At 37.2% G+C, this 60948-nt stretch overlaps 1 protein-coding gene, 1 long non-coding RNA gene and 3 pseudogenes across 2 annotated transcripts; 2 read left to right on the top strand and 3 right to left on the bottom strand.

The window, feature by feature from the left end:
• The first annotated feature begins 11169 nt into the window (after positions 1 to 11169).
• LOC138310720 (monocarboxylate transporter 12-like) lies at positions 11170 to 47802 on the top strand. The gene is made up of 7 exons (XM_069252058.1): positions 11170 to 11342; positions 34620 to 35228; positions 36389 to 36532; positions 36692 to 37105; positions 43104 to 43373; positions 46106 to 46231; positions 46626 to 47802. The coding sequence occupies exons 1-7, from the start codon at positions 11321 to 11323 to the stop codon at positions 46844 to 46846; spliced, it is 1806 nt and encodes a 601-aa protein (XP_069108159.1). The 5' UTR covers positions 11170 to 11320; the 3' UTR covers positions 46847 to 47802.
• On the bottom strand, positions 18635 to 26624 carry LOC138310366 (uncharacterized). The gene is made up of 3 exons (XR_011206411.1): positions 26097 to 26624; positions 18847 to 18911; positions 18635 to 18712 (listed from the first exon to the last, which is right to left on the bottom strand). It is a non-coding gene; the product is annotated as an uncharacterized lncRNA (long non-coding RNA).
• Positions 23850 to 25055, bottom strand: LOC138310365 (uncharacterized; annotated as a pseudogene).
• Positions 47803 to 55542: 7740 nt separating the features above from the next.
• Positions 55543 to 60948, bottom strand: part of LOC138310777 (uncharacterized) — a 64022-nt pseudogene continuing 58616 nt past the window's right edge.
• Positions 59398 to 60948, top strand: part of LOC138310780 (uncharacterized) — a 23348-nt pseudogene continuing 21797 nt past the window's right edge.

Below are 60948 nucleotides of genomic sequence, written 5' to 3'. Positions count from 1 at the left end.
TCCCAGATATACATCTATATACATTTGCAAAAAAAATGCATCGTACATATATGCGTATATGTGATGTATACCTTGTCCATATTGTAGATACCATGTAATGTAGTCGCTAAAACTGTGTATATTGTTAGGCTTTTTTAAATAAATTTTTTTGTCTATATATTTGGCAAAATAAAAAAGAAGCCTAATAATATAGGCAGGTTTAGCGGACTACATGTAATGCACATACTTGTGTGTTATTGACTCTTGACCATATTGTAGATACACTGCATACACTGTGTACATACATGTACATACATGTATATTTGATATGTCTTGGCCATACTGCAGATACACTGCATAAACAGTGTGTACATCACAATGTATATGTGATATGTCTTGACATATATTGTAGATTACACTGTGGAGTTCTACATATATATATATGTGTTATCTCTTGACCATATTGGTTATACAAGTGCATGTCTACAAACATGCATATGTAATGTGTTAAATTATGTATTGACCATAAAGTAGATACATGTACACTGTCGTGTCTATACATGTATGTTTTATGTATTTACCATATTCTATTGTAGATGCACTGCAATGACTACACATGTATATGTCTTATTTCTTTCATACCTACACGTGTAATACTGGCTGGTCCAGGGCAATACACTCATGTCGCCTGAGGCTGTATTGCATGGCTACCCATGCAATAAAGCCTCGTGACGTCACGGCGTCAACAAAATCTCTATTTCCTCGGTAAAATTTTAACATTTTTTTTCACAAATATGACTGATTTTACTCTAAAAGATGAAAACAACGGAATTTGTGTTGAAAGTATCATGTAATTTTTCTTGTATGGGAAAACGACTTCCAGTCGTGGATTTCATCGAATTTATTTCAAAATGGCGGGATATTTTAGTTGTAAAATTTCAATAAAACGTCGAGGTATGAAAGAAAAATACTCTTTCATAAGCGGATATGAAGGATAGGGATATTCTACCCTCGGGGTCACAAAATGTTGCAAAACCCCTCGGCAAGCCTCGGGTTTTTTACTACATTTTGTGACCCTCGGGTAGAATATCCCTATCCTTCATATCCACATATGAAAGAGTCTTATAGTCTTGACCATATTGTAGATACACTGCAGTGTCTACAGATATATGTATGTGTCGTTGTTGAACAAATCGTCGTAACTCCCTTATTTTAGGAGCTATCGAGATACTGATTATATCTGTTAAAACTAGAGATAACAAGTAATATTTTGTGTTCTTAAAAATTTTTCATGTAACAATGTCTTCATGATGTTTTATTGAGTTTAAAAAAGATGCAGACTGAAAAACGGAACATTTCAAATTGATGACGTCGTCTTTCTGTCGGCGTAACATTCAGTGCACGGACCCGATATGGAATCCCTTGCTAATCAAAAAGTAATGAAAAATAATGCTTGAACTTCATACTGTTGATAACTTAGTATCTCAATTTTATATTTATCTTGCAATAGGCCACTGTTGACTTTTGATTAAATGGATTCTATGTGTTCAGAAAAAGAAAGGTCGTGGTCCAGTTTTACACCAAGAAGCTTCTCAGCTTCAACCTGTTGTATCATTTCCCAATTAAAACATAAGTTCAGTTCATTTTGACCAAGTTGAAAACGCTTCTGGTTTGTTGTTTAAACCATACATCTTGTTTTATCTGCATTTACAATTATTTTGTTTAACGCACTTTAAATGTAGAAGACATAGGTATAGAATAAGGAGATAAGCCTCAAACTCAACCATATGTGTGAGAGGGTCCGTCAGCGAAGTTATCACTAACTTATAACACAGTTCCTTTTGTGTTAATATAACCCTGTGATAAGAAAACATTCAGCACTTATAAACCAGATATGCAAACACAAAACATGTGTGCGTTCATCCATGTCCATCCATTCATCAAATATAAACCAGCTACAGACCCCACAGGTAAAGCATGTGCACTTTCACTAGTGTTCAGCCAACCGTATCAATGCATTCATCACATATAAACCAGGTAAACTTGTTTACCTAGAATGCATGCTCTGTGAGCTAACAAGGTAGTCATTTTCACAATGTCTTCCGAGGAAGATTCAAAATTTCTTACACAGTCTGCATTTTCTCAAAACAAAGCTGATACAGATGGCATAGTGAGTGATGCACTAGATCTGGAAAAGGATATCATTTATGTTCCAGATTTTTCGTTAAAAAATCTAGTGTTTTCCGACATATCGGATGGAGAAATGGAAAACACTTACTCAAGAGATGGAAAAGGTAGACAATATGTGGGCCTTTGAAAGAAGCCGACCTAAATGACTTAGTAAAACAAAGTGCTTGCAATAATACTGCATATAAAACGAAGTCGGCTTTGAATGTGTTCTTTGGATGGCTTAAAACCGTGAGGAGAAAAGTGCTCACAATAAAGGTATAACTGGCTTTGGGACAGACTGTATGAAATTGACAATTCAGGAGCTAAACGAAGCATTGAAATATTTTGCTGTGGAAGCTAGAAATAAAAAGGTGGTGAATATAAACCGAATAGCTTATACGAGATGGTGGTAAGCACCCAACATCATTTTCGAACCAATGGGCAGTTTGTGAATTTTTTGGATGATGCAGAGTTTGCTGGCTTACGTGGAATTTTAGATGCTAAAATGAAACATCTATCAAAACAAGGATTAGGCATCAGTAAACAACAAGTCAACGTTATATCAGAGGACCAGGAAAATCAGCAAAATTGGCAGCAAAATCATGTATTGATTAAGTTAGTAGTTACATATAACATAGTAAAACATTGAATTGATAAAGATATGAGTTACCTACGGTAATTAAAAAATCAAAGTAGAATAAAAATTAAAATACATGTATATAATATTAATATTATTATATATATGTACATCGGCAAGACACAAGGGAGGAAATTCATATTCTTGCACACTACTCATTGTTTTGGAGGGAATGTTTATTTGCAATTACTCCCAATTTGTCATGAACTTGGAACATGAAAGATGGTGTAACGTCTTCGTCATAAGACTTTGTTTCCATTCATATTACAGAGATGACATGTTTATTTTTACAAATCGATATAAAATGTATACAGCATGTACATGTATATATCACAACGGGAGATCACTTTTGGTATTAATTGAGAAGCAGAAGCAATACAAGTTTTGTTGTAAGAACATTTTAATCCCGTGGGAATGTTGGAGATCTATGGTTACGATCAATTGTTATGTATATATTTGAATGAGAATACACTTCAACATATATCACAAATCATCATTGTCATAGCATTGCTGAATAGTATGTTGGCATAACTCATACATGCTACTAGAGTGGATCCAGGAATGACGGTATTTACTGGTTTTTTTTAGCCAATCATCTGATGATATTGAAATCGCCTTTCGTCCGTGGTCCGCCCGTCCTTCCTTCCGTCCGTCCGTCAGTTAACAATTCTTGTTACCGCTATTTCTCAGAAAGATCTAAGGGATATTCTTTTCAAATTTCATATGTAGGTTTCCCTAGGGTCCTAGCTGTGCATATTGCATTTTTGGACCAAACAGTCAACAAGATGGCCGACCGGCCGCCATCTTGGATTTTGATAGTTACATTTCGAAAAGCAGTGAAAATGTCCCTCTGCCATATGTCAGACATAGACCATGCTTTTATGGTCGGCAAGATCCCTCTAGGATCTCTTGTTTCTTTGTGGGAAAGGAAGACGCATGATTAAACAGTACCGACATTCTGATAACCAGTACCTACATATGTATATCGTTAGTTGACATCTTTGTGACCGACAGGTTTCTTGTTATTGTGGTAAGAGCGAGAAAATGCACGACCAGAACGGTTTCAAACCCGGGACCATCCGAACTCTTGCCGGATGCTCTACCAATTGAGCTGCTTGGTTGTCGGCTATCGATCCGATCCTGAACTGTTACATTAGTACTATCCCCTTCCTTTTCACTCATCGCCCCCAAAGATTCAACACATAAACCGTTTTTGTTATATTCGCTTTATTAGATTTTGAGACACTCCAAACACTATCCTGATGCTCTAACAATTCAATTGAGCTAAATATATATATGTCTATTTCCAACAGATGAGCCGAAGCTCAAGATAATAGAATCCTGGAGCAAATGAAAAAAAAAACTCTGTGTTATAGATTAAGCGGGAAAACATTTTTTATGGCATAATATATATATGATAAGCAACTAAGTCAACCTCTGATTTTCTGTACATGTATAAATTTGACTCAAATTCAATTTAAATCACTACATTTACGAATTAATATCAATCAAGTTTTGTATTTATCTAGATCCTAGAGAAACCAGTATGTGCCAGTTCCTTAGTTAACCATTTACAATTACATGTACACATTACACATCAAATCATTTTATTTACAGTATGACTTATATGCTTATGGAGTTATAAACCATAATGCTACTAGTATATAATCTATATTTTACATATGAACCACAAGACTACAAGTATATATAATCTATATAACTACATTTTTTTTAAAAATCCAATAACTTTCAATTTTCCAATCATATTACAATATAAATAATCTCTAATTTATCTTGAAAACAGTTTATATGTTATCATCGGATCATAGGCTCTGATTCTGATACTAGAGTCAACATTTTAATGCATACAAACTAAGAGAGCATTATAAGGTATATGCATATGGACAAAGTATATACGCATAATTATAATGCACCGGTCGTCAATCACAAAAACCAAGTGCCAAGGCCACTCATAGATGCTGTGAAAGAAGGACTCAAACAAAGGAATAAAGAAATTGGTTTTTATACATAATTGTTACATAATTGCAGTGTTGAATTTCGGAGTTTAATAAAAAAATATTTACGATATACCGTATTTATTTTATGATATTTGCAGTTTTTCAAGAACAATAAGTTGAATAACTTATTATTCTGAGATAACTGTAATAAATTTTATTTCTAAATTATTTTTGAAATAACGATTTCAACACCAATGAAACGTTCAGAATCTGAGTATCATGTTTTTATAATTCTTTATTAATTGCTAAATTATCAATTTCATCAATGTCTCTTCAAAGACAAAAAAAAAAAAAAAAAAAAAGTAAACATTTTCGTATCTTAATATCCACTTAACATTGAAGAATATTTTCGGAAAAAATATAACATTAGAAATATTACCATTTCCGGATATGTTTTGGTTTCCTTTTTAGAAAACTAACATGGGTTGCTTTGATGACTTTTGACTAATAAATCATGGCCAGATACTTTTGCCAAATAAAAGGTACATTATTTCATTACGTATATCACTCGGATTTCTTTTAAATTCACAAGAACGCTAGCCGTTAACATCAAGAAAACTTCATGTAATGTATCGGACTTTAGCAAGTCTTCGTAAGCCTAACAGTAACTGGTTGGCGAGATATTATCGTGCAGAACGTTTATCGTGAGTTTTGCTTTGCCGACTTATGATAAAACATGGCCATATACGTTTGTCAAGTTTAGGGTACATTATTTGGTAACTTATAACAGTCAAAATTCTTTTGAATTCATAAGAACGCTACCATCAAGAAAACTGCAATACATCGGACTTTAGCAAGTCTTCATAAGGCTACCGTAAAGTCACTTTACCCTCGTACATAAATATCTATATTATCATTCATATTTTGTCACTTTAAGTTGATCGTACATAAATTTTCTATATTATCATTATATTTTGTAAAAGTCAAGGGATCAAGGGAGGAGGCACGTACTCAAAACTATTAACCTTTACTGTGCAATAATATCTCAGATATAGTTCGTCAATACAACCGACACAAAAAACTTTATAAGCGTTATAAGAACTTTCTTTTGCAGTTACCTTCCTAACATTTGATTACAATAATCGATCATTAGCATGAATTACGTAACATTTAAAAAAACATACACAATCCAAAATCCACCGAAAGCCTGTCGCGGAGGAAGACAGGGAAGAAGGTGTTGTTCGTGATTTTCGGGAGACCAGTGTTCTCGGAGTAATACAAATATCATAGAGTCCCAACTGAACACATAAAACACTCCATCCATGGTGTATACTTATGTACAAATTCTATGTCTGTGGTTTTGAATATTGGTTTGTTTGTTTGATTCATTAACGTCCTATTAACAGCTATGGTCATGTCAGGACGGCCACCCATGTATGCGGTGTGTTGCGTGTATGTTGTGCGAGGTGAGTGTACTGGGAGACTGCGGTATGTTCGTGTTGTGTCTTCTTGTATAGTGGAACTGTTGCCCTTTTTATAGTGCTATATCACTAAAGCATGCCGCCGAAGACACTAAGCAACACACCCCACCCGGTCACATTATACTGACAACGGGCAAACCAGTCGTCCCACTCCCTGTATGCTGAACGCTAAGCAGGAGCAGAAACTACCACTTTTATAGACTTTGGTGTGTCTCGGCCAGGGGACAGAACCCAGAGCCTTCCTCACAGGGGCGAACGCTCAACTCAAGGCCAAAAGTGAGGCGGTGCCAAGGGAGGCATTAGGAAAGATAAAGTCAGTTAGGAAGAAGAGAAAAGATAAGATCCTAAATTTAGGTGCCATTTACGATCATGCAATAGGGGCAGCAGGTACAATTCTAACGCCCTACCTGCATTTTTTATATCATAAAGTATTACATGAAATAAACAAAACGACTTTTAATTTTCATCGCGGAGTGGTTTCATTGTTTCGATGTGCACAGGTTCTTCGAGCGTACCTAAGAATGCTGTTTCACAGCATCAAACAGTTGATTTGGAATTACCGACCAAAACGTGTATTACAAATAGTTCGTACGTCAATCTATTACGAATAGCTCTATATTCATCCTATCCTAAGTCTATTTCAAAACGGATCCAAAGCACCTGTTAATTGTGCACGAGATCTACATGTACACGTACGTAACGTCAAACGTAAACTTGCCTGTAACAAAAGTAAAATCGCGATAATTTCGTTTCAAGAAAACCAATTTTCAAATCTAAAGCTGATTTGTAAAGGGTTTTATCTGTGGCATTAACACACTGTATTGTCACTAAGTTATAACCTAAACTGATATATATTTTCCAGCTCTGATTACATTAAAACGCTAAATTTTAACGAAAAAAACATAGCATGTGTTTTTCATTTGAGAAAATTTTCTATAAAATAATATAATAAAGACATATGAATAACACCTTATTCTTGCCTACAATCGCATAAGCTTTTCAGTGATATATGTCATAACAACACTGCGATATTTTATATTCATTTTCCGAGCGGTTTATTCACGAATAACGTAGGCAAATTTAACGGCATTTTCGGCACTTTTTAACGGACGTTTTTTCGACGGAAACCTACGGGGCACTTATTCATTCTAGCAAACCAACTTGTGAAATTTATATAAACACAAAATAGAGAAATCACTGGTTCCGTTGATATAAATACTTCGTTTCTACGAGGAATATAAAGGTTAATCTGACGCCTTCGAACTTGCTCGATGACGTTATCAAAGTCATATCGGTACAAATGTACCGATGCGAACGTTAACGGGAAGGTGTTAATACAGACGGGGAAAGTTTAATTTCTAAGATCGAAATGTCTCATTCACTCTGAAATTCCGAGAATTATCTATGTTGCAACAAATGTGTTTAAAAGCATTATTTTGAAACACTACAAATTTGGTGTATGTTCAAACTTCTAAACTGCATGGTTTTAGGATTTACTTTTAACTGGTTAATATGTGACTGTCTAAAACATTACCACATATAATCCGGGCAACGATCCAAATTCTTAATATAAACCGGCTACAGGTCACTTATAGACCAGTTATTGGTAAATCATGTACATTCCCTTAAATATAGTACAAAAAGAACAAATTCATGCCAGCTGTGTTTTAATATTATTTACTTGTCTGTTTTTTGGTATATCTTATCTCGTCAGCTTCTAGGTCACCTTTAAATCTTTTCCATTCATTGGTTTTCTAGTTCGTCCATAAAAATACTGTCACATTTATAGTCATTTTACCGGTATGTAGTGTTAAATCATAAAAATTGTCACTTGTGCCAGATTTGAATAAGTTTATATATATAACATTTATTTATTTTACATTGATTACGAAACTAGTTATACAACCTATGCAAATCACTCTCGATGGCCCGGATGTAAACGCGCGAGGAATCTTAGTGTATGAGGAAACCGGAGTGCCCGGAGAAAACCCACGTGATCGGGCAGATGACCCCTAACTTTCCACGTACGTGCCGGGGATCGAACCCACGGCGGCTAGGTGAAAGGCGAGTGGCTCGCACGCCAATTTGCGCATTCATTAATTTCCTGTTATCGAAGCTACTGTCTATAGATGCGTACAAGATTATATATAATGATATAAAAAAGTATATAAAAATCCGAGGAACGGATGTCAGGCATGCATATAAATTGAGAGAGGTATATTGATTCCTAAGTTGTTAGATAAGTTTCTCAGTTTTACGATGGCTCAATTTAGCCGTCAGATTACAACTACCTGATTGAAGTACATTTATGACTTAACAAAGATAACCTGACCGTTTACTTGTAGATAAATATAAAATTAATTTAGAGTAAATGGTGATATGTACTCTTTATCATGTTAACTTTGAAGGCTCCACTACACTTGCACTTCAATCAAGAAGTTGTATTTTGACGGTTTAAACGGACAATCATACGTTTGTGCCTTACCCGTACACGCTTTAATGCCACCCAACAGTTCTTTATGCAGACCAGGCTTGATATTTGATCAACTGTTTTGTTAAGAAGGAATCTAAACAAACGCACTTACACGCTACATTTTTTTTTCTATGTAACTTTGCCTTTATTCAAACAAAAATGAGATGAGTCATCATTGAAACTTAACCGGGCGAGTAATAGATACTAATATTTGTATTGGGCGAGTGTTATATTATATAATAGTGTTACTCCACATTCTTTCTAAAATGGTGCATACATCTGCAATTTCTGTGACCTAATTCAAACAATACATCATTATGCAGTACGTACGCATGTCAGATTTTGTTCTGAAATTGAATACAGCAAGTATAAATATATGACTGGTGGTATTTTAAGATGCAGAAATACTGTGTACATGCATATACATATTAATAGGCAGTGTTCTTTGCAGGTGTTGTCGCCGGCATGCTTCAGTGATATAGCACTATAAAAAGGGGAACAGTACTACTATACAAGAAGACACAACACGAATATACCGCAGTCTACCAAAACACGCACCTGGCACACATACAAGCATTTTAAATTTATTAGTGTATAACATATAAAGAATATATTTGGCTATTTACAGTTTACGAACAGAACATAATCAGTATTTCGTGCATGAATTATGATTTTGAATACAATGAATTAGTATTAACTCATACATTTTAAATGAAAATGTAAATTCAGACAGATGTGACATAGAAGTGAGAAAATCATGAATTCTGGACTTCCCTAGGCAAGTCCCGTAAATTGGACACTGCATTTAAAATATAACACAAAATGTGTATGTTTTAACTCTGAACACTTTGTGCTTGCAATTATTTATGCTCAAAAATAAATATATCTATCTAGAAGATTAATAGAATCTTACATGGGTCTGTGAAGTGGACAGGGATATCTCAACCCGAGTGGAAGATTTTGGCCGGTCAACCCGAGGCTTGCCGAGGGTCATCCTGACGACTTTGGGTCAGATGACCTAAAAACTTTATTTATCTGAATATCAAGTTAAGCTGACAAAACTTGTCATTATTACAATATTGAAAACGGTTACCGTTTTTTAGGTCACCTGGCCCGAAGGGCCGGTGAGCTTAATGTCATGGCGCGGCGTCCGTCGTCCGTCAACATCAATCTGATTAAAATACAGATCCTTGTTATCACTACGTTAGATAAGAGGATCTGAGAAAATCCCATTAGGGGTCATGTCCAGGTGACCTTTGTAAATGGCCAATCAAATTGCTGCTGTCAAAACTTTGACAGTGAATTTCAGGGGACGAAATACTATGAAAAGCTGACAAGATTTATTTCCGTGTACGTAGTCATGTCGCCCAAAGAGCACAATAAAGGTAATCGCTTTTGTATGTTGGGGCGAAATGGCGTTTTCCATTGACCTGCAGAAAATGCATTTGATCTGAATTACACATGGTATAAAGGTCTTCCGAACATGACCCTTAATCGGATTTTCTCAGATCCTCTATTGAACGGAGTGGTTTTCAATCAGATTGCATCAACATTTCCATTAATCGCTACCTGTCCTAGAGTTCTGCATGGATTGTAACCAAATTTGGCCACAAACATCCTTGGGGGAAGGGGGAACAGAACATGTATAAACTTTGGTTCTGACCCGAAGGGAAACAGAACTTGTATACATTTTGACTCTTACCCCCCGGGGACAGGAGGGGTGGGAATTATGTATGGATTGTAACCAAATTTGGCCACAAACATCTTGGGGGGAAGGGGAACAGAACTTGTATAAAGTTTTGCTTTGACCCCCCGGGGGCAGGAGGGGAAGGGCCCAATAGGGGAAATAGAGGTAAATCCTATAAATCGCTACTTGTCCTAGAGTTCTGCATGGATTGTAACAAAAATTGGCCACAAACATCCTTGGGGGAAGTGGACACAGAACTTGTATAAATTTGGCTCCGACCCCCGGGGGCAGGAGAGGTAGGGCCCAATAGGGAAATATAGGTAAGTCCTATAAATTGCTACATATCCTAGAGTTCTCGATGGATTGTAACCAAGTTTGGCCACAAACTTCCATGGGGGAACGGGAACAGAACTTGTATAAAGTTTTGCTTTGACCCCCCGTGGGCAGGAGGGTTGGGGCCTAATAGGGGGAAATAGAGGTAAATCCTATAAATCGCTACTTGTCCTAGGTTTCTGCATGGATTGTGACCAAATTTGGCCATAACCATCCATGGGAGAAGGGGAACAGAACTTGTATAAATTTTGGCTCTGACTCCCCCCCGGGGGCCCAATAGGGGAATTAGATGTAAATATTCGAATTCCTTCAGAAAAGAAACAATGAACCTGTATTTAGAACATTACTCGGCATTACAAACCAGGTGAGCGATACAGGGCCCTATGGGCCTCTTGTTTTTAATTAGCATGACGCCCTACCCGATGCTTGTCGAGATAAATTATACAGCTAGGTATTCATTACTGTTCTCGAACAACGAAATAATAGTCTATTTATATGCGTTAATGTGATCTGAGCATAGGCCCGGCAACCGTACGTACAAACTTTTTCTTTCTGTTTTACTTCCAGTTCTGAATAGTCGGACAGAACAGGCACATTTCAACGATGGACGTTTTGCCTTGGAAGGGTGAGTGTACTGTTTGTCTAAAAAAGTCTTTCAATTTCAATTTCGAAATAATAAAAATAATATCAAAGTCTCATTTAGGCTACCTTAATACAATCAAATTGTGAGTTGCAAGCTGTATCAGGTTGGATCATCAGAGGTAAAGGATTATAGAGTTAAACAAAAATGTTAAATTATATAACAGCTACCATTACTAGAATATACATGCACAATACTATAGGTACACGAATAAGAGATGTTTCTAGTTAAACGAATAGTTTTAAATATTAAATATTTTTGATTGAACTATATAATTTAAAAATGCGTTAATATATTGCTATTTTGAGTTTCATTACAATGGGTACATCCCTGTACCAGAACATTTATACACATATGGTTATGATAATGATTCAGATGTTCAATCGTCAGCCGATAGTTTTGATATAGATTACATTCAAAGAAATAGTTATATGCAGTTTCAAAATATTGTTTACATTTATAAAATGGAGATTATATACGGCGATCATTGTGTGTATCCGATAACATTTCATGAGTCATTCATATGTTCCACCAAAAGTGGGGTCATGACCTATAGTCAGCGACTATTCCCGTAACGAAAGAATCGCCGCACGTGTTGTACTATCATTATACACTGATAATGATAATACTAGAAAGCATGGTTATTGAGTCCATGTTAGTGCAAACTGTAAATATTTTGTGCATCGTTACAATTTGATGAAAATGTTGTTCTCGCCAAAAAATAGGACACGGATTTCTCATACACTACACAGCGGCAAATTATACTAAACTTATAAACTGAAAGGGTGTACAATTTTCTAAAAGTATGCCTTTATATAGAACCCATTAAATTAAAGAATTATATATAAAAATACATAGATTATATAGAGCAGATTGACAACAAATTTCATTGAAAGACGGCACATGTATACAATGTACACGGAATTGTGGTGGTTCATGTGTAATGTAACACGATATAGAATTTAAATCGAATCCAGGAGCAAACAATAGTTTGACGTAATGAAAAGATGGCGATGACGTCACACAAATTAAGGTACATCCGGGCGCTCAAAGGTACAACTCCGTATATCTGTACACATAAACATGGTGGGAACACAGCCGCTTGGAATGTTTGTTTACATTTTATTGTAATAAATATTACGGCAATCCGAGAACTATTGCGTTATTTTAATTTCTAAAAGTGTAAATAATAATATTTAACAATAATATATAGATATAAACATCTGGTATTCATATATTTTACTCTGTTTATACTCCATTTTCGACCGCCACGAGAAAAAAAACAATGTCGCCATTAGACCTACGTGTAAACATTGACAGAATATTAAACAATATTAAAAATATCAGCTTGAAATTATAAATTTAATTCCAAGTTTCCCGAAATATCATACTGACATTTTAATAAGCGATTACTGTTTTCTAAGTCTTACTTGGTAAACACCTTACGATGTGTGATTATGACCAAACTAAAATTTACCCCAATCGCACGGCACCCATTACGAATACGTACTGCCGAGATCCCGAATTTCGTCATTTTTCAGAGACACGAAATTACGTATTCTGGATAACTTTTTCGTCAGAAATTTTGGAATTTAGTTAATGACATACAAATAAGTCTGTTTATAGTTACTTTTTATCATATTTTAAAAACAAAACTTCGAGTAATTTAGGATTCTCGAAGCCGTGTGCAATGTGTCCTGGTCGGCATTTACAGTACTACGATCTGTAATGTAGTATACATGTATCTACCATGTATTCAAATTATTTAAAAGTAACATCACTTCAATGTGGGACTTCACATAGCAGCCCATGGAATAAAAGTGACTAAAAATTAAACAAGAGGCCCATGGGCCTTAACGGTCACCTGAGTTAGAATATATAATGAAACAAATAATGAAACAAATTAAAGACATACTAGAAATTGTCATAGACAATTTGGCGGGCTTTTCACTATATTTAGTTTACAATACCGTCATTGCCAGGTAATTTAAGAACTAGGTAATGCATGGGTTTTGAAGTTGTAACCAATAAATGACCTTGACTTTTAGCCCCGAATAAAAATGTTTTAGTGAAGATCTGCATGAAGTTTGATCAGCCGAAGAGAACTCTCATCTTAATCCAATTCATATTTCCAAATTCGTTCAAGCAAATGATAACGTGATCGAATGTGCCTTAACGTCATCTGACTTGCGGTGTTGTTAAGTACATATACCCCGGTATGTATATTTAAACTCTGGACCCCTGTGACCTTGAACGTATGAAGACTCTTGTCATTTTGGTTATTGTTGAGTCATTTCGACTTGCTTACCAACATATGAACAAGCGTAATCACTTACAAAGAAATATACTGTTACATAGGTTTTTAGGGGGAGTTATCTTTCTTTGCGCAGATTAAGTTTGATCAGCCGAAGAGAACTCTCATCTTAATCCAATTCATATTTCCAAATTCGTTCGAGCAAATGATAACGAGATCGAATGCGCCTTAACGTCATCTGACTTGCGGTGTTGTTAAGTATATATACCCCGGTATGTATATTTAAACTCTGGACCCCTGTGACCTTGAACGTATGAAGACTCTTGTCATTTTGGTTATTGTTGAGTCATTTAAAGATTTGAACATATATGACTCATGTGACCTTGAATATGGGTCAAGGTCATTCCTAATATCTGACTTCATAGCCCATCCCCTGGACATCTTATATATGAAACATGAAGATCCTAGACCTTACAGAACTTCAGGAGAAAAGTTTTCAAGTTTATTGTTAAAAACAGGAACTTTAACATTTGACCCTTACCGAAAACCGGAAGTTGCCATTTTTTGTAATAACATGTAGAGAGAAAAAGTCTTTTCTATAGCAATTGTAGACTATATTAGTCATTCAGTTCGACAATATATAATGTTAAACATTTTGGCGGGAATTTCGCAAAGATCAAAGGAATGTTCAAAATGGCATACAGCATTAACCGGAAGTGCTACCGAAAAATAAAAGACACCAAATTCATCAGAATGACATTCTGCATCGATATGTAAAAAGAAATTTCGCAAAATCAAAAAAAATAAAATTCGTGAACTTTGACCCCATAGCGAGCTTTTTTGTTTGACCTTTGACCTAATTGCTGTAATTGAATAAAAGTTAGTCTATTATACGATCTACATAAAACATCAAAAATATTTGCTGTATCTTAAACGGTTTTTGAGTTATGGCTGTTTTAAACTTTTTAGGTATGACGTCATGGCGGCCATCTTGGATTTTTGACCTACTTAAAAATGTTGCGGTCACCTCTTCAACTCATGCCATACAATATAACAATAAGACCATTGGCATACCTCTTACCATTTTGAAGATCTTTTGGACACAAAAAAGTGTAGAATAATAATAATAATAATAATAATAAAAAACAGAACAAAAACAATAGGTCTTTTCACCAAATTGGTGAAAAGCCCTAATAAATACTATATGCTGGGCCTTGAAGTTGGTCAGTGATTTATAATTTGACTTTTTAGACTATGAAGAGTATTTGCTTCCATCAAACCTGTGAACTTAGAAGTATTTTTTGAAATTTTTATCATTTTGATTCTGTTTGGTCCTGCCCCTCTGGTCCCCCATGGGGTCATTGAGGACTGATATGGATGTTAAAATACTATATCTTAGGATAATAATTCTAACCAAGTTTGACTCATTTCCTATGAAAATTGATAAAAAAAATGTTCATTAATGTGTTTTTCCTATATAAACTATAGTAAACTTGACCCCCTCCCGAAGGGGGAACATGAGACCCCAGGGTCATATAATTCACAATTTTTATAAAACACATTAAGACCTTTCCATCTACAATCATTTGATTCTACTATTTGCAGAATTTTAGAAGAATATTTTTGAAGTTTTAGCCTATTTGACCCTTTTTTTAGCCCCACCCCTCTACCCCCAGGGGGTCGACAAGGACCAATATTGATATGATATTAAAATGCTATCTCAGGCTAATAATTATAACCAAGTTTGACTCATTTCCTATGAAACTTGAGCAAAAAATGCTCATTAATGTGTTTTTCCTATATAAACTATAGTAAACTTGACCCCCTCCCGAAGGGGAAACATGAGACCCCAGGGTCATATAATTCACAATTTTTATAAAACACACTTTAAGACCTTAATTTTCATCTATAAAGTGTGTTTGATTATACCATTTCAGAATTTTAGAAGAATATTTTTGAAGTTTTAGCCTATTTGACACTTTTTGGCCCCGCCCCTCTGCCCCAAGGGGGCCGGCCTGGACCAATATGGATATGATGTTAAAATGCTATCTCAGGCTGATAATTCTAACCAAGTTTGACTCGTTTTCAATGAAAATTGAGCAAAAAATGCTCATACATGTGTTTTCCCTATATAAACTATAGTAAACTTGACCCCCTCCCCAGGGGGAAACGTGAGACCCCAGGGTCATATAATTCACAATTTTTGTAAAGGACCTTAAAACCTTTCTATCTATGAAAAGAATTTGATTCTACCATTTCTAGAATAGGTCACTTGAGACTTCGTCTCAGGTGACCTAAAAAAAACCACTCTACAGCATGAAATAGAACGATTTCACCATTTTATTTTTTCGAGATATCAGCAGCAACACTGTACGTGCACGTACATATAGATCTGCATTTACGTGTACGTGATTACTGTGTGTGGGTGTATGCGCTTGAGGCAGAGAATATGTGTGAGAGTACAATGATACATGACCATTTGAGTATTAGAAATGTGTTTTTTCATTAGATATTTACCAAGCCATTTGAGTAAAATATATAAGATATTTCAAGATAAATCATTATAATCTTTTTATTACTGGATAACTGATTTTGTAAGTTGTGATTGAAAATACATCGCCTGTTCAAATACGTATTTTAAACTAGTATAACAATACACTTGATATTAATATTGTGCTATTTATAACAATTATAAAATTCAATTCTAAAATTTTCCCTTAAAATGAAATATTTGTGTGTACATTCTTGCACGAATGTAGGTGTGTGTAAGGGTGAGTGTGTGTGGGTGGGAGTGTGTGGGTGTGAGGATGTGTGGGTGTGTGTATGTGTGTTTTTGTGTGTGCTCGCGAGTGATATGTGATTGTGAATACATATATATGTGTACCTGTATATTGTTTTATGTGACTGTGTACATTGTGTTGTAATGTAATTATGCAAAAAGAAAAAAAAGAAAAAAAATTAAAAAAAAAAAAAAAAATAATGACAACCACACTACATAATGAAATAGAACGATTTCACCATTTTATTTTTTCGAGATATCGGCAGCCACACTGTACGTGCACGTACATATAGATCTGCATTTACGTGTAACACAGTGGCTTATACCATTCCTTTAAAACAAGATATACATGGAAAATAACGAAATATATATATTTTACAAGTACTTATTGAGATATGTGTTGGTAATTACGTATTAATATTATTAATTTCCCAACTATGGGCTGTGGCCTGAGGTGATCCAGCGAAGCCATGCACGAGCGGCCGTGGTCTGGCCAGGTGGTTCACATTCGTTATATTTATATTAAATAGTATTGTGAACAGCTTTTTCATGTATAACAGAAACAAAATACATTGAAATCAGTTAGCTATTCATAACTTTTTTCACTACATGGATTTGTATGTGTGAACAAAAAACGTGTAATTGTGACGGCCCGGCACCGCTTCGCAAGCTGGCTTCAACACTAAATCTACAGATATATTTAGCAATAAACAATTGCAATAAACAATTGTAAATAAAAAAATATAAAGGTCTGTAACCTCTGAAACAATATGAAACCATTTTGAAATCAGAATTTGCAAGTATGAATGTATATACTTTTGTCATTGTATCGATTGTGTAGCAGGGATGTACGTATCTGTTATTGTTTTTATTAGTCGCCATACTGTGTTTGTACCTTTGAGGACCCGGATGTAAACTTTCTGTAACGTCACGCCATCTTTTCTGAAATCTCCTATAGTTTGACGTAATGTCTTGCCTTTGTGTCGCATGTTATCGGATACATACATACAAGAATTTATGCATGTCGTATGCAATGTATACATTGTACATGGAATTGTGGTGGTACATGTATAATGTAACACGATATAGAATTTAAATCGAATCCAGGAGTAAACAATAGTTTGACGTAATGTCTTGCCTTTGTGTCGCTTGTATCGGATACATACATACAAAAGTTTATGCATGTCCTATGCAATGATCAAATAGGTGATAGTCGTTTTACGCTAAATATTTCCAATAGCAAAACTAAACACGTGCATTATATTATGTACACGACATAAATGCTCTTAGTAATGTTACTGCTTTACTATTTGCAAAATATCTTGTTATATGTGCCGTAACTGAGATATATTTATTTATCGACGTTTTTTTTGTGGAAATTTGATGGAAATGTTTAATATTAGTTTTTAAATTATTCGCCCTATATAGTCTAGCTTTAATAAATCTCAAAATTTAATTAAAACTTTGTGAAGAAATGGTACGGGAAATGCTTAGCCCCGCCTTCTTATGAATATTGAAATAGAGAGGTACCGAAAAGTCACGTGATCATCATTCGGAAGACATCAAAATTGATACCGATCGTAAGTGCCATATTGTTTTTGTTGACCTTACTGCACAGTGAAAGTATATGCTTTCGATAGGATTTCCCCTAGAAAAGCTGCAATTTGTTTCGTAATGTGAACTTATCAGAAAAAGCATCAGCTACGAGCGATATAAATAGTGGCGTTTGTTGTAATCGTCACGAATAAAAATTACAAAAAATGGCGGGGCACCATAGGGGTAATTCTTTACGAAATATAACGGAACTTTTGCTGTCAAACAAACTAATTATTGTATAATTTAGTGAAGCTATGAATCATTTCAATCTCAATATACCGGGGTAGACAAATGCCCAAGACACAACAAACTTTCATGCTCATCTGGCAGAAAACTAAATGGAGACTAACCCGACAGTACAGTTCATGTACAATATACCTGGATATTTGTATACGTTACATCTGTGTGCATTATAGAGTTATATATATATATTGTAATCACCGATAATAAGTGTAAGCAAGCACACTACACACAACTTTACATTCGCATGTAATCCGACCTCATTGTAAGTCTGGAGATTTGTTTTATTATCCAATGTATGTGTATGTGAGTAGAGGCATTAATTATATATATACATGTATATTATCAATTTGCATTTATATGCTAACTAATGTTTTACGCAATTCCATCAAAATTACCTCTCCCTGAATATATGTAGCATGGGTTCCCCAAAATAATAAGGGACGCTGTCTTTTGGTACAAATGTTTATTAATTGGTACGAAGACCTGCAAAGCAGATAAAGTATAAAAGTATAAGTTCTCTCACACGTCATTCACACGGTGATATAAATGGACAGAAATGGACATATTATATTTACATGATGAATACGTTTAATGAACACTTTCATACAGATACTTACCAGGGCTTCTTGGCTCTTTGTGAAGATGGTGATAGCTGGGTTGAGCTCGACAGGGACGTCCGTTCCTGTCGAGAGGTGAAGTGAGAGTGCGGTGGGGAGAGGCCGGTGATAGAGTGTGGACAAGTGGTCCGTGCGGCACGTGCACTTTACATACATTTAAATGACGAATGGCGCGATGATTTAAAATGATGTAAACAACACCTGGCTACATACTCCCCCGCTTTGTTAAATGACACCTGGCATTTCTCAATAGGACATTTTTAAAGATAATTTAACGATAAAAATATCACGGAGACTACCGCTCTAGAACTGGTAGTGCCCTAGAAATAGGAACTAATATAGGTATGGTTTACTATAAAGGAACCCTATTTAGGAGCAATAGCACAGGAGAGACAGGAACCATCTTTGCAGAAGGGACCTTTAAATGGGACATGCTAATAATAGAACATTTATACTGGCTTAAAGAATAAAGCAGTCTAAGTTCTGGATGGCATGTGTAACGTAAACAAAAAGAAACTCACTATAATTCTTTCTGGTTTTACGACCGAAATAACACACCCACCATCGTACTACACACCACTGCTGACGGTTTGGGGGCCCCATACCTGACAACAGGTGGTGGTTGCTTGTATCTGGAAGGATACTAATACATAAAAAAACATGGTATCAATAAAATGAGGTTGATCACAAGATAAAATATAAAATGACATATTAAAAAATACATTCCTACTCCGGAACTTAATCTCCAACGGTTGGGGGACCCCCTACCAGTCGGTATCAACTTTCCAAGGGAGGCTACTCATAGTATTGGATAAAATTGGATATTGTGTAAGTTCTAATCACACAAAGATTTCCCCTGACTCTTTACTCACAGCTGCTAAAGAGGAAACCGTATAGCCCCAACGCTCTGGAGGTTTAGATGGCCGAGTTGACCTCCTTGGAACAGGTTGAGAAACCACGCTCTCATCAACCTCAATCTCGTCCACAACACTGATGGTATCATCAATAGGGTGTTCCGTAGACGGAGTGGCTGAGTGGAGACTCTCCGGAGGGTCGATATGGAGTTCCTGTGGTGACACAGGCTCGTTAGGTCCAGTCGTACCTAAATCGATAGTGGATCGACTAGGTCGGGGAATTGGACTAAGGCCTACCTCACTGGGCTTACGGTTTCTCGACTGTCTTGTACGTTTTCTTACAACAGGATAGAGCTCAGTATCTGACTCTGAATCAGATTCAGATGTGGAAGTTGGGTCTGGACTATGTCGTCGCTCAGGGATTGACTGTTTTGGTCGGTTAACCTTACGGTTAGCTACCTTAGGAGGAACGTCCACTGGAATTGAGTGGAAAGGAAGCAGCATATTTCTGTGAAGGGTTCGTTTCGATCCCTTACCACATTCGGGTGCAACCTTATAGACCGGAATATCACTATTTGGAATAGAAGTCACCAAATAGGGTTCCTGTTCCCACCTATCAGCCAATTTATTCTTTCCCTTGAGACCAGTTTTGCGTACCAAAACACGGTCACCAACCTCCAACTTTGACTCTCGAACTGACCGGTCATATCGGTCTTTGTTCTGAGCAGCTCTTTTAGATGCGGTACGACGGGCAGTCTCGTACGCAAATTCCATGCGGCCCCGTAGTTTACCAACATAGGATGACGGGTCCACAGATTCCTGTTGCTCGGCTGGGTTGAAGCCAAGAAACGCGTCTACTGACAATCGAGGATGCCAACCAAACATTAAGTAATGTGGTGGATAGCCGGTGGCATCGCTCTTTGTTGCATTATAGGCTTGAACCAGGGGCGCTATATAAGAGGTCCAGTCTGGTTTTTCATGCTCCTCGAGGGTTGCAAGCATCCCTAGGAGTGTTCTGTTGAACCTTTCGGCTGAGCCGTTTGCCTGAGGATGATAAGGAGTGGTTCTGGTCTTCCGAACCCCTGCGATTTTACACAGCTCCTTTATCACCTTACTCTCAAAGTTACGCCCTTGATCACTATGAAGCTGCTCAGGGAAGCTGTAGTAGGCAATGAACTTTTCGTACAAAGCCTTAGCTGTTGTGTGTGCTGTCTGGTTACGACATGGCACTGCCTGCGCATACCTAGTGAAGTGATCGGTTATAACCAGAATGTTTTCATAACCACTTGAGGATTTCTCAAGACTGAGGAAATCGATACAGAGTATCTGAAGTGGTCTAGAGGATTCTATTGGCACCAACTCAGCAACTGGTTTAACTGGAGTCTTACGTCTTATACAGCGGCCACAAGTGTCAACTTTAGTGTTTACATCCTTCTCCATACCAGGCCAGTAAAAGCGTTGACGTGCCAACCAAAGAGTTTTCTCCCTTCCCTGGTGTCCAACATCATCATGGACACCCTTAAGTGCTAGGGAATGATAATGCTTTGGAAGGACGAGCTGATTTACTTTCTGACAATCGAGAGAAGCGGTTCTATAGAGAACACCATCTCGCAAACACAATTTGTTCCAAGCTCTTAAAAGTTTTTGCACATATGGGGTCTCAATTTGTAATGGTTTCCCCCTGGGATGAAAACCGGTTCTCACCAGATCGGAAACCCTAGCAATGTCCTGATCCACCTGTTGTTCCTGTTTCCAGTCTACTGTGCTAATAGTATCAGATTCCATCGCAAACTCACTGGCCACATGAGCTACGGCAACATCCGATACACTGTCCGCTAACGGAGGCAAGTTAGACACCATAGACTGACATATGGCATGAACAGAATCGGTTTGGACCTGTGACATTCTAGAGAGACCATCGGCATCTAGGTTTTTTTTCCCAGCTCGGTATCTCAGAGTGAAATCATAGTTGGCTAGCGCTGCTACCCACCTCTGACCGGTAGCATCCAGCTTGGCCTTACCCAGCACATAAGTTAAGGGGTTATTGTCTGTGACAACTTCAAACTTATTACCATAGAGATAATCATGAAGTTTCTCTGTAACCGCCCATTTCAATGCTAGAAATTCTAATTTATGTGCCGGATAATTCCGTTCACTGGGTCTAAGGCCCCGACTCGCATACGCAATTACTTTCTCCTTTCCCTCTTGTACCTGGTACAAAACTGCACCCAAGCCTAAAGAACTGGCATCTGTATGTACAAGAAAATCTTTTGAGAAGTCAGCATATGCCAGAACAGGGGGTTGCGTCAGTTTTTGTTTAACCAAATCAAAGGCCTCCTGCTGGGGTGTACCCCAAACCCATTTGGCTTTAGCCTTAGGCTTAGACTTTCGAGACTTAGCCGTTTTGGTTTTTTTCTTCAAGTCATGGCCTTGAAGCAGACTATTAAGAGGCTGGACTACCTTGGCATAATCCTTTAAAAATCGCCGATAATAGCCGCTAAATCCTAAAAACTGACGTAAATCCTTTACGTTCTTTGGCTCGGGCCAATCCTTAACAGCAGACACCTTTTCAGGGTCTGTTGCTATACCGTACTCTGAGACGACATGACCGAGATACGTCACTGAAGACTTAAAAAGCTCACAATTGGATGGTTTAAGTTTCAAGCCGTGCTGTACGAGTCTTGAGAATACGGACTCTAACCTTATGAGGTGTTCGTCAAAAGTTTTGGAGAATATCAAAATATCGTCAAGAAAGATGAGACACTCACGCAGATGCATATCACCCATGCACTTTTCCATTAAACGCTGGAACGTAGCTGGTGCATTGGTGAGACCAAAACCCATCCGCTTGGTTTCCCAGAAACCCAAATTGCCCACGGAAAATGCGGTTTTCTCTCTATCAGCTTCGTCTACCTCGACCTGCCAATAACCCGAACGAAGGTCTAGCTTCGAAAAATATCGCGACCCGCATAAAGTATCCACGGTGTCGTCGAATCGAGGTAACATATATGCATCTCTGCGCGTACGAGAGTTCAACATACGGTAATCAATACAAAAACGTAGACTACCGTCTTTCTTGCGAACAAGTACCACATTACTAGAGAATGGACTTTTACTCTCCGTAATAACATCAGCTTCCAGCATATCACGTATATGCTGTCGCACTGCCTCATACATGCCGGGAGGTATTTTCCGGTAAGGCTGCTTAAAAGGCCTTTCCTCGATGAGGTCTATCTTGTGCTTAACAATGTTTGTACAGCCGATATCAAAAGCACTGGTGGAAAATGCATGCTTCCAATTACCTAAAACCTGACGAACCCTCAACAGCTGCGCCTCAGAAAGATTTTGTGTGTCAACATGAAGACCCAGTTCCTCGGGTAAGGACACTGGAGAGTCAACCTGTAAATCTGAAGCCAGATTATCAACAATTTTAACCTCATTAGCAAGACAGAGGGTTGCCCTCGGGTTAATAACTATTGGCTTCGCTGTAATATTACAGATCTTCACAGGTAACTTGACACTAGACACATTCTGTCTAACCCTAACAACTCTGAGGCAGACTGTATACTTAAGGTTAGTATCATAAAAGTTTTCTGTAACGAGATTTGAAGTACCCGGGTCAATACCCCGGACCATACCGTTAACAACCATGGACTCATAAGGAGCCAGCTTGACAGACTTCCTGTTAAAAGATTTCACAGTGTAAGAACAGGTAATACTATCGATTGCTGTTTGCCATGATGTAGGTATACTTGAATAAGTTTCATCAACGTTTAGATCTCTAACTAAACGAATAACATTTGTTCCTAACAACACAGGACAAGTCTTGTTATAATCAGTGTCAGGCACGATCAAAGCTAGAATGCTGAATGGTTTGTCATTTATGAAAGGTATACACAAATCTAACTCAATATATCCTAAGTAATTTAACTTAGAACCATTGGCCACTGTTATATCTACAGCAAGTGTATTCAAATCCTGTAACTCAGGTTTATTGGACAACTTCTTATAAAATCCATATGACATAGTGGAAACCATAGAACCACTGTCTATCAAACACTTGACTTTGTGTCCCTCAATGACCACATGACATTCGTTGGATACTCCTACCAAACGATTCAAAATATCAGTGTGACCTTGACCTTCATTGACGGTCTCTACGCGGCCACTAGCAGAGACCGCTAGTTGTTTGGGTGCTCCTTGGACTTATCCTGACCTGATTTAGGATTGTTTCGGTTACCCCGGTAACCACGACCTCTATTTGACCTCTGTCCTTGACCCTTATTATGACCTTGGCCTGATTTGCCATGCTCCGCATTACCAAGTTTGGAGAGAATCTGATCAAATTTTTGATCGATTCTAGCCGAGAGTCTGTCCTCAACATCTTTGGGAGTTTATCCTTAAAGTCCTTGCTAATCTCTGAAGGATTAGTAGTTACCTGTTGCTGTTCAAGTTCACAAGTAACAGAGTGACTATGACTCTTAACCTTTTTCTTGTTATCAGTGGAATGTACAGTATCCTGTTTAGAAATATTGATTTCTTTTTCCACCATGCGGATTTCTCGCAATAGTTGGTCATAACTCGTAATTGAGTCATATTTGTGCCTAGTCTGACTCCGTAACTGATCCGAGTATAATGACGTCCAAAATTTGTGACGCAAGAGATCATTTTTTGCTGACCTGTGTAAGGAACCATTATCTATCGCTGTCTGTAATAGTGATTCCAATCGACACCCAAAATTGACAACACACTCGTCAGGTCTTTGTTTTGAATTAAAAAAATTCCTGCATGACCATACCATGAGTTGATGTATCGCCAAATAAAGAATCTAATTTGGACAAAATCTGTGGTACAGTAGACCCCTCCCCTAACGTCATAATCATACGTCGCGCAGTACCACGCAACGACCGACGGATCGCCTGAATCAACAAGCTGGGAGAGACATCTGGGTCTCTGTCCAAACTCCTGATCTCAAATTTCCACTCCATATAGGATATGTCCCCTTTCATGGGAGGGTCATCCCCAGAAAATGGTGGAATTTTGGGTACAGTATGGGACCGATTACCCGAAAATGATGAAGTGCCATCATTACTTGTGCTATTTAAAAATGAAATAGAACTAGATCTCCCTCTATCCAAGGGGGGAATAACTGATGGTTTAACACCAGTTCCATCCACAGTACCCTTAGTGGATATAACATATTTCCCTTTGGATAAGAGATGTCTAATCATGTCATCATCAGACATTGTAGGTGATTCGGGATCAACTTTGACCCCAGGTTTAACCTGTTTATCCCCTGGGCCGCCAGAAGCTACTCCAGCTCCCTTCCCATCATCCATACCTACTGTATCATGATCCATCTTTATCGGACCTGGCATAACTGCATATATATATACAGGTTATGTCAACATACAAGCTTACAATAAGTAATAAATGCAAAATAAACAATCATACACAATCATGAAAAATTTTAGTGACAAAATGCTTCATCCATACCCGAGCCAAAACTCTGCCGGGATGAACACCGTCTTTAAATAACTCAAAATTAACTACAGGTTTCCTGCCTTTTCTCTGGTATTTCAAAAGGTCTGCTCTAAAATTTAGAGATTTTACACCTAATCGTTGGTCTACCTCCTGAATGTAATTGTTTAATAAAGTTATTCTGCCATCCAGAATCCTACCATGATCTATAAACAAATCAGGGCACTGGTGACCCTTATAAGTATTCCAGGATACAATTGAATATGGAGGAATATCTAAAAATATTAGTTTGATTGTTGAAAAGTTCTTAACAAATGATACAATCCTATCAATTTGAAAATGAATAAATTCCTCACACTCATTGTCGCTGTTTTGAGCGAGATCTATAAATTTGCCCTTCTTGCTGGTTAAGTCACACGTACCTATCCAGATGTATAATGTGATATCCCCATAATTTCTTTGTTTACCAGCAAGATTTGACTTTAGCCAATTATAAGTTTGATTGAAATTTGCTCCAGGCCAACAATTTATTTCTAGTTCGAACCCTAAACATTTGATTAAATCCAAATTCCTTAATAAAGTAAAAACCTTTACTACTAGTTACAAGTATAGGTCTACTAGATAACCTTTGTGGGGATTCAATTGGTTTATCTAAATACTTCTCCAACTTACTCAAACTCATTAGAATTATCTGAGGTCCAAAATGACAAAAGTGGATACAAAATATATTTTGCCCCTGTTGATAACACTAGTTATAGATATCAATGACAACTATCAACAGTAAACAACAATTACAAAATTAATATACAAGAATTACCAAGAGTAGGCAGCCAGGTGCAAATCAATGAATAAATATGACAATATGATGAAACACAGTTGAAAACAGGATCAATGCAGATATACATACATGCTTACCTTACTCCATGATGTGCATTTGGGAATCAGGGTATAGTGCAAGGGAGGTAACCTATCATGATGATGAGTCAATGATGATGATGATGATGATGGTGATGGTGATGGTGCTCAGTGACAGTGATCAAATCCTTCCAGCCCTGGCAAGAAAACTAGAACAATGAATACATGAAATATCACTCACAAACCCACACAAGCATCCTGACAGTTATGCAACTTATGGTCATAATAATCATACAAAGTACATGATAAGCTGAGAAACACGAGGACAATTTAAGTTAACTAGCAAAATAGAATGTGAAATGGAAATTAGGCTACTGAAGTCAATTTTGAGATCAACAACAGTTACAAAAAATTAATGTGTAAATGTGTCAAAATTTATAATTAATTCTAATGACTATATCAATTTAAAGTTATATATGATTTACGAATAATTATTGATACATAATAGCAACATAGAAATCAAATTATTAATCACAATAAAGTATTTGAATGTCTATAACTTCACACGTTAGCAATGCCAACAACAGTCACTCGCGAATCACCAATTATCAAATGCACATATGCGCAAGCACACGTGGCGATGTCAAAGTCATCCTGTCACAAGTACAGTCTGTCTTCAGCCAAACTTGGTACGATACACGTTATACAACCAATGCAAACACTAACGAACTGCCGTATTCTTGGCGTCGAAACAGGACGATACGTAAACACACACTAACACAAAGGTCACTTCCGGGTCACAGATCCTCCCAAACGGATCGCGGATCCACCGCCATGGCGGGCACCTGCTCCGGTTTGTCGGCGCAGCCCTGGTCTTCCACAAAATACCAAACCACGTTGGGCGCCAATTTGTAGCATGGGTTCCCCAAAATAATAAGGGACGCTGTCTTTTGGTATAAATGTTTATTAATTGGTACGAAGACCTGCAAAGCAGATAAAGTATAAAAGTATAAGTTCTCTCACACGTCATTCACACGGTGATATAAATGGACAGAAATGGACATATTATATTTACATGATGAATACGTTTAATGAACACTTTCATACAGATACTTACCAGGGCTTCTTGGCTCTTTGTGAAGATGGTGATAGCTGGGTTGAGCTCGACAGGGACGTCCGTTCCTGTCGAGAGGTGAAGTGAGAGTGCGGTGGGGAGAGGCCGGTGATAGAGTGTGGACAAGTGGTCCGTGCGGCACGTGCACTTTACATACATTTAAATGACGAATGGCGCGATGATTTAAAATGATGTAAACAACACCTGGCTACATATATATATGAAAAGACAAGGAATTCAGTTATGCCATGTATTACATGAACAAGTTCTGTACGTTGTATTTACAAAGAAATGCCCTTTCACCCCATGGCTACAGAAAAAAATGAATCACAGTTCAGATCAGATATATGTTATATTAAGTTATATAACATATACATGTAGGTATAAATATGAAAAAAAACAACAAACTAATTACAGAAAATATTATCCTGCACAAGTAGGTGTGGTGTGTAATGTTCTACTTATAAAAAAACGTAGCGGCTTGTGCTAACTACATCCTAGATATTTATAGTTATTTATGGGGAGGGATGTACAGTAAAGAATGAAACAAAATCTCTGTGTAAAAAAAAAAAAAAAACAAAAAAAAAAAAAACCCAAAAACTTCTGCAGTCATCATGGGAATCCGCATTGGACTGAGGCTAAAGATTTATCCGGAATTTACCACCAGTGATGGCTGACCAATGAAAAAAGATACACAAACGTACATTGTATCGGCCAAACTTTTGTCAAGGGTGCTGAACCCTGGGGTGATCCCAACTCGGGCCTTCGCCTACCAGGCAATAAATATAAAAGTATACAGTAACGTGTTTATACAATAAAATATACATGTATATATACACATGACGGGAGCTAATTAACCATTTTGAAACAAAATATACAAATCGATGGTTTTATTGTAGTGGATTAGCAGTGGTGGTGTGCTCATGATCAGTTAGTGAAATTGTATTATGTACAGTGAAAGATGTTGTTTTGTTAATTTTGTAGCAGGTAATATTTAAGGAACAGATAAAAATTTACACGGGCTCCATTATCATTATGCCTTCATAACCTCAACAAAATAAACATCTATTCCTTATATTTACAGTATTTTTAAGTAAATGAATTTTATTTTTTCCCGCGGCAGTTGCATATTTTTATTAAAATACCCATATTTTTTTTCTCTCCCGTCATCGTCAACGAATTCGATTGAACAGCTGATTGGAATCGAGTTATTCCTATGTTCCCGCCAAAAGTGGGGTAATGACCTCACGTTGCTACGCCATCGACTATTCACGTAACAATAGAATCTCAGCGCGTGTTGTGCTAACATTATACACTGATAATGATAATACTAGAAAGCATGGTTATTGAGTCCATGTCAGTGCAAACTGTAAATATAAGATAATGTACACAGTGATAGTGGGGATGGAGCTATAGCCACCAGTAGAATATTCCATTGTGTGGGAAAGAATGTGTTTTTAATTTTGTACTTTGTATTGTATATATATATGTTATTGAGGAGCATTGTCCATAAATGTAATGGTGTTTAATTGTCTGGTCCAATAATCATATAATCTGTGATATGTATAATTTGACTGTATATATATACCACATGATGGTTTCAATTGGACGCAATGGCTGAGTGGTTAAGATATCACAACATATTACCACAAACTCACCTACTGTAGTTTTCTAGTTCAATGTGGGGGAGTGGGACGACTGGTTCGCCCGTTGTCAGTATAATGTGACCGGGTGGGGTGTGTTGCTTGGTGTCTTCGGCGGCATGCTTCAGTGATTTAGCGCTATAAAAGGGACAAAAGTTCCACTATACAAGAAGACACAACATGAATATATCGCAGTCTCCCGAAACATGCACCTCGCACAACATACACGCAACACACCGCATACATGGGAGGCCGTCCTTATATGACCATTGCTGTTAATAGGACGTAAATTAATCAAACAAACAAAATCAATGTGGGGCAGTTCAAAATACTGACTGTTTTTTCAGGGTACTTCGGCTTTCCTCCACCAACAAACCTGCCTGTTACTATGGCGTTCAACTATAACAACCCAAACCAAACCAAATCCATATAAATGAAAGTAGAATGCATAAGAAAACAATGGATTACCAATTTTAGGTATGAAACAGGAGAGGAGAAAATGTAGCAGCCAGAACAGGATTGGAACCCGGGACCCTCCGAACACTAGCCGAGTGCTCTACCTAGCTACTGAGCAACCTGGTCACCGATGGTGGACCCAGTCCAATCCCACTACATGTATATTGCTGTTCCTTTAATTTCGGTAGAAATGCTGACTTGTTTTCTGCATCCGTTCTTTTTACATTGGCTGTCAGCAGTCTTTTCGCAAGCATTTTCAATTGGGAAATGAAAATCAATGCAGTTTCATCGTCTAGGACTTGGTTGGAAAGAATAACATTGAAAATCATTTTCACTCCATCTGAATTATCATCGACATGAACAATTTCATCTCTTTCTGTCTCATTTCACTGTTTTCGTAACCAATATCCAGGAACCCATTCGAAGATGTTGAACGTGGAGGTCCAGATACATGTATTTCACGAACTCCAGATATTACTGGTCCACTGAAATCAACATGAAAATTTTTATGAATCACATATATTTTCAGAGCAATTAATGGATGTAATCTTATTTCTCATACATTTAGAAAGCATGTCATATCAGCACTTTACATGGGCTGGACTTACATGTACACTATCTTTGATTTTGGTAAAAAAAGTATCAATAAATACCTTAAGCTATTAATTAATTGGTGATGATGAATCTTCTGATGAAATTTCCAATTTTATACCATACAAATACATGTTAGGTGGTCTGAAGGTAGTCCCTTTGTCTGGTGTTGATGTCATATTGGATGCAGGGGCCTGTCTCACTTTACTATAGCTATCATAGCTGATATAAAAAACATATATATATTACATGTTATCGGATACACACATACAAAAGTTTATGTATGTCCTATGCAATGATCAAATAGCTGATAGTCGTTTTACGCTAAATATTTCCAATAGCAAAACTAAACACGTACATTATATTATGTACACGACATAAATGCTCTTAGTAATGTTACTGCTTTACTATTTGCAAAATATCTTGTTTAAAAATTTGTTATTTGCGCACTTAAATATAATTCCATTATCCGTAAAAAAACGTGTTTGTTTCGCGCCGGAAAGTGTATCAAAATTGTAATCATTTCCGAATATTCGTACAGAAGAGGCACATTTCTACGAAGGACATTTTGCCTTGGAAGGATATGCGTATTGTTTGTTTGTTTGTTTGATTAATTAACGTCCTATTAACAGCTATGGTCATGTAAGGACGGCCTATTGTTTGTCTAAAAAAGTATTTCAATTTCAATTAAGAACAAGAGGCCCAGAGGGCCTGTATCGCTCACCTGGTTTGTAATGCCAAGTAATGTTCTGAATACAGGTTCATTGTTTCTTTTCTGAAGAAATTTTAATATTAACCTCTAAATCCCCTATTGGGTTCCACCCCTCCTGCCCCCAGGGGGTCAGAGCCAAAATTTATACAAGTTCTGTTCCCCTTCCCCCAAAGATGTTTATAGCCAAATTTGGTCACAATCCAAGCAAAACTCTAGGACAAGTAGTGATTTATAGGATTTACCTCTATTTCCCCTATTGGACCCCACCCGTCCTGCCCCCAAGGGGCCGGAACCAAAATTTATACAAGTTCTGTTCCCCTTCCGAAAAGGATGTTTGTAGCCAAATTTTGTTACAATCCATGCAGAACTCTATGACTAGTAGCGATTTAAAGGATTTACCTCTATTTCCCCTATTGGGCCCCGCTCCTCCTGCCCCCAGGGGGTCAGAGCCAAAATTTATACAAGTTCTGTTCCCCCTTCCCCAACGGATGTTTGTGGCCAAATTTGGTTACAAACTATGCAGAACTCTATGACTAGTAGCGATTTAAAGGATTATCCTCTATTTCCCCTATGGGGCCCCGCCGCTCCTGCCCCCAAGGGGCCGGTACCAAAATTTATACAAGTTCTGTTCCCCTTCCAAAAAGGATGTTTGTGTCCAAATTTGGTAACATTCAATGCAAAACTCTATGACTAGTAGCGATTTAAAGGATTTACCTCTATTACCCCTATTGGGCCCCGTCCCTCCTGCCCCCGGAGGACCAGAGCCAAAATTTATACAGGTTCTGTTCCCCCTCCACCAAGGATGTTTGTGGTCAAATTTAGTTACTTTCCATTCAGAACTCTATGACTAGTAGCGATTAAAAGGATTTACCTCTATTACCCCTATTGGGCCCCGCCCCTCCTTCCCCCGGGGGATCAGAGCCAAAAGTTATACAAGTTCTGTTCCCCTTCCCCCAAGGATGTTTGTGGCCAAATTTGGTTACAATCCATGCAGAACTCTATGACTAGTAGCGATTTAAAGGATTTACCTCTATTTCCCCTATGGGGCCCCGCCCCTCCTGCCCCCAAGGGGCCGGAACCAAAATTTATACAAGTTCTGTTCTCCTTCCAAAAAGGATGTTTGTGTCAAAATTTGGTAACATTCAATGCAGAACTCTATGACTAGTAGCGATTTAAAGGATTTACCTCTATTACCCCTATTGGGCCCCGTCCCTCCTGCCCCCGGAGGACCAGAGCCAAAATTTATACAAGTTCTGTTCCCCCTCCCCCAAGGATGTTTGTGGTCAAATTTGGTTACTTTCCATTCAGAACTCTATGACTAGTAGCGATTAAAAGGATTTACCTCTATTACCCCTATTGGGCCCCGCCCCTCCTTCCCCCGGGGGATCAGAGCCAAAATTTTTCAAGTTCTGTTCCCCTTCCCCCAAGGATGTTTGTGGCTAAATTTGGTTACAATCCTTGCAGAACTCTAGGACAAGTAGCGATCTATAGGATTTACCTCTATTACCCCTATTGGGCCCCGCCCTTCCTGCCCCTGGGGGTCAGAACCAAACTTTATACAAGTTCTGCTTCCCTTCATCCAAGGATGTTTGTGGCCAAATTTGCTCACAATCCATGTGGAACTCTATGACTAGTAGCGATTTAAATTAAATGTTGACGGCCGGACGACGGACGCCGCGCCATGACATAAGCTAAAAACGTCAGCAGTACGTCATATGTCTTGCACGAAGCAATTATTTTTTGTGATGAAAATAATAGTAAACTGTACACATGTTTTTTGGATGCGGAGAAAGCCTTTGATTGTGTATGGCATGCAGGCCTGTTTTATAAGGTTGCCCGTCTGGGTTTTAATTGTAATTTTGTCAATTCAAAAATTTGCTTGTACAAAGATATATGTACAGTGCAGTTATGTACCAAGGTTATATATCTAAGTGGTTTCCAATATGTCAAGGAACCCGTCAAGGAAGTATTCTCTCAGCTTCTGTATATATAAATGAAATATTGAATGAGTTATGTGCTTCGAAATCTGCTTTATCAATTCATGACATTAACATATTACTTTCACTAAAACTGACTTGGATCAGTTAATGCAAATTTGTTATTTATACAGTTGTAAATGGAAGTTTAAGTATAATGCCTTAAAATCCATTGTTACTGTTTTTAACGAAAGAAAATGTACATTTTTCAATTCAAAAAGGGAGTGGTATCTAGGGCCAAACAAAGTAGAAGAGTCCACTAGTACAACACATGTCGGTATTTTTTGATAAGTTCAGTCCTGGTCGTCTATGAAGTTGTGCATAAGTTACGTGGGCAAAGCTTTGCTCTGATGCAATGTGATTTACTTGGTCCGGGTATTAATCCGGTAACAAGTCTGAAACTCTGCAGATCTATAGCTCTTCCAAGAGCGATATTTGGCTGTGAGCTCTGGTTCTCGTTGTCCTTTAACGATTCACGTCGTTTAGAGACTACCCACCATCTTTGCGCTAAACTTATGTAAAACTTCCCTTTTCGTACTAGATCTGATATCGTTTTGGGTATGTTATGTCTGACTTCGATTTCATCTTATATTGAACAATGCAAATTACGCTTTTTAGCTGCCTTATGTAACGTAAAGTCTCAATTTACTGTAAAGCAGTTGTTTTTAATACGCTTATTTCATATGTATTTCAGTATTTACAAGTCCAAAAGAGGGTATATACCCGATATAGGGTATTTATTCCATAAATACGATCTACAGTCATACTTGTATGATTACTTACAATCTTTGTTTGTTTGTTTGATTAATTAACGTCCTATTAACAGCTATGGTCATGTAAGGACGGCCTCCCATGTATGCGGTGTGTTGCGGCGTGTATGGGGAGACTGCGGTATATTCATGTTGTGTCTTCTTGTATAGTAGAACTGTTGCCCTTTTTATAGTGCTATATCACTGAAGCATGCCGCCGAAGACACAAAGCAACACACCCCGCCGGTCACATTATACTAACAACGTCGCCCTACTCCCTGTATGCTGAGCGCAAAGCAGGAGTAGAAACTACTACCTTTATAGACTTTGGTGTGTATCGGTCAGGGAACAGAACCAATGCCTACCTGACTTTTGTTTGTTTGTTTGATTAATTAACGTCCTATTAACAGCTATGGTCATGTAAGGACAGTGGCGAGCGCTCAACAAAGGCCAAAAGTGATGGCCCTGCAGGTAGGGCGTTAGAATTGTACCTGCTGCCCCTATTGCATGATCGTAAAAGGCGACTAAATTTAGGATCTTATCTTTTCTATTCTTCCTAACTGACTTTATCCTTCCTAATGCCTCCCTTGGCACCGCCTCACTTTTGGCCTTGAGTTGAGCGTTCGCCCCTGTGAGGAAGGCTCTGGGTTCTGTTCCCTGGCCGAGACACACCAAAGTCTATAAAAGTGGTAGTTTCTGCTCCTGCTTAGCGCTCAGCATAAAGGGAGTGGGACGACTGGTTCGCCCGTTGTCAGTATAATGTGACCGGGTGGGGTGTGTTGCTTGGTGTCTTCGGCGGCATGCTCCAGTGATATAGCACTATAAAAAGGGCAAAAGTTCCACTATACAAGAAGACACAACATGAATATACCGCAGTCTCCCGAAACACGCACCTCGCACAACATACACGCAACACACAGCATACATGGGAGGCCGTCCTTACATGACCATAGCTGTTAATAGGACGTTAATTAATCAAACAAACAAACAAACAAAAGCCAAAAGTGAGGCGGTGTCAAGGGAGACGTTAGGAAGAATAAAGTCACTTAGGAAGAAGAGAAAAGATAAGATCATAAAATTAGTCGCCTTTTACTAACATGCAATAGGGGCAGCAGGTACAATTCTAACGCACTACCTGAAGGGCCAACAAACTGAGAATTTTTTTTATCTTGATAGCTGAAACAATATTAAGGAAGTGGGATGGCTGGTTCGCTTGTTATAACAAAGCAATTATGATTTACTGACCATTCTGAAGACAGTGTAGTTTATGTACCCATGTATCCAATCAGAACCCTTTGTGATATGTGAACAGTTTTAACATCAATCTTCATCTTTTCTGCAGAGCAATACGGTACGTTTCCAGACAAGATAAAGACAATACCGACCCCTGGCGATGTTGACAAAGAGTTAGCTCCACCCATTGATGCCGGGAGTAAGCAGCCAGCCCCGACCCCTAGTGATAGATGTACACAGTCAGTTCCATCTATTGATGTCGGGAGTAAACAGCCAGCCCCGGCCCCTGGGGATGGATGTACACAGTCAGTTCCACCCATCGATGCCGGGAGTAAACATCCAGCCCCGACCCCTGGGGATGGATGTACACAGTCAGTTCCATCTATTGATGTCGGGAGTAAACAGCCAGCCCCGGCCCATGGGGATGGATGTACACAGTCAGTTCCATCCATTGATGCCGAGAGTAAACATCCAGCCCCGACCCCTGGGGCTGGAGGTACCACGACTCTTAACATAAGAGATTCAAAGACTGTCAGCACAGCAGATGGCGGGTGGGGATGGATTGTTACATTTGCGAGCTTATTCGTTAGTTTGGTGGTAGACGGTGTTAATGGAGTATCTGGCATATTCTACAAAGAATTTCTAAATACGTTTGGAGGAAGCAAAGGGAAAACGCAAACCACCTTTTCTGTAATGTTTGGAACGCTTTTGTTTCTGGGTAAGTATCGTGTTTATTTCATATTAAAGTCTATATTCTTATTATATTTTTATCCTTTTTAAAAAATAACATTTGAGATTCATTTAAATTTGGGGATGTTTGATATAAGTTGTATTTCGCCACAATAATGCTGATTGTTTACCTAATGTGCAAGGCTGTGGTATATTCTTTTCTCATTATACTGACAATGGCGAACCAGTCGTTAATGATGAACGCTAAGCAGGAACAGAAACGACTATTTTACTATAGACTTTAATGTGTCTCGGAAAATGGACAGATCCTAATGTCGTCCTCAAAGGGGCGAGTGCTCAACCTACATTGTAATAAATCAGAATTACAGGGGCGGGCGCTTAACCGAAGGCCAAAAGTGAGGCGGTGCCAATGATATTGAAAAGAAAGAAAGTTAGTTAAGAATAATATATTTGTTTTATTAAATTAACGTCCTATTAACATCCAGGGTCATGTAAAGACGGCTTCTCCTGTGTCTTGTGTTACGTGTTTTTGGAGACTGCGGTATATGCGTGTTGTGTCTTTTTGTATAGTGGAACCGTTGGCCTTTTTATAGTGCTCTATCACTGAATCAAACCACCGCAAGTAATATCCTGTAATAAGGACAGCAAGTACAATTCTAACGCCTTACCTCCATGGACAAGGAGGAATCATGCCCCAATATATCGCACTCCCAGAATATATGACATGTGGACGTAAAGCGCAAGCAAGCAAGCATCTTTATAACCACTCTGTTCGATAGAGAATCTGAGAACATCCCGTTAAGGGTCATGTTCCGATGACCTTGATACCACGTGTAATTTAAATCAAATGAATTTCAGAGGACGAAGTAGTTTGAAAATCTGTCAGAATTATTTCCGTGTACCTAGTCATCTCGCCCGAAGAGCACACCAAAGCTTATCGTATATGTATGGAACCATATGTATGTTCGGGCGAAATGGCGTTGTCAATTGATATAACAACGTGCAGAAAATTCACTGTCAAAATTTTGCCAGCAGCCATTTGATTGGCCATTTTCAAAGGTCACCTGGACATGACCCCTAATGGGACTTTCTCATATCCTTTTATCCAACGTAGTGATAATGAGGATCGGTATTTTAATCAGATTGTCAAAAACATAGTTTTTATTTGACGAATGGGGTTTCTTTCAGGTCCATTGACTGGAGTGGTGGTGAGAAAATACGGGTCTCGGAGAGTGGCAATATGTGGAGGGCTTATTGCTAGTTCCGGGTTTTTCCTTTCTACATTCTCACCGAGCCTTGACGTCATGATTCTTCTGTATGGATTTGTTGGGGGTAAGGGTTCTTATTTTATATGTTCATAGTGAATGACGCTTAATAATAAAAGCTATATGAAAGGGTGATGGCCAATTCTGTTTTGATTTAAAGCATAACTGTTCTCAATTGCGTCCTGCAAATGTATGTTTAACGTTCAAAACCTTTTGAATATTTCAGGGTTTGGATTCGCGCTACTCTATTCTAATTCCCTTGTTACTGTTGGAATGTATTTCGAGAAGCGCCGAGCACTTGCTACCGGGATAGCAGTGTCCGGATCTGGAGTAGGTGTTTTAGTGATGGCTCCAATGATCGAACTCCTCCTGGAGATTTATGGATGGAAAGGAACAATTTGGATAATGTCTGCGTTTGTTCTAAACACTGTGGTGTGTGGTGCCTTATATAGACCTGCCAGTAGCCGACAGAGTATTTTATTGAAGTTAAACAAATCCTCCGAAGACTCTACCATCACGTCAAAAAAGAACTCAATAAATATCAGACGGTGTTGCGGTTTGTTGGACATATTTGAACTGTCATTGCTGAAACGACCTGTCCTACTGATACAGATTTGCTGGTGTTTTCTAAATATGATGGGTAATGCGATTTTTAATCTAACTAAATCCTGTTGAAGTAATTGTGTGGACCATGTGTTTTTTTAAATTTTCTTTGTTGCCACGGTAACCTGATCAAAAAGACCACAATCGAACAACAAATACATATTAGGACAAAACAATCCGATGTATGTAGTGATTTGTATGCAGGAAATGAAAAAATAGAATTTTAAGCTCAAAAAGGGTAATTTAAGCTTACCAGGTCCGAAGGATCAAGGTTAGTTTATGTGATACCGTGGCGTTCGCCGTCTGTCGTCCGTCCGTCAGCAATTGACTTCTTTTCCATAACCGCTGGTTGGAATTAAACAAAATTTGACTGGTAGCATCCTTATGGGTTAGTGACTAACATTGTACAAATGATGGAGCTGACTCCCAAGGGGCCTCCTGAGGGGCAGGGTCAATTTGGCTATTTCCATATAATCGACTTTTTTGAAAAAAGCATGGGATAGCACCTATAATGTAATGGTAGCATCCTTATAGGGTGGGGATTCAAAATTATACAAATAATAGGGTTGACTCCCCTACGGGGGTATGAGAGGCGGCGCCAAAAGGGGCAATTTGGCTATTTCCATATAAACGACTTCTTCTCTGAAACTAAGCATGGGATAGCACTCATAATGCAATGGTAGCATCCTTATAGGGTGGAAATTCAAAGTTGTACAAATGATTGGGCTGACTCCCTGGGGGCCTGAGACGCGGGACTAAAAGAGTACTATTTTCATATAAATTACTTCTCTGAAACTATTATTAGATAGCACTCATAGTCGTGAGGTCAATTTTGCATTTTTTTCTAAATGTAAGAGTCTTTGTAATAATTACTAAAAAACAGGTGAGTGATACAGGCCATCTGGGCCTCTTGTTTCATATTTAGCTTGACGCAGCAAAAATGTTTCCAAACAGCAAACTAGTATTCCTAATAAGTTGTTCGACCTCTTATCACTCATTAAGAACAACAACAAAAATAGCAATAGAATATATAGTGATCTATGCAAAATATAATTGTTATATCATCACTAGGTTTACAACATCACCGGGTGCGTGTAATTGGCATATGATTGTTATTTTTCCAACCTGATGACACTGCAGTTTCCTGGTGTATTAGTATTTCCTGATTATAACATTGGCTATTGACGATTCATATTTTAACAATTTTGAATTTAAAGTTGGCTGTGTTGTTTATTTCCTGTCTATAACGTAAGGTAATGTCAGATAGCTACTACAGTGTCACACATTTCATTCACTGGTTCTCCCTCCTCCACCCCCGGCTCTATCCCGGAGATTATCCGGCATGTGTTGTAATCTAGTACTCAGAATTTAATAATTAACTTACATAATATATAATAATAATAATAAAACTGCTGTAAGAGGTATCTTAATAATTCCAATTATTCTGAAATCAGAACGCTTTTTTAAGTTTTCCAGCAATATTAATGTAGTGTAACTTACTTACTTTTGGAGAAAATCGACTTTTTGTGTCCCTATTTCCCTAATGCAAATATTCACTGTTGCCATACTTGGAAGGTCTTTATCACTACGGTATTTATTTCCGTTGAAAACAAGCGTTCTGACGCCCTTCGTCCCTAAGTTCATTTTACGAATTTAAAGTCAACAAAAGAAGAGGAACAATATCAAGAAATAATGAATTTTCAGCTCTAATATCGACATTAGTCGGGCACAAAACTCGATACCGGATAATAAGAATTTCCTATTATCGCTGCAATAGGAAAATATTACGATGTCAGTAAATAAATGTTTAATTTCTTTCGTTTGATTAAATTTCTAAATTTGATGACTTGATCCCGAGCATTCCAGTCACTTTTAGTAGGATTGAATGAAACGGCAGTCAGCCCGCCAAACAGTGACGTAATAATCACCGGAATGACGTCTTATAGTATGTAAATTTTCATCGATTATTGATCGACAGTTATATTTAGAACTATGAATATATGGAAAGAACGTGTGTACAAGATAAAAACAACCCATCTCAACTGCTATTCTGGGACCGTAAAATGTAATATTGGTCACCTCAGACCAAACACAGGGACACGCAATGCAAGTTATTCATTATGTAAGATAGATGCTACGTACGTCACGTCCACATGATCGAAAAATGAATCATATATTATGTAAATATTTGTTAGCTTGTAATAATTAACTTACATAATATATACAATCTGATTAAAATACAGATCCTTATAACCACTCCGTTATATAAAGGATCTGACAATATCCCATAGGATGTCACGTCCAGATGACCTTTATACCACGTGGTCTTCATATAGGATACATTTTCTACACCTTGTCACATCCATTGAAAACCATATTTCGTCCAAGTATACATAAACCATTAGCTTTATTGTGCTCTTTGGGCGAGATAACTACGTAAACCAAAATAATTCTGACAGTTTTTCAAACTATTTCGTCCCTGAAATTAACTGTCAAAATTTTGCAAGTAGCAATTCGATTGGCCATTTCAAAAGGTCACCTGGACATGACCCCTAATGGGATTTTCTCAGATCCTCTTATCAAACGTAGTGATAATAAGGATCTGTTTTAATCAGATTGATAATATATAATGATAAAAATAAAAATACTGTTAGAGGTATTTTCATAATTCCAGCTGTTCCAAAATCAGAATGATTTTTTTAGTGTTCCAGCAAAATTAATGAATTTAATTTTTTTCAATTTTTGAGAAAATCAACTTTTTATGTCCCTGTTCCCCCGATGCAAAGATTCACTTGGAAGGTCTTTATCACTACGGTGTTGGTTCCGGTTGAAAACAAACGTTCTGACGCCCTTCGAATTTGCGAATTCAAACTCAACAAAAGTAGCGGAACAATATCAATAAACCAGATATTATCAACACTAATATCGAGTTTAATCAGGCATAGAACTCGATAACAGGTAATAAGAATTTCCTGTAACAGTTGCGATAGGAAAACATTGCGATGTGAGTAAATAAATGTTTAATTTCTTTATTCTGATTACCATTTCCAAATTTGACGTTTTGATCCCGATAATTCCAATGACGTCACTTTGAAGTCCTCTATGAGCCCGGGTGATTCGACCTTGCAAGCTGGCGTTTTGAAGGAATAAACATTTATTTGTGATATTATGGTGGCAATTTGCACTCATATACAGCACAACATAGTTTAAAATAATAGTGTAAGTTCATCTTGAAACATTTCATTATTTAAACGTCATTTTGACAAAAAGAAAACGAAACAGTAGGCCTAGGCTGCAATGTAAATCTTACAGCTTTTGTGGATACAATGCTTCGTTTAGTAGATGAAATTCATGAAATATTACACAAAAACGTCATTAACATGCTTCTGAAACATATAATTAATGATTTGAATTGAATATGTTTGACATTATGTGTAAAAAATCTATTTTGGTCTTTTGCCGTCGAAAACCGATGAAACCGTGGTACTGGGTTGCGAGCAGATATCGTGATTTTTTCGTGTTTTTTTTCTTTTTTCATTAAAAAAGAAGCGATCTTTTTTAGACGTAAACATTCACATGAACTATCTTTAGTCCAAAAAGTTTCGGAAATAGCATTCATTTCTTTTTTTTTCTGTTGAATGCATCAAATCGGATCTGCTCCCGACATCGACTGTATAGGCCTACCTGCAGTTATCGTAATTTTTCATGCAACTTAGTAGAATATCGAAAGATATAATCTAAAAAAGATAGTATTGTACAATTTCTCACTGCTTATAACTTTGATATTCAATGGTAACGTTATAAAATAAAACTGTCGTTTTTTCCGTATCAACGTAACACGAGCCTGTATATGTACATGTGCTTCGTCTCGGCGCCTCTCATGGGTGTCTTCACCGACGTTCGAGCATTTCGGAAAAAAATCAATAAAATAACAAAGATTATCGTATACCAGGTATATTAAAGAACAACACAAAACTTTGTGATTTGTTATCAATGTGTAATTATAATTTTTCACTTTTCTTCATGTTGAAACAACAGCTACATACACATTACATTTAGAAATGTTTTTTTCCAATTAGGAAACACTATATCATACATCAAATATTTGCTATTAAAGGTAGGTGATTAAAATAACATCATTATCTGCTTCATATAAAAAAGTCACTCTCTATAAAAAAGCAGAAATCTGGCTTAGTGTTAGCGTGCAGATCTTCTGATCTTGCGATTCTCACCACCGGCGGCATTTTTTGTCGTTTTTTTTAAATATATCATGCAAACATGTCTATTCAAACTATTTACAAAATCTGGCGACCGCTAAATGTACATGTAGCTATTACTACAAAATAAATAATTATATATCTGAGGATTTACATCGGATACAGTATCAGTATCTTACAGTAGGCCAAGGACGTATCCTTGAATAGGCCTGTTAGTTTTATTTTGGTGTCGACACGGAAAGACGAGATGACTCCTGTCTCCTGGACATTAAAAAAAATAATTTATTTCATCTAGGCAAATAATAATTTGAAAATTCCATATACCGCCTGCAAAGAGACGTCCTATGCCTATCGCTACCCACAATGCACTCGATCGTGGTCTTATACATATGTATTATCTAACTTTTCATCGATAAATTGATCCAGATATAGCGGTCTTCGACAATTATATTGAAAATTGTGAATATGTGGAAGGAACGTTTGTACAAGATAAAAACAACCCATCTCAACTGCTATTGCGGGACCGTGAAAAGTACTTTTGGTCACCTCAACCCAAGCACAGGGGCACGCAAATTATTCATCATGTAAAATAATTGCTATGTACGTCATGTCCACAATGACATGACTGAAAATTGCGATAAATGAATTATATATTATGTAAATATCGGTTAGCTTGTAATAATAATAATGATAATAATATACTTTATTTAAACTTTATTACATGTTGAGCTTAGCAGCACATCTTACACATGGTCAAGATAAATACAAAATATACAAAATATACAATGAATTTAATTCGTCGGAAGCAGTGTCGTCTTCGATGTAGCAGATGTGGTAGAACATCCTCGGTTTACCGCCGTGGTTCCAGCTTGTCATCTTTCATCGTCCGTTCACTTCATGAACATTGGGTTCAGAAATGCGGGAGCTCTTCCTGTTTCCAGCCTAGTGATTCACCTATCGTATATGCTGTTCTAGATTTCCCCGGCATGAATTCAAAATTTCAAAGGAACATGAAAATGGATTATGTTAGGAACTGTGAAGTGCCACCTTGGTATTCAGCCATCTTTAAATTAATATTTTTTTTCTACTTTTAAATTGTCAATAGTCAATGTTCTATTTCAGGAAATTATCATATATCAGGAAACTGTAGTGTCAGCTGTTTGGAGTTCCAAAAATATCAATCATATGCCCAGTATACGCACCCGATGATGTTTTGTAAACCTAATGATGGTATAACAATAATTCTCCTTTGTATAGATCTCTATATATTTAATTGTTATTATTGTTGTTTTTACTAATTGATAAGAGGTCAAATAACTGATTAGGAATAGTAGTTTACTGTTTGGTAACAATTTCCTGCGTCAAGCCAAATATGAAAATTTGCTAAAAAGATTACCATTTTGAGCTTAATATCCGATTTTTTCATTTCCTGCGTACAAATCACTGTCGCCCATCTTGTTGACTGATCGGTCCGAAAATGCATTTTGCACAACTAGTTTTAACCTACATATGAAATTTGACGCAGATTCTTTAAATACATTCTGAGAAAAAGTGTAAAAAAAAACCCGGGAAGACAGACAGACGGACAACAAGTTTACTATAGGGCGCCCGCATCCCTGGATGTTAAGTAATATGACGTAAATATGATAAACCAAGCCAACAAAGTATCAGCTAATCAGTTCTAGTTTTATCTGCATGAAAATTCATTTTCTTTTTGAATTAACATTTACATTTCTGATATTACATCCTCAATTAATGTCAGTCACGTAACTAAAGATCTTGTGTATAATGGGTTTTTTTAATATTTTTAACTTTCAGGATACAATATTCCATTCGGTTACCTGCCAGTACATAGTGTATCCGTGGGGCTGTCCTCCCGGGAAAGTGCTCTTCTGATTTCAATCATCGGGATATCGAGTATTGTGTCACGTGTCCTGGTCGGTTACATATCTGACAAGTCGTGTGTGAATACTTTTGTTCTGAACAGTGTCATGTTGTTGATAGGGGCGCTAAGCACAAGCCTGGTTCCATATTACACCACGTTTGCAAGTCTGGCGCTGTACTCAATTGTGTATGGAGCTACTACAGGTAACCGATTGTGACCCGTATGTTTTGTTATTTTAGGGACTGTGATTAATGCCTTGGTCACAACTCATTTCGATTAAGCTTAGGATGTAGTTCCGGCATGAGTTTTAGCCATTTTGCTCTAGTCCCCGGCCGGACACCAGACATGGGCCGGTGGCCTAACTCGACGTTAAAACATGGGTCAAATAGCTATAGGCTAAAATCTTTAAAAGACTTCATGTGAATAACTAAGAGGCATAGAGACCTGGTATTGGGCCTGTGATATGCTGGGGTAAAGGGCTACCAAGTGTGTTCAAATGAATGACCTTGATATTCATTCAAGGTCACAGAGGTCAAAAAAGCTAAAATCTTTCAACAACTTGTTGTAAATAACTAAAAGGCTTATAAACCTGATATTATGATGTAGGACTACCAAGTTTGTTCAAATGAATAACCTTGATCTTCATTCAAGGTCACAGGGGTTAAAAAGGCTAAAATCTTAAACAACTTCTTGTAAATAACGAAGAGAACATTAACTATGGTCTATAAATCGCCCTAGAGCGCCCCGTTACTCAAGATCAATATATATCAACCATAATTATATGAGCTATAAAGGTAATTGTATGTGAATAATGAAATGTGCTTTAAAAGTTGTACATTTCCCCGAAAATTCAAGTTCTTGTCAAAAATGTCAAAATAGTAGCTAATTAATCGGCAAATATCCGCTTAAAGCCTGTTTCAAAAGCATTTAAATCACTATGCACACATTATGATAATAATAAAGCATGAGTAACACGTACATCATATTTATTTGCATAAAACAGAAGATAACGGGGTACTCTGGGCACATTAATTACTGACAGCAGCACCCCGAAAAACTTTTAGCTGTGTTGCTACGCTATATAATGTATGTGCATTCACCGTATAAGCTTTATATAAAAGTCCTTATGCACCAGTTTAGTTTGTCTTTCGTCAACGATTCCCTCGTTTGTAGAACATACAGCAAACAATTCATTGATAACATCGAAACATATTATGCAAAGATCGAATGGAAAATAGTTTGATAGCATTTATTACCTGATTTGTTAGCGAGAAATGAGGGGACACTTTAATTTGTGATTCAAGAATACATGTATAACTAGACACTAGTTTATATAAGCAGTGGCAGGAGTTTCCCGTGCGTTCGTGTACGCTGCGCTTGGACCGAATCCACATAGTAGAGTATTGATACATTATCTTCAATTTCTTTCTCTCAATATATCCGTTTTAATAATTGGAAACAAATATTAGCATTTTCTATTCTATTTTGTATTCTATTTTGTATAACTTCAGTGAGAAATATTCAGATGTATAATATGTAGGTTACAAGACATCACTAGCGAATAATAAGTATTACAATTAGATAGTCTCTAAAATTGATTTTATGAAGAAAATTAATTTAAGAAGAGTCATAAAAATGGGTTTTTTTTCTCTATCAAAAGCTGGAGCAGATGAATTAGTATTTGTCTTCAGATACAAAAGTTACTTACTTTGCACCATTACCACCATGCAATTTTTTTTTTTTTTTACTTCAAGGTAAAAATATCAAAAATATTCAATTGCGTCCCGAAAACAGACCATGACACTGTTCCTTATATGGGATGAAGTATTGATTCCTCATTCATCAAAAGCAAACCTAATTATTTTATATTATATTTGTGTTAACTAGACGTACATTGACATGAGTAAGTACCAATTATTGTTCAAATGATGTGTATCATTTATGCTCTGTCGGCGAGGAGCATCTTTAAAGACAATTTATGACGATCAGGGACGTGTGTAAACAAATTACTGAATTACATCGCTGCAATATCAAAAATGAAAGAAACATTACACCACTAAAACTTACATTTACCAGGTAGGTTTACTTGAAGAATGGAATCATATAAATTGTTAAAATGAACTCTTCGTTACGAATAATTTGCCATAGATCAAAAAATTCACCATTGAAATTGGCGTAAACTAAATTTGTAACTTGATTTTTGCAATGTCAGATTTTTCAATGTCATATTGAAAAAAAATCAATTTATTGTTTCGAGAAAAACAGATACATCGACCGTTACTGGATATATATGTTAGGATCTTTCGAATCCGAATTTGTCCCATATTATTATTTGTGGCATTTTCCATTCAAAGGCCGGATCTACTTGATATATGTTTTATGTTTAGGTTTTGTGATACCAAGCCAGAGTGCTTTGATTAATCGTTTTACACATTATACTTTTTTGCCTCGAACTCTCTCGATACACATTAATTATAAGTACTTGGAGGAAATATGGGCAAAAGTGTGAATATTTTAATAGTCATTTTAATTGTCATTTCAATTGTTATTAAAATGGATATACAAAATGTTCATTAACCCAGTTTCAGGTAAATGAATTTGAATTGACAGCATAAATGATATGTTTCGACTAACCATTAGCACATATGATGCGAATCTACATGATACATTGTGGGCCGCGGTGGGCAAGTGGTTAAGATGTCCCAACTTATTACGACTAGCCCTCCATTCTGAGTCACAGGACATATAACTATGGACAAAAATTAGTTTTACATAAACATAATCTAGCAGGTGTAGTAATGATAATTGTGGTCACTCATATTTGCTGTTTGACAGTTAAGCCCGGTCTTGGTGACTTGTCCAGGAAGGTATGAGGTCATTGACCTCTTGTTACAGTTCGGCAACATGATATGACACTATTTGTATCTACTCACAGCTACCTTTGCTACGCTAATGACTGTCAACCTGGTGAAAATGATTGGAGTCCAATTTCTCTCCGCAACATTAGGAATACAGTTGTTTTGTAATGGCTCGGGATCATTTATTGGACCTCCAATTGCAGGTAGATATATCATATAACCTGTATCTTCTATTTTAGATAGACACAATGGTTTGACAGCGTGCGGTTTTATAATCGATTTTAATCGAATATTTAATTCCATTTGATACGAACAATACTGATAAGATAATTCCCCGCCAAATTTTAGATATGGATTCCACTGGATGACAAGCATGGTTATGGAACTATATATACAACATTTAATTATGGTAACGAAACAGTTTATGATTGTTCGAAGGTTAGACATCGTATTTTAGTGATAAGTGGCATTTAGGTATTTTTAAGCATTTCGAATGCAAACATACTATATATACATATAATGAAATTATGCGATAAATGCGAAATTAATATCGAGACAACTACTTAATAATTTATGTCAGGATATGTTTATTTCCAGGTGTTTTATCTGAAATGACCGGGAGCTACAACAGTGTATTTTACTTCGGTGGTGCCGTCATTGGACTCGCGGGATTTCTCAGCTTACCGTTAATCTGTATGGCAAGAAGACAGGAGGAGCAACAAATGACAGTCGAAATCAACCAAAGATACTCTACAGCTGATACAATATCAAACGTCTCACTAAAGTCATTCAGGTCAACATCAGATACATTACCATAATCATTTTTAGGGCTTTTCACCATATGGTGAAAAGACCTTTTGTTTTTGTTCTGTTTATCATTATTATTACAAGCTAACCGATATTGACATACTATATAATTAATTTTTCCACTTCTTCAAATAGTAGGCACTAACATCCCTAGTTTGTGCTTCCTACCACAACTAACTGGCAGGAAGCTCTGTTCACTCAAGGAATTAACGCAACAAGGATATGGCGAATACTTGGCACATCTTAATGAAAAAAGATGGCCGATAAGTTTTATTATATGATCTTTCAATTTAAAGTTTTCAATAAAATAAGGTTTGACAAAAAAAAAAAAAAAACATGAGTGAAGGTGCGGCTTTAGAATCGCCGCACAGTACAATATCAAGAAATTTTACATGAAAGAACAATATGCTAACAATAGCAAACATACATTATACATATAAATGGTACACATACAAGTACAAAGAAAGCGATGACAAAAATATTACAAGAGAGAACAAAATGAATAAATGATAAAATAACAATAGCAAATCTTCATTATACATATAAATGTTACACATAGAACTACAAAGAAAGCAATGAGTATAAAACAAATGTGGATAATAAGAACAAACAGGGATGTGATCTGGGTGGGTAATGAAATGTTGATATAATAGATTAATGGCGCCCGTGAAAATTTGTTCTGTCCTCTGAAATGAGTAGTGCGCAAACTCATAAACAAAGCGTGGTCACGTGAGCTGATAAGCCAATCAGAAGTAATCAAATATATACGCAGAGGCAGTAAATTTTAATCGATAAAAGGAGGCGGTAAAATTGAATCGTGTAAAAAATCGTCTATTGCATAGACTCTTTATTTTCCACTTCTTCAAATAGTAGGCACTAACATCCCTAGTTTGTGTTTCCACAAACAAACAAGCAGCAAGCTCTGTTCACTCAAGGAATTAACGCAACAAGGATATGGCGAATACATGGCACATCTTAATGAAAAAAGATGGCCGATAAGTTATATTATATGATCTTTCAATTAAAGTTTTCAATAAAATAAGGTTTTATAACTTATTATCCCATGTTATTGCGTGATTTGATGATTACTTGTCTAATGTTATCACTTGATTTGATGACTTTCCAAATAACCATTATAATAATATATGTACATATATATAGTGTAATATAAAGCTGTATTTGGAATCATATCTTCTCTGTTTTTACATTTACCACTGTGTAAATTCATTTCTAGACTTGTTTCCACAATTTAATTTAATTACAGTTCACTTAGAGTAATACATGATCTTACAACATCACGTAAGGGGTCAGGTTCGTATAACACATCGACCACCTCCTCCCATCATATAACAAAGTGACCCTCACTCCCGTCATATGACAAAGCGACCCTCTACCCCATCATATAACAAAGAGACTCTCACTCCCATTATATAACAAGGTGACCCTCACTCCCATCATATAACAAGGTGCCCCTCACTCCGATCATTTAACAAAGAGACACTCACTCCAATCATATAACAAAGCTACCCTCACCCCCATCATATAACAAAGCGACCCTCTACCCCGTTATATAACAAAGAGACTCTCACTCCCATCATATAACAAGGTGACCCTCACCCCCATCATATAACAAAGAGACTCTCACTCCCATTAAATAACAAGGTGACCCTCACCCCATCATATAACAAAGATACTCTCACTCCCATCATATAACAAGGTGACCCTCACCTCGATCATATAACAAAGAGACTCTCACTCCCATCATATAACAAGGCGATCCTTACTCCATCATATAACAACGAGACCCTCACCCCCATTATATAACAAAGCGATCCTCTACCCCATCATATAACAAAGAGACTCTCACTCCCATTATATAACAAAGTAACCCTCACTCCCATCATATAACAAGGTGCCCCTCACTCCGATCATATAACAAAGACACACTCACTCCAATCATATAACAAAGCTACCCTCACACCCATCATATAACAAAGCGACCCTCTACCCCGTTATATAACAAAGAGACTCTCCCTCCCATCATATAACAAGGTGACCCTCACCCCCATCATATAACAAAGAGACTCTCACTCCCATCATATAACAAAGCGACCCTCACCCCATCATATAACAAAGAGACTCTCACTCCCATCATATAACAAGGTGACCCTCACCCCCATCATATAACAAAGAGACTCTCACTCCCATTAAATAACAAGGTGACCCTCACCCCATCATATAACAAAGAGACTCTCACTTCCATCATATAACAAAGAGACTCTCACTCCCATCATATAACAAGGTGACCCTCACCCCCATCATATAACAAAGATACTCTCACTCCCATCATATAACAAGGTGACCCTCACCCCATCATATAACAAAGAGACTCTCACTCCCATCATATAACAAAGAGACTCTCACTCCCATCATATAACAAAGAGACCCTCACCCCATCATATAACAAAGCGACCCTCTACCCCGTCATATAACAAATATACTCTCACTCCTATCATATAACAAGGTGACCCTCACTCCCATCATATAACAAGGTGACCCTCACCCCGATCATATAACAAAGAGACTCTCACTCCCATCATATAACAAGGTGACCCTCACCCCCATCATATAACAAAGCGACCCTCTACCCCATGATATAACAAAGAAACTCTCACTCCCATCATATAACAAAAAGACTCTCAACCCCATCATATAACAAAGAGACTCTCACTCCCATCATATAACATTGTGACCCTCACCCCCATCATATAACAAAGAGACACTCACTCCAATCATATAACAAAGCGACACTCACCCCCATCATATAACAAAGCGACCCTCTACCCCGTCATATAACAAAAAGACTCACTCCCATCATATAACAAGGTGACCCTCACCCCGATCATATAACAAAGAGACTCTCACTCCCATCATATAACAAGGTGACCCTCACCCCCATCATATAACAAAGCGACCCTCTACCCCATGATATAACAAAGAAACTCTCACTCCCATCATATAACAAAAAGACTCTCAACCCCATCATATAACAAAGAGACTCTCACTCCCATCATATAACATTGTGACCCTCACCCCCATCATATAACAAAGAGACACTCACTCCAATCATATAACAAAGCGACACTCACCCCCATCATATAACAAAGCGACCCTCTACCCCGTCATATAACAAAAAGACTCACTCCCATCATAAAACAAGGTGGTGACCCTCTACCCCATCATATAACAAGGCGATCCTCTACCCCATCGTCCAACAAAGAGACTCTCACTCCAATCATATAACAAGGTGACCCTCACCCTCATCATATAACAAAGAGACTCTCACTCCCATTAAATAACAAGGTGACCCTCACCCCCATCATATAACAAAGAGACTCTCACTCCAATCATATAACAAGGTGACCCTCACCCTCATCATATAACAAAGAGACTCTCACTCCCATTAAATAACAAGGTGACCCTCACCCCCATCATATAACAAAGAGACTCTCACTCCAATCATATAACAAGGTGACCTTCACCCAAAGAGACTCTCACTCCCATTAAATAACAAGGTGACCCTCACCCCCATCATATAACAAAGAGACTCTCACTCCCATTAAATAACAATGTGACCCTCACTCTCATCATATAACAAGGCGATCCTCTACCTCATCATATAACAAAGATACCCTCACTCCCATCATGTAACAAGGTAACCCTCACCACGATCATATAACAAAGAGACTCTCACTCCCATCATATAAAAAGGTGACCCTCTACCCCATCATATAACAGAGACTCTCACTCCCATTAAATAACAAGATGACCCTTACTCTCATTATATAACAAAGCGACCCCCTAAACCATCATATAACAAAGAGACTCTCACTCTCACCATATAACAAGGTGACCCTCACTCCTATCATATAACAAGGTGACCCTCACCTCGATAATATAACAAAGAGACTCTCACTCCTATCATATAACAAGGCGATCCTTACTCAATCATATAACAACGAGACCCTCACCCCCATTATATAACAAAGCGATCCTCACCCCCATCATACAACAGAGCGATCCTTACTCCTATCATATAACAAAGCGACCCTCACCCCATCATATCACAAAGCGACCCTCACCCCCATCATACAACAAAGCGACCCTCACCCCCATCATATAACAAAGAGACTTTCACTCCCACCATATAACAAGGTGACCCTCACCCCCATCATATAACAAAGAGACTCTCACTCCCACCATATAACAAGGTGACCCTCAACCCCATCATATAACAATGGGTCCATGCATTTTTATGAGATCACTTACATGATATCTCAACAAGTGTATGTATGGAGTTATATCTCTTGTTTGATACACTTTTATATAAAGTGAACACCAGGTTTTGCCATAGCTTCAATCTCATCAGGGTCAGGGTTTTCAGATTTGATTAAAACATTTATTTGCTTGAAATCGTCCCACAGTTGTTGTACATTTACTGCCTTTTATTTATCATCAATTCAATCTGCAGCATGAATATGGTCAAACAACACACACTTTTCTGGACCTGTTAGATCTCGATAATCTAACTTCTTTGTTTCTTGATTTACACCTACTTCAAAATGAATTCCAAGCTGCTGAAGCACATGCTCTATTTTCAGAACATGCTTAAGTTTGTCTCTTTTTTTCCTGCTTTCCAGCTGTGGAGTTTTCACTAATATTATCCAAGCATCTCAGGTCAGAGAGGAGGAGATTGAACAGTTTGTCCTGGGGAAATAGATGGGAACAGTGGTTTCTTTTTTTACAGAAAAGTTATCTTTGTCAACTTTCTTTCTCCTTAAAGATTGAGCTAATTCTTCATTAAACTTAAACTCAAGTCTAGCTCCTTTGGAAGTATCAGTCAAAGCCCAGTCTTTACTCAGATCCAGTTTCTCAGCTTTACTGCATTTACAGAAATGCTGACATGCAATGGAAGGTATTCCACTTGCAAGTAAGAGAAACTTGTAATCCCCACCCAGAAGTATTTCAATGTTAAATTCTCCATCTTGAACTTAAATATGTGTACCTTGTAGTTCCTCTACTTCCTTAATCACATCTGATAAGCCCTAGACAAGATCATCATACTTCTCTTTAGTCCTTATAACAGCTAAGGGATAGTTACCATTAACTGCTGAACTCCTTTCTTCATTGATGATAGTGAATGTTACATTCACTACATGTATCCTTTTCCCAAAATTAGTCCCATCCCCAGATATTTTAGTTTAGATATTTCCATCTGGGGAAAAGTTTTTGTTCATGTTAATCTTATGTGAAAGAACATCAGATAAATGCTTTTTCAAACTTTGCTGGACACAAAGTGCATCAGGTGTTGCGTTAGTATCAAATTTTGAATTTAGATCAGCCAATACTTTGTTAACAGCATTTAGTCTGGGAAGAGTTTTAAAGGTCATGCTTAACTCATGATAGGTTTGTTTGTTTGTTTGTTTAATTAACGTCCTATTAACAGCTATGGTCATGTAAGGACGGCCTCCCATGTATGCTGTGTGTTGCGTGTATGTTGTGCGAGGTGCGTGTTTTGGGAGACTGCGGTATATTCGTGTAGTGTCTTCTTGTATAGTGGAACTTTTGCCCTTTTTATAGTGCTATATCACTGAAGCATGCCGCCGAAGACACCAAGCAACACACCCCACCCGGTCACATTATACTGACAACGGGCGAACCAGTCGTCCCACTCCCTGTATGCTGAGCGCTAAGCAGGAGCAGAAACTACCACTTTTATAGACTTTGGTGTGTCTCGGCCAGGGGACAGAACCTACAGCTCGTGATAGGCATCTTTGCTAACTTTAAATGTATCAAGAATGTAAGTAAGCGCATTCATCTCATCTAAAGTTTCGATTACCTCAGATAACTAATTTTCTCTATTTTCACTTGTGTCACATAATTTTATAACCTCCTATTTACCATTTCGGAAAACAGTTACTGAAACAGGGATAGCATCTGAATCCTTTAAAACTGTTCGTGCCCTTTTACATAGTTCTTCATCTTTCCAATCTTATTAAAATACAGATCCTTATTATCACTACGTTTGATAAGAGGATCTTAGAAAATCCCATTAGGGGTCATGTCCAGGTGACCTTTGCAAATGGCCAATCAAATTGCTACTTGCAAAATTTTGACAGTGAATTTCAGGGACGAAATAGTTTGAAAAAACTGTCAGAATTATTTTGGTTTACGTAGTCATCTCGCCCAAAGAGCACAATAAAGCTAATTGTTTATGCATACTGGGACGAAATATCGTTTTCAATGGATGTGACAGGTGTAGAAAATGTATCCTATATGAAGACCACGTGGTATAAAGGTCATCTGGACGTGACCTCCTATGGGATATTGTCAGATCCTTTATATAATGGAGTGGTTATAAGGATCTGTATTTTAATCAGATTGTCATCTTTCTTACAGATTTTTAATTGCCAACCTGGTGTACAGTCTGCAAATGCTTATCTCTTTAAAGGTTTAACTTCTGGAGTAAATACAGATGTGTTATGTAACTTTTCCCTTAACTCCTGATTTTCCTTTTCTTTTTCCTTGAACTGTTTTTCAGTATCAGTTTTAATTTTCTCTACTTAAATCTGAGTTTCAACTCTGTCAACTTTCACATCCCAATTGTACTTGAATGTTTTAATTGTTCTTTAAATTTCCTAAATTGAGACCCGCCCTTCACTTTTGCCTGCAGACCCACTTTTTTAAGCCTGAAAAGTTCAGCACCTAAACATTTTAGACTTTGTTCATTTGGAATAACTTTCAATGTACAATAGTTTTCAATCGCTGTAGATATATCTTTAATTGTATGAAGATCTAATGGGTTATTCCAATTCTTCTGTAATAATAATTCAAATAGCTCTTCTCTGGAAACGACAACCATGTTTTAAAATAAATGTTAGCATCAGATTTCAAAATAACCTGCAGTTAGAAGTTAGGCTTACAGTAGATAGTCATTGATCAAGTAAGGCTTACAGTAGAGAGTCATTGACCAGGTTAGGCTTACAGTAGAGGGTCATTGATCAAGTTAGGCTTACAGTAGAGAGTCATTGACCAAGTTAGGCTTACAGTAGAGAGTCATTGACCAAATTAGGCTTACAGTAGAGAGTCATTGACCAAGTTAGGCTTACAGTAGAGAGTCATTGATCAAGTTAGGCTTAAAGTAGAGGGTCATTGATCAGGTTAAGCTTACAGTAGAGAGTCATTGATCAAGTTAGGCTTACAGTAGAGAGTCATTGATTAAGTTAGGCTTACAGTAGAGAGTCATTGATCAAATTAGGCTTACAGTAGAGGGTCATTGATCAAGTTAGGCTTACAGTAGAGCGTCATTGACCAAGTTAGGCTTACAGTAGAGAGTCATTGATCAAGTTAGGCTTACAGTAGAGAGTCATTGACCAAGTTAGGCTTACAGTAGAGAGTCATTGATCAAGTTAAGCTTACAGTAGAGAGTCATTGATCAAGTTAGGCTTACAGTAGAGAGTCATTGATCAAGTTAAGCTTACAGTAGAGTCATTGACCAAGTTAGGCTTACAGTAGAGAGTCATTGATCAAGTTAAGCTTACAGTAGAGAGTCATTGATCAAGTTAGGCTTACAGTAGAGAGTCATTGATCAAGTTAGGCGTACAGTAGAGAGTCATTGACCAAGTTAGGCTTACAGTAGAGAGTCATTGACCAGGTAAGGCTTACAGTAGACGGTCATTGATCAAGTCAGGCTTACAGTAGAGAGTCATTGACCAAGTTAGGCTTACAGTAGAAGGTCATTGATCAAGTTAGGCTTACAGTAGAGAGTCATTGACTAAGTTTGGCTTACAGTAGAGAGTCATTGACCAAGTTAGGCTTACAGTAGAGAGTCATTGATCAAGTTAGGCTTACAGTAGATAGTCATTGATCAAGTTAAGCTTACAGTAGAGAGTCATTGACCAAGTTAGGCTTACAGTAGAGTCATTGATGAAGTTAGGCTTACAGTAGAGTCATTGACCAAGTTAGGCTTACAGTAGAGAGTCATTGATCAAGTTAAGCTTACAGTAGAGAGTCATTCACCAAGTTAGGCTTACAGTACAGAGTCATTGATCAAGTTAGGCGTACAGTAGAGAGTCATTGACCAAGTTAGGCTTACAGTAGAGGGTCATTGACCAAGTTAGGCTTACAGTAGACAGTCATTGATCAAGTTAGGCTTACAGTAGAGAGTCATTGATCAGGTTAAGCTTACAGTAGAGAGTCATTGACCAAGTAAGGCTTACAGTAGAGAGTCATTGATCAAGTTAGGCTTACAGTAGAGTCATTGACCAAGTTAGGCTTACAGTAGAGGGTCATTGATCAAGTTAGGCTTACAGTAGAGAGTCATTGATCAAGTTAGGCTTACAGTCGAGAGTCATTGACCAAGTTAGGCTTACAGTAGAGGGTCATTGATCAAGTTAGGCTTACAGTAGACAGTCATTGATCAGGTTAGGCTTACAGTAGACAGTCATTGATCAGGTTAGGCTTACAGTAGAGGGTCATTGATCAAGTTAGGCTTACAGTAGACAGTCATTGATCAGGTTAGGCTTACAGTAGAGAGTCATTGACCAAGCTAGGCTTACAGTAGAGAGTCATTGATCAGGTTAGGCTTACAGTAGAGGGTCATTGATCAAGTTAGGCTTACAGTAGAGAGTCATTGACCAAGTTAGGCTTACAGTAGACAGTCATTGATCAAGTTAGGTAATAACCTGTAGTTTCATGTACATTTTACGAATGTACAAATGACTTGTTTTGCCCTGACCCTTGAAGATTCAATAATCAAAATATTTGGTACAACAAAATATTTACATTCCCGATGATTCCGATGATAAATCTTCAATGTTCCTGGTTTAACATAAACACAGTCTCCTTCTTTGTTTATAATTCTGTATTTTACCAAAAATATGCCATAGACTGAATCTAGAATTCACACCATACACTGTTTTGGTCTTTGTTTGTTTTAAGACAGTCAAACTTTCCTCCAAATATGCAAATTCTTCATCTCCCATAGGAGCTCTTAGACGTACAACACTATCTAGCCTGGTTCCAGCAATAAGATTATCTTTAATCAATGAACCCAGACTGATGATTGGCTGTGATCCTTTAAGATTGTGGCGTACATCTTCTTCATTAAGTTCGGCCTCCTTGACAATCTCATCATATTTGGTACTGCAACCTGTCATAACAAAAATATATGCAAATAAATTGCTGTTTATATAATAAAGTAATTGATGCATACATGTAAATGTGAAAAACAAGAGGCCCATGGGCCTTAACGGTCACCTGAGTTTGGATACAGAATGAAACAAGGACATATAAACACTATATATTGGCCAATCAGTCAGTCAGTGATTTTATAAATATGACTTTTTAATCTATGAGGAGTATTTGGTTCCAGTCTGTGAATTTAGAAGACGACTTCTGAAATTTTAGTCAATTTTATCCCCTTCTGGCCCCTCCCACAGTCCTATGTGGTGTTGGGGTCATATAATACACAGTTTAGATTAGCCTTATAAATGCCTTAGAAGATTTGTGCAGAATTTCATTGACACTGCTTCAGCAGTTTTGGAGAAGAAGTCGAAAATGTAAATTAATATTGTTTACGAACACACAACGGACGACGCACCAGGGATAAAAATTGTCACTTGAGACTTTGTGTCAGGTGACCTAAAACACCTCATAGATAACTATGACATACAATTTTGAAAATGGATATGCTCGAATTTATGAAGCGATTAAATAAATTCACTTATTCCGGTATTTAAAAAAAATATCATTATCACAGATGTTTAAGATACACATGGAGTTAAGGCTAATATACACAGGAAGTTGTAACACAGAGGCTAAAATACACAGGGACTTACATATGGTAGTACACATATGGTGTGTAAATCATAGTTCATGGTGGTAAGGTATACCACAGGAGCTTGATGTTTTGTCAACAATATATATAGTATAACATAAATATCCCAACCCCTACATACAATATTAAAACAATGTTTAGTATATATATAGGGCGATTTTTATATATGTCATATATTTAATAATCAATATCGACAGAACGTCAAGCTTCTGTGCGTATACATGTAAATGTGTGTGTTCTTTTTAATGTTAGGAATATTATTGTAATTGTCATTGTTAGGATATTAAATATGAAGCAAATATACATGTACATGTAAAATTGTATATCATGTATATGAAATGAAGAGACGTAAGGTACGATAACAACTGTTATCGTTCCTTCGGAACGAAATGTTAACACGACAACTTTTAGCTATCAACCCGCTTATAACCGCGATTTGAGTAATAAGGAAATCCAACGATATATTTTGCTGAAATTTCGAATGTAAGCTAATCACGGCGTGATCTATCGATTGATATAATCACCTTAGCTGTGAAAATTCAAAACGACGAGATATTTTGGTGTAAAACCCCCAAAATCGGCATTTTGACCACTGATTTCTGTTTAATCTATCCTAGTAAATAAATTTATAAAGCTGAGAAGCTAGAACTCTACATATAAAAAGTCCTTGTAATTCTGAACAAAACGGTAGTTCTTACTTTTGGAAATGTTATATACAACGGCCACAATACAGCCATGAATAAAGGTGGTATTTCGCAGGTTCTCGGTAAATTTCCACAACAGACGAGATATTTCGGGGTCCCAGGCGCCTTCCTTCTGAGCTATTCTGAACGATTGGACCGGCAAATGTACCATTTAAAAATGAGTGATATTTTTGAAATTTTCTGTAGAAGTGACTAAACATTATAAAATGAGTAAATAATGTATGCACTAAACATCAAATTTATGTTACAAAATGCGCCCAACAAGTGCAACAGTGAAATGAATCTATTTGTACTGTCTCGAACGCACAAAATCATGGCGCAGACTATCGCGCCCCCTATAAGGAAAGTGTATTGTTTGTATCCGGTTGAGTAAAAATGTTGAAGCCGCCTTGATGTTCAAGTTAAATCCGGCATTATCAGGTAAGTAATTGTTCATTTTACTTGTTATAGACATCAATATCATTATCGGTGGATATTAGTATTATCAGATATATTTGATTGTTTTTTGTAGGCCTGCAAATATAACGTTAGGTACTGTTTACAGTCTGTTTATGATCACCATCGCGAGTGACTGTCTGACAACAGAACCATGCATGTGTTCTAAATCGTGGCTTAACAGCACGTAAACTGACAACTGTACCGACTTTGAGGCAGATGCCGTTTGAATATATGTATCTCCTAATATATTGTTTGAGCATATGATTAAATTGCTAGTAGTTAAACCATAAAGTCATGCACACTCACATGTAACGTACGTAACGTTAGCTTCGTTACATGTCATTTCGGTACATGCGGAAGTCTTTTCGGTATCATAAAGTGAACAGGGCGAAATGACTTTCAGAAGGTACCGAAACGTCTTTGAGTAATCTGAATATTAGACAACTAAAGAAAACAAACCAGAAAAAAATGGTAACAATGTACATGTAGTTTGACAATGGATATGATCAACATTATTACATGTAGATATGGACATTTGTATGCACTGCAGTTTTACATGACACATAATAATTGCTTAGGCTTAAGTTACTGTACAGCCTGGGTGGGTGAGGGCAATAATATTAATGAAAATTCATTTTACAATTTTGCTGTGTTGTGTATAGTGATAGACAACTACTGCGTAATAATTAGGATGCCGACAGGAATCATCAGATTGACCCGTGTTGTGAAAATTAGCATACATGTATAATATCACTCTGACCCATTTAGCAATGTTATATACAGTCATGTTATAAATGTTGTAAGACGAACGTTATTGTGGCGTCGTAGATATTAATGGCGTCTGTGATGTTGTATGATTATCTCGGTTGACACGTCGAATCCAAGCCTGGTTCGCCACTCTTACATAAAACAGAATTGAAACAAAACAAAGTAATCCCAATTTTGACCCAGAGCTTAAGCCCTGGCTATTCTCTCAAGGATTCAATAGATCTAGAATTAAATAAACAATGTTCAAGAAAATTTGTAAGATTTTTCCTTGTAAAGGAAGTTGTTGATATCTTCTTGGTGCCCCTGGACTCTGATCTGGTGGTCATTTATTGAGGTCAAGGTGCACTTTAAACTAAGCACCATGGATGCCCTTTTTCCTGCAGGGGCGTAGGAAGCGGGGGGGGGGGGGGGGGGGGGGGGGGGGGGGGGGGGGCAGGGGGGGGGGGGGCAAACATGTCTTTTTGCCCCCCCCCATTTTTGCCGAGTGAAATATTCTAAAAATTCACATTTGAAAGAAAAAAGGGTCCTCCTACACATTTTTGAACTTTTTAGAAAATATTTCGCTGCGTGTTTCCTAAAACATTCAAGCATGTAATGTTCAAACCTTTAATAATGAAAATTCAATACACACGAACTAGACTAAAAAATGTCCACCAAGGAATTATACTATTACAAAAAATGCTTCTTAAAAGATTTATTTGTTTATATGTCTTAGCAAGACAATCAGTTGATTATTATTTTGAGTTACACAACAATGTGCCGATGGTGGGATGTGAATCCGGTATGTTCAAATCCCTCGGACCCCCATAAATATGTAATGATATATGAAAAAAGTAAATCAAGTATCTCCTGTGGGTGCGGGGCGCGGGGGTGGGGGGTGTTATGAAATTATGAAATATTGAGGACCTTTGCCCCCCCCCCCACTACGTTTCATCTTCCTACGCCACTGTCCTGTCAGAATCACTGAAGTTATGACTATGTTTTGATTAATACTAGTTATGTGATAAATAGAATCTTACACTCATGGCTACATCATTTGAAATTTATTAAACTTAAATTTATAAAATTTGAAATACCACGAGCCTTTAAGGATATTTTGACATTTTATTTCCAAAATAACAACAGTTTTCTGGTTTTTTTTAAAATATCATACAGTATCTAGGTAAAAGGAGACCTAGTTATAACACTCACTATACCGTAGTGAATGTCAAACTTGTAACAGCCTCATCAGCTTGAGAAAGGTTTTCAAAATGTTTCTAAATCAAAAAAACAATTAAAAAAAAAAATTGATAAATTGAAAGCCATTTCGGTTAAGGTATAGACTTTTAAATATATGATTTGCTTGCTGTTGACATTTTTTTCATCTGTGAATGAATAACACTTGGAAACGGTAACTATTTTAAATACTAGTACCTATATATATATATATATGTAGGTAATCTTCCTCAATATAAAAATTAAATATGATTAATAAAACAAAAGACTGAAGTATGAAAGATGTACCAATTAAGTACTTCATTTCTGCGTATGAATAAAAGCTACAAATAGATCCTTTAATGTGATGATTTATTTAACTGATTTTCATATCATTCAGCAGTATCAAGGATTTAAAATAATTTAATTACCTGGTACCATATGTGTTCCAATTAGGATGTACAATTCGGATATAGAATAGAGTTCTCTTTTTTTTATTAGTTTAACGTCCTATTAACAGCCATGCAGGGTCATTTAAGGACGTGCCAGGTTTGATGGTGGAGGAAAGCCGGAGAACCTGGAGAAAAATCACCGACCAACTGTCAGTACCTGGCAAATTCTCCACATAGGATTCGAACTTGTGACCCAGAGGTGGACGGCTTGTGGTAATATGTTGGGACAACTTTACCACTTGGTCACCGTGGCCCCACGAATAGAGTTCTCATAAAAGGTCTCATAAATGTTATGATAATTAGAAAGATTGGCACCTAATATAACTCATTACCCTAATTGCCCAACATGATTTTCGAATTAGCATTATACATTTCCAAGGCATTTCTTGATTAAAGCACTGTATTTGTTAAATATCTTATGCAAGAACATGTATGATCAGATGCATGTATACCATCAAACAACTGACTTACTTGTTAAAGGGTACGTGGGTTTTAAATTAAAAACTTTATATTCTTTAAATGTTCATATGAACAGTTTTCATTGGAATTGGATAAAGGGAGGTAATTGGCTTATTATTTTTTAAGGTATATTTTCTAGCAAAATGCTCAATATCACTAAAAGAATTGCAAAAACAGAGAAATGTATGTTTAGTTTTGGA

Source organism: Argopecten irradians, chromosome 16 (assembly GCF_041381155.1).
Source record: "Argopecten irradians isolate NY chromosome 16, Ai_NY, whole genome shotgun sequence".
NCBI lineage: Eukaryota > Metazoa > Mollusca > Bivalvia > Pectinida > Pectinidae > Argopecten > Argopecten irradians.
Note: the sequence above shows the minus strand (reverse complement) of the source record. Positions and strands in the feature narration are given on the sequence as shown.

Bases quoted from the DNA above. Each gene is read 5' to 3' on its own strand.
- LOC138310720 (XM_069252058.1), top strand. From the start codon at position 11,321: ATGGACGTTTTGCCTTGGAAGG. The intron at 36,533-36,691 runs GTAAGGGTTCTT...TGAATATTTCAG, and splicing joins TCTGTATGGATTTGTTGGGG to GGTTTGGATTCGCGCTACTC. The intron at 46,232-46,625 runs GTAGATATATCA...GTTTATTTCCAG, and splicing joins TATTGGACCTCCAATTGCAG to GTGTTTTATCTGAAATGACC.